General features: G+C 33.0%; 7 protein-coding genes across 11 annotated transcripts in view; 3 read left to right on the forward strand and 4 right to left on the reverse strand.

Annotated features, from left to right (window-relative positions):
• Positions 1-2,967, forward strand: part of LOC130810048 (elongation factor 1-gamma 2-like) — a 4,008-nt gene extending 1,041 nt beyond the window's left edge. For both annotated transcript variants that reach the window (XM_057675974.1, XM_057675973.1), the window contains 6 exons: positions 1-133; positions 213-273; positions 346-398; positions 508-609; positions 688-1,186; positions 2,375-2,967. The exon at positions 1-133 is cut by the window's left edge and continues 17 nt beyond it. In XM_057675974.1, coding sequence (XP_057531957.1) covers positions 1-133; positions 213-273; positions 346-398; positions 508-609; positions 688-1,186; positions 2,375-2,754 — 1,228 coding nt within the window. In that variant the 3' untranslated portion in view covers positions 2,755-2,967. The remainder of the gene's footprint in view (positions 134-212; positions 274-345; positions 399-507; positions 610-687; positions 1,187-2,374) is intronic.
• Positions 2,968-6,499: 3,532 nt separating this feature from the next.
• Positions 6,500-8,651, reverse strand: LOC130810049 (protein FAR1-RELATED SEQUENCE 2-like). Its single transcript, XM_057675975.1, has 2 exons — positions 7,672-8,651; positions 6,500-7,591 (listed from the first exon to the last, which is right to left on the reverse strand). The coding sequence occupies exons 1-2, from the start codon at positions 8,171-8,173 to the stop codon at positions 7,266-7,268; spliced, it is 828 nt and encodes a 275-aa protein (XP_057531958.1). The 5' UTR covers positions 8,174-8,651; the 3' UTR covers positions 6,500-7,265.
• A 1,395-nt stretch (positions 8,652-10,046) lies between these two features.
• Positions 10,047-13,520, reverse strand: LOC130810050 (GDP-mannose 4,6 dehydratase 1). Its single transcript, XM_057675976.1, has 2 exons — positions 12,614-13,520; positions 10,047-11,137 (listed from the first exon to the last, which is right to left on the reverse strand). Exons 1-2 carry the CDS (start codon positions 13,194-13,196, stop codon positions 10,626-10,628), a joined length of 1,095 nt encoding a protein of 364 aa, XP_057531959.1. The 5' UTR covers positions 13,197-13,520; the 3' UTR covers positions 10,047-10,625.
• A 9,348-nt stretch (positions 13,521-22,868) lies between these two features.
• LOC130810051 (immune-associated nucleotide-binding protein 9-like) lies at positions 22,869-28,129 on the reverse strand. 4 transcript variants are annotated; one of them, XM_057675979.1, is made up of 6 exons: positions 27,972-28,129; positions 27,194-27,451; positions 25,258-25,535; positions 24,398-24,562; positions 24,174-24,308; positions 22,869-23,237 (listed from the first exon to the last, which is right to left on the reverse strand). In XM_057675979.1, the coding sequence occupies exons 2-6, from the start codon at positions 27,423-27,425 to the stop codon at positions 23,025-23,027; spliced, it is 1,023 nt and encodes a 340-aa protein (XP_057531962.1). In that variant the 5' UTR covers positions 27,426-27,451; positions 27,972-28,129; the 3' UTR covers positions 22,869-23,024. The 4 variants fall into 4 exon arrangements, with proteins under 4 accessions (XP_057531962.1, XP_057531961.1, XP_057531960.1 ...); XM_057675978.1 differs by having other exon boundaries at positions 27,194-27,442; positions 27,823-28,128; XM_057675977.1 differs by having other exon boundaries at positions 27,823-28,128.
• A 4,077-nt stretch (positions 28,130-32,206) lies between these two features.
• LOC130810052 (regulator of nonsense transcripts UPF3) lies at positions 32,207-44,775 on the forward strand. Its single transcript, XM_057675981.1, has 13 exons — positions 32,207-32,708; positions 33,031-33,137; positions 33,239-33,334; positions 33,450-33,548; positions 33,639-33,715; positions 34,277-34,366; positions 36,093-36,216; positions 37,903-37,973; positions 41,714-42,188; positions 42,616-42,708; positions 42,841-42,935; positions 43,114-43,167; positions 43,996-44,775. The coding sequence occupies exons 1-12, from the start codon at positions 32,569-32,571 to the stop codon at positions 43,150-43,152; spliced, it is 1,506 nt and encodes a 501-aa protein (XP_057531964.1). The 5' UTR covers positions 32,207-32,568; the 3' UTR covers positions 43,153-43,167; positions 43,996-44,775.
• A 4,562-nt stretch (positions 44,776-49,337) lies between these two features.
• On the forward strand, positions 49,338-53,866 carry LOC130810054 (putative methylesterase 14, chloroplastic). The gene is made up of 5 exons (XM_057675983.1): positions 49,338-50,192; positions 51,563-51,802; positions 51,897-52,040; positions 52,510-52,644; positions 53,328-53,866. Exons 1-5 carry the CDS (start codon positions 49,944-49,946, stop codon positions 53,598-53,600), a joined length of 1,041 nt encoding a protein of 346 aa, XP_057531966.1. The 5' UTR covers positions 49,338-49,943; the 3' UTR covers positions 53,601-53,866.
• Positions 53,867-54,615: 749 nt separating this feature from the next.
• On the reverse strand, positions 54,616-60,342 carry LOC130810053 (FACT complex subunit SPT16). The gene is made up of 2 exons (XM_057675982.1): positions 58,715-60,342; positions 54,616-57,273 (listed from the first exon to the last, which is right to left on the reverse strand). Exons 1-2 carry the CDS (start codon positions 60,077-60,079, stop codon positions 55,474-55,476), a joined length of 3,165 nt encoding a protein of 1,054 aa, XP_057531965.1. The 5' UTR covers positions 60,080-60,342; the 3' UTR covers positions 54,616-55,473.
• Positions 60,343-60,948: the final 606 nt, after the last annotated feature.

The following is a 60,948-nucleotide window of genomic DNA, read 5'->3' on the forward strand; positions in this document are numbered from 1 at the left end:
GCCAAACAAGAATGCCTTTAAGGCACTTATTGCGGCAGAATATAGCTGTGTAAAAGTGGAGGTTGTCAAGGATTTTCAAATGGGTGTAACCAACAAATCCCCTGAATTTCTTAAGATGAACCCAATTGGAAAGGTAGTCTCTTTGTCCTATTTGAATTTAATTGTCTCTTGTAAACGTGTTTTGTTTTAATCAGCGAAATTCCTGTCTTCAGGTGCCGGTTTTGGAGACTCCTGATGGTCCTATTTTTGAGAGTAATGCCATTGCAAGATATGGTCAGTTATTTCTCACTTATGGCATTTTATATGTAATTGCTTTTGATTAATGATTATTCTTCATATTTATAGTCACGCGATTGACGGCTGATAATCCTCTTTTGGGCTCTTCTCCAATTGAACTTGTAAGATTTAAGCTTAATTTGATGAATGTTTTTTCGTTTAAATTTGAATGTGTGGTTATATGATTATATTCACTTATATATCTTTTTTTTTTTGTATTCGTTTTGTTAGGCTCATGTTGAGCAATGGATTGATTTTGCTTCCCTTGAGATTGATGTACATATTGGTCGTTGGTTGTATCCAAGATTAGGTTGGGGTGTATATCTTCCTCCGGTAAGTTATAATTACTGTACTTTTGCAAGGTCAAAAAGTTGTTGATGTTGCTAATGTTGTATCTTTTTTATCTTGAAGGCTGAAGAAGCTGCCATTGCTGCATTGAAAAGGTCCTTGGAAGCATTAAGCACTCATCTTGCGACCAATACTTATCTAGTTGGTCATCGTGTCACATTGGCTGATATCATCATGACTTGTAATTTGTATTATGGATTCAGCCGAATCTTCACAAAGAGCTTCACTTCTGAGTTCCCTCACGTCGAAAGATACTTTTGGACTATGGTTAATCAACCAATTTTTAAGAAAGTTTTGGGTGAGGTAAAGCAAGCTGATTCTGTTCCAGCTGTTGCTAAAAAGCCTGTTCAGCCTGCAAAGCCCAAGGTTAAGGAGGAGGTTAAGAAGGAGGCACCCAAGCCTAAAGAAGAGGCACCTGCAGCACCAGTAGAGGAGGAAGAAGCACCCAAGCCAAAGGCAAAGAATCCACTTGATCTTCTTCCTCCTAGTAAGATGATTCTTGATGAGTGGAAGAGACTCTACTCGAACACCAAAACCAATTTCCGTGAAGTGGCAATTAAAGGTATTGTTGATTTTGACATCTATCGTGTTATAAGCCTTGTTATGTTTATCCTTGATACCATTTCTTACTATATTATTTTTCCCTTTTCAATCTATGTACATGTTTGCCTTGATTGGTAGCTGTTGGTGACAAATTTAGTTGTCTTTTTAGATAATGATGTGAAGTTTTGTGACCTTTTCTATAGCCATTGCATGACTTTTATGTTAAGTTTGTTGAGAAACTTATGTGAAAGCATTTCGGTTTGAATCAGCTGTTTCAGATCTACACTCCCACCCTTTTTCCTGTTTTTTCCGTTGGGTGTAGAAGTGTTGACATATGGTGACTTGCACTCAAAATTAGAAGCATTAGCTTGTGGTTGTCCGGTAGCTACCTGGAGCTTTTAAAAGTTTCATGCCTTTGTCCAAAATTATAGAAGAACTATCTATTTAGATTTGTTCTTCATATACCCATTGAATTTGTAAATCAGAATCCTTATCTTTAAACAAAGATAACTTTGAATTTAACTTTGCAAGTAGTATAAGAAACACCTTTGTTTGATGGTTCTTGACCCTTATAGATCAACTTTCAAGTATTAAAGTCCAATTTAGTTTAGCGTAAGTGGATGTTAATCTTCCTCTCAATATGTTTATCTGTCTATGTCTAATATTTTTACTCTTAACATCTCAAGTTTTCAACATTGTCGAAAACAATCCAACAGTTCACTCATTCGCTGCAAAGGATTCCACCTTCCACCTTTGGATTATTATCTAACAATTCAACTTTTGCTATGTATTTGCTTCCACTTATCTGAACCACCATAGCCCCACCTCCCATCCCTCCAACATCGGGTATCTGGGAGCAAATACACATTAAAGATGAGATTATTAAAAATTAATCAATCGGTGTTATTAATCATAGCGTATGCGTGAAAGGTTTGATTATGTTGGACAACTTTTCCAAAGTATTACATAAGTTGATGCACATTTAATTGTCATCATTTGGAGAGAGTTTCCATGCTTATATTGCCAAATAGTGGAATTTAGAGTAGTAGATCATATAAACACATAAAACAAATTTTATAGTTGATGAATACTCTGAATTGGTTGGACATTTAGACCTTTGGTCTCAATCATAAGGACACTTCTATTTGAATTGAAATGAGTTATGCATGATTACTTGCAAGCCTTACAAGTTAATTGATTTTTGCAGGATTTTGGGACATGTATGACCCAGAGGGTTACTCTCTGTGGTTCTGCGATTACAAGTATAATGAAGAGAACACCGTGTCTTTTGTTACAATGAATAAAGTTAGCGGATTCTTGCAAAGAATGGATCTTGCTCGTAAGTACGCATTTGGAAAGATGCTTGTAATTGGTGCAGAACCACCATTCAAAGTGAAAGGTTTGTGGCTTTTCCGTGGTCAAGAAATCCCTCAATTTGTGTTGGATGAGTGCTACGATATGGAGCTGTATGAATGGAGGAAGGTAGACCTCAGCGATGAGGCCCAGAAGGAACGCGTTAGTCAAATGATTGAAGACGCTGAACCTTTTGAGGGAGAACCTCTACTTGATGCCAAATGTTTCAAGTGATTCAATAGTTTGTTTAGATGATTGAGCGAGTCATGTAGTTTCGGGATTTATTAATGTGTTGCCTTTTGATTAAATTGGCAGAGTCGATGACTATTTTTTGCTAGTTTTCTATATGATCTTTTGTTTTCTAATGGTTTTTCGGGATCTTGCCAAGAACAAAATTTCGAGTTCGTTATGAATTTTTTTCTTGACTATATTTTTAAATGGCAAAAATTGTAGTTGTTTCTTATTTAGTATTTTAATTTGCTTTCATGGAGATATTGTTTCCGCTTAAGTATTCCACTAGAAGTTGGGATTAGGAACGGACATGGGTGTTGGATATTAAGGGTTAAAGATCTGATATGACCCTAATTTAAGTGTTTGATTCGCCTATTTTGAATCTAAGGGTTCAGATTGGATTTGAGTTTATAAAGTTCAAGTCCATACTTTTAAGACTCATATGAACTTTATAGACTCATATTCGAGAAAATTTTAATAAAATAAAATTATTTAACAACTTAATTTCAAAAATAGGTTTCAGGAAAACTTAATTTTCAAAATAAGTGTCCGTATATCCAAATCTAGCCTTGGAGTAAGTCGCTGTTACTAACAGCGAAAGACAAAAAAAAAAAATTAAAAGTCATAAGTTGCTTTTACTAACAGCGACTTAGGGAGTTGACCAGTCAACTCCTTAAGTCGCTGTTAGTTACAGCGACTTTAAGGTTAACTGATCAACTCCTTAATCTCGTAGGTTGGAATGAGGAAGTAACTGAGAACTGAAAACTTAAAATTCATTAAGTCGCTGTAACTAACAGCGACTAAAAAAAAAATTTTTTTTTTAAGTCGCTGTTAGTAACATCGACTTACTCCAAAGCTAGGTTTGGATGTACGGACGCTTATTTTGGGAATTAAGTTTTCACGAAGCTTATTTTTGGAATTAAGTTGTTAAAACATCTTATTTTATTCAAATTTTCCATATTCGACCCATAAATCTTTTTGTATTTTTTAAAATTATAAAAAAAAAAACTATTATTTGTATTTGTTTGCTTGATTTGGAACTTTATTATATTTGAAAATTGTGTAACTTAAAACTTTGTCGATATATATAACTTGAATTGTGGTCATTGTATTTGTATTTTATAGATCAAAAGACTTAATAAATATTTCGTTTAAAGAATTTTAAAGGTCACAAAGTTTCATATATTTGATCGCTTAATTAGTATAAAGTGATAAGAAATTCTTATTAGTTAAAATTGTTTGAGTTGAAAATGTTAAAATTATTATTTATATGAATTGAGGAAAATTACATAATTTATATTTTTAGAAATAAAAAAGAAAGTTTTGGACCAAAATCTCAATTCTAGAATCTAGACCTATAAAACTTAAAAGGGTCTAGTTTGAGTTTAAAGTTTTCAGTTTTTATAAATTTGGGTCAAATTTAAAAACTAATTGGACCTATTTGAATCCAATTTAAAAGTGACGACTCGTCACATCTTCATTGTCTTAGGATTGGGACTTCGGAAATCGCAACGAGTTTAAATTATATTTTGTTTATGTACGTAGGTATGAATTAACATTCAAGAAAATCAATAAGAAAAGTTCTCTTCTGCTCTTTTGTGCTTTTCATCACTGTAGTTACAGTGTATTCAGTTTTAGATACTTCTAATTTTTTTGTTAATACGAAAGTGTTTTAGGAGGAAATATTCAAAAATGTTTTTCCCGATCTTTAAATTTCGCCATTCTTTTCATTTTATCGCCACTCCTGAAAAAATTACGTATTTGCCCCTGAATTTTTAAAAAATTACAATTTTGCCATTAAACTTAAAATAACCTATATATACCACAATCTCACTAAAATTTTTCTTACCACACTTAAAAACCAACTTACAAAAGCAAATTGTTGGAGAAAAAACTAAGTTCAATCCGCAAACAATTAATCGAGGTAATTTTTTTTCGAATGTAATTAATTAAAATTTACAAACGAAAAAATAAATAAAGTTGAACCGCCCAGATCTGGGCAATTGGACCCCGGTTCAATCGCCCAAAAAGTGGCAATTGAACCGGGGTCCAATCGCCCAGATCTGGGCGATTCAATTTATTTATTTATTTTTTTTTTTTCGTTTGTTTTTGAATAATTATTATAATTTTTAATTATATTATTATTATTATTATTATTATTATTATTATTATTATTATTATTATTATTATCATTTTTATTACTGTTATTATTAATAATTTTATTATTAAAGTTATTATTGTTGTGATTGTTATTATTTTTATTATTAAATATATATTTATGTTTTGATTTTTAATTTATTAATGTAAATATGTTTGTTATAATTATTATCATTATTTTTATTTTTAATAACTTTTTTATATTATTTTTATTATTATTGTTATTATTGTGGTTTTTTTTCGAATGTAAATTATTTAAATTTTATAAAAAAAAAATTAAAATGAATCGCCCAGATCTGGGCGATTCATTTTAATTTTTTTTTTCGTTTCTTTTTGATAATTATTATTGTTATTTTTAATTTTATTATTGTTGTTATTATTATTATTATTATTACTGTTATTATTATTAATTTGATTGTTATTATTTTTATTATTAAATTATTATTTTTCTTTTAATTATTAATTTATTATTTTAAATATGTTTATTATAATTAATATTATTATTATTAATAAACTTTGTATCTTTTCTTGAAAATTATTTTTATTATTGGTGTTGTTTGGTTTTTTTTCTTTTTTTTTTTCTATTTTTTGTTTTTTAGAATAATTATTATTATTTTTATTTATATTATTATTATTATTATTATTATTATTATTATTATTATTATTATTATTATAGTAGTGGTTATTATTATTGTTATTATATTATCCTTTAATTTTATTTATAATTATTTTTTTGTTATTAGTGTTATGATTATTGTTATTATTTGTGTTATTATTGTTATGATTATTATTAATGTTATTATTTTTGTTAATGTTGTTATTATTTTTATGATTATTGTCAATTTAGAAAATTAATATTGTTTTTTGTTCATGTGGTTAATGTAATGTAATGTTTGATTATGTTCATTTATTATTAATATTTAATGAAATAGTCAAAAATTGTAGTAAATGGCTGGTAATCAAGGAAAAGGAAAGGGTTTTTTTAGACAATTGTTGAGAGGTAATAGTTCTAGGCCCACCTTACTCAAAGGGGACCCGCATGAGAGGGGGGGTAACGTGTTCTGCTAGGAGGGCTAGGCAGGAAGAGGCTGCCAGACATAGTATTGTCCAAAGGTCGAGTGCGCTAAACCTAGTCCGAACCCCTCTTGATGACCAGTCTAGCAGCATCCAGAGTAGTTGGGGTGTTTCTAGTGATGATGATAATGATGCTGATGATGTTCAATACGAAGCTCCTAATTCTCGCCCATTGGACTGGACTGTTGTTCAGGGGCCCGACGGGAGATTCGCACGTGGCTGCCCTAGTTCTTTTGCCGCATCTGAGCGCGCAGGACGTAGTGCGTCGATAATGAGCCGCCACGAGAGAGCAGGCCCTCACAGTTCACTAACACGGACTGGTTAGTCACATCGCCCCAGCCCGGGGGGCCGACAGATACGCGACTGATCCCTAGCTATGGCGGGCACATAGCTAAATTTATTTTCGACGGCTCAGAGCGTACACCTTTGATTCTGGATTGTCTTATTAGGAAGAGGCCGGTGGAGTCCATCAGCCGACTGAGGGATATGTCCGATGCGCTAAACGATGTTTTACATGCCACTTCCCTCGGCCGACTACCGGACATTATGCACCAACACATCGACTGTGCTTTGATATCGGCGTTCGTAGAGAGGTGGCAGCCGGATACGAACACCTTCCACATGCCATGGGAGGAAATGACGATTATGTTGCACGACGTGCAACGCATACTGGGCATTTCTATTGAAGGTTCTCTGCCGGCTGAGCCTTCTGAGGCGGAGTGGCAGGTCGGTGTCACCAATCTGTTCGGGGAGCCTATGTCTGAGCTTCGGCGTAGAGGTGCGTTCACCTGCGGCTGCGTGAACGTTGCTGAACTGATGTACCTGTGTCATAGGTCCTAGGCCATGGATACCCAGACGACAGCGTACTACATGGCTATCGTCGGCTCTACCTTGCTGGCGGATAAGACCAGAATTGGCATGCGACCTAACCTGATACTTGCAGTGAACGTCGATCAGCAGGAGGTGGCTTGGGGTGCGGTGACCTTGGCCTACTTGTATAGGCAGCTCGGAATGGCATCTAAGGCTGGTTGCAAGACCATTGCGGGGTGCCTCACATTGCTCCAAACATGGATCTATGAGTACTTTCCCGCTTTCCGCCCTCATCCTCGCCGAGAAGATGTGCCAAACATAACTAGGGTGGAGATGTGGTCAACGAAGAAACCATGTCGTGAGGTGGACAGGCTGAGGGACTGCCGCAGGGTTCTTGACTCAATGACGGAGACTCAGGTATTGTACATTACATGACATTTTGTTATGCATGTGTTTTTAATTTTACATTATTCTTATTTATTAACTTGGCCTGCATGTAGGTGGAATGGACTCCATACAATTCTGCTCCTAGTGCATTGCTGAATGAGCACCCACGCACCACCATCATCGGGGGTTCCAGCCAGATACCGAACGACCTTTTTGTTCCTAACCGACCACGTACTCACGATCGCTTGCCATCTCTGTTCAAATTCCCCGATTGTAGAACTTTCAACCAAGGGGTTCCATCTGCCCTGTCTGAATATTTGGCCTTGTTGACTTTTTTTCCCGCCACACAACTTGTCCACCATGTTCTCAACGTCGTTGGCAATATGCCAGATGCATAACAAATGCCGCACATCTACATTAAACAAAACATTGAACGTAATTAAGACATATAATAGATAGAACGACATTAATTAATCAATAAAACCTTTTTACCTGGGAAGACGTCACGAATAGCTACAGATAAACCTTCGTCTCGATCAGTTACAATGACGCTAGGAGTCTGAGCAGTGCCGAAAATATCTCTCAATCCCTGCAACACCCACGAATACGACACAGCTGCCTCATCTCGCATCAAACAAAACGCAACCAAGAAGTTGTGATTGGTTGGCGTCATTCCGATCACTTCACATAGTGGCCACTTTTGTTTGTTCGTTTTGTACGTTGTATCTATCAGCACAACATACGGCCACGTACGGATCATTTGGATAGAGGTAGGATTTGCAATTAATAGTCTGCTCAATTGCCCTTCGCTATCCAAGTCTGTCCAGACCACGTAATTAAGTTCTGTGGCCATATGAAGACGGTGTTGAAGGGGAGTCCTACCCTCCATCTCTTCTCTCCTTATTGATTGCCTAATATTATATATCTGATTCATACTAGCATAAAAACCAGGAAAATTATCTCTAATAGAATTCATAATAAAGGCTAGTTGCATTCCGGTTGCACTAAGCTGTCGTATGTGCTCCCGAATATCTACATTGATCCTATTCGCCCTTACATGACCATCTCTTTACACTAAGAACGAGTGGTTATGTTTTCCTTTTTCACCGGGACACACCCTTACCGTCCAAGGTCTTTCTCCTGGTTTACAACTACTTCCTACAATCAAAAATTTACACCCGCAACTTCTACTTTTAGAACCAGGTCGGGCAGTATTATCTAGATTTTGTACATCACCCCTAATATTACCATAGTGGTGACATCTTAAATAGACACTAACTCCAGAACGTCCTTTTTTCTTTTTATAAGAAGCACGTGTAAATTGAAAACCAATTGTTATTGCTATCGCATCGGCCCAACTATGTAACTCATCTACGGAAATAAATTCCCTATCCGTAACAAAGCTACCGAAGTAGTCTACGTTGTCTCCAAAGTTTTCAAACTCCTGCAAATTTGAAATAAAAATAATATAAATTAATTACATTAATGACGAAAATTTAAATAATAATTATAATAAAAATTAATAAAAATACTAATACTAAAAAAAGAATTAATAAAAATAATAATAATAATAATAATACTAATAATAATAATAATAATAATAATAATAATAATAATAATAATAATAATAAAATTACGTAAATAAATAAATAAAAAATTTAAAAATAAAAAAATTAAATCGCACAAACTGGGCGAATGAACCATGTTTCAGTCGCCCATATGGTCCAGTCGCCTAGTTTTGTGCGACTGAACCATGGTTCAATCGCCTAGTTTTGTGCGACTGAACCATGGTTCAATCGCCCAGTTTTGTGCGATTTAACTTTTTTTTTAAAAAAAAAATTCCAACGATTCAAATCAAAAAATTTACGTACCGCATCCGATTCATAGTCGCTTTCGTTAGCCATAGTTAACCAATTACAGGTAACAGCTTGTTTAAGAGTTTTTAGAGAGATAGTACCGTGTTTGAATTCGTACTTTATACGCGTCTGAGAATTCGATATATATAGACAAATCTTCCGGATTAAAGTGTTAATAGTGTTATTAAGTGTGATTTACATTTATTAATTAAGTTTTAAGTCCAGGGGCAATTTTTTAATTTTTTAAACTTCAGGGACAAATACGTAATTTCGGGGGTGTTGATAAAATGAAAAGGGGTGGCGAACTTTAGTAACACCCATGTTTTTCTCTTTACGAAAAATCCTTCCATGTTTATGAAAACACCCATCTTTAGAGTTATTATGACTCCAACGGTCCGTTTGATTATCAGTACTCAATTATGGTTAAACAATTTATAGTATAAATTTTCATGATAAAGAAATTTTGATCATAAAAAAGTTTTTATTTATAATTTTTCATTACCACCTAATAATACATTTTCAAATGGTGATGCATTAAAATGAATTTTGTGATGAAAATGAGATTGTTGTCAAGAGATATTCTTATTAATATTATAATAACTTTTAATCGTCATTTCCACCGGTTATTACCAAACTAGATTGCTAAGTGTATGAATGTGCACCAATAAGACATCTTTCAAAAGACAAAGTGTATGAATGTGCACCCATAAGACATCTTTCAAAAGACAAAGTGTATGAATGTGCACCCATAAGACATCTTTCAAAAGACAAAGTGTATGAATGTGCACCCATAAGACATCTTTCAAAAGACAAGGCGAAAAGGGAGAATGAGAAGAGTAATACAGACAACCTCAATACCTCTTGATTAAGTTACTCCTACAATGCAACCACTTATAGATGTTCAAATTTGACCTCATTAACTGAAACCCGAGTATATCTCAACTCGATTCTAAATAACCCACATATAAAAATTAAATAAGATTGTCAAAATATTAACACATACAAAAACTATAATTAACTTGACTGATATCATATCCGAAATATGTCCGAACACTCAAATGTACACCTCTAGGAATACAAAGAAACTCTTTTCCAAATAGTCAAAGATAATAACTACTACCACATGGTATTGAGTATTTCATAATCAAAAAATTATCAATGATCCAGAGGAATCCCAGTTCCCAGGATCAAGTAATAAACAGCTGGATTTATAAATTACAACCACACTAATCTTCAAAAAAGAAAAGACAATGAAGAGAAGATCTTGCTTATTGATGTAAAAAAAGAAGAGTTAAATGGCAAAATGCCAAGTAAAGACAACATATAGACTATGACAAAGAAGTATCCCACCGACATCCAATGGGAGGAAACATGGGATCTTAATGAGGCCCCAGTAAAGAAATCACAAAACTGAACTTTTTGATTGAAACCAACAAATTATGAATCAATAACTTACTTGCAAACTCTAAATTATCTGAAGATCTGATATGTTCTGATCTGTCTGATCTGTTCCGATCCGTATATACCTAACTCACAAAAGATTAATCTAGAACAGTGAGAATCAAATCAAATGGTATGGAAATAATTGGCTCAAGGTTGTTGTTGAGCATCCATGTAACCGGCATCGACGAGCACTTTCTCCCTATTAGCCAACTCTATGTCTTCATCAACCATCATTTTCACCAATTGCTCAAAACCAACTTTAGGCTTCCAACCCAGCACTTCTTTTGCCTTACTGGCATCGCCCTTCAGATTGTCGACCTCTGTGGGCCTAAAGTATCTTTTGTCGATCACTACATGATCACGCCAGTTGAGTCCAATGTACCCAAAGGCAACCTCCAAGAACTCCTCGACACTGTGGGACTCCTCGGTGGCTACAACATAATCATCGGGTTTCTCCTGTTGGAGCATCAACCACATTGCTTCCACGTAGTCTCCTGCGAATCCCCAATCCCTTGATGCTTGCAAATTGCCCAGGAATAGTTTGCTCTGAAGCCCAATCTTGATCCTGCCGACTGCACGTGTGATCTTACGGGTCACAAAGTTCTCTCCCCTTCGCGGTGATTCATGGTTGAATAAGATACCATTGCAAGCAAATATACCTGTAGAAAGATACGGTCCATCTGCGATTAGTCTGTTACTACAAACTAAAACGAGTCGGGAGTTGCAGCCAAAAACATTTTGACAGAACAAGCATCAACTTGCAACAATCACTATAGTTGTAGAGCTCCATGCTATTAATAACACTAATAAATAAGCCATGAACCACCAACTTCTCATGTCATTCACTCCAATAATTCAAACCTAAAGATCTAATACCAATCCAACTACTAAAAATATTGTACTTAATTTTATCAACAAGTCTTATATGAGGCTGTCTCACCATGTGACGAGTCCATATCATTAAAGATGCTATCACTGTGAACTGTTTCATTTGAGAATTTGTCATTTTTTATAGGTACATTTGACACTCAACAAAACATTCATTGTCATCCGACAACATATCAACAATCACACAACATCTAACAAATGAATCAAAACCGATAATAATCTTGATAATCAAATGAAGCAATATCCCAGTTCTACATAAAAGAGAAGACAACTAAATTTAAGTATTGTTATGGAGCACTATTCCTTTTATATCATTAGCAAATCACTGACACACATATGTACTTATTAACTACTCAAAATCAGTGTAACATAATTTAGCGCAAAACCGGCTAATTCACTTTTTTTTATTCACGATTCGCAAGGAAATTAGTGAATTATATGACGGTGCTCAAAACCATCTACTACATCAGAAAGAGGAAAACTAAAATTGGAAACAGGAATCAAAATCAATGATATCAAAAAACACTAAACACATTGTCTTAAATCAGAGTATACATGTACACCATACAAAACCCAAATGGTAAAAGATCCCATCCTATTTCCCCATGAACATTTTAAATAATCAAGTGACACTCTTTATAAACAAACAATCAATCAATCAAACAAAAGCTCAATAGGTTCCAAACTAAACAAGCAAACACAAAAAAACCATTAACCTATCTTCTTACACATCCCCATTTTCATACATAATCAATCAACAAATCTCATGAATCTTAGAAAAAAACATTCACTGATCCAACATTATAAGGATTTTCATTCTCTTCTCCATTAGCATTTCACACAATCAATCAAGTAAACAAATGCTAACTAATATCCAACATAATCAATCAAATACAAAAGTCTAAGATATACTTATTCACAAATTACAATATACATACCCATTTCCATACATTACAAGAATCCCAACGCATAAGGAAATATCAAAACTTTTTGAAATCACATAACAAAATAAACAACCAAATTGATCAAAAATCAAGAACAAACCCATCAACATAGATCAAAACCTTTTGAATTAAAGAAGAAAACAAAACAATGTACAACCAAAATGATCAAAAATCAAACACAACCCATTAATATTTCCTCCTTTATCTACATTTCCATTGCATTGCATTGCATCAAAAACAATTATACCAATCAACAGAGATCAAAATGTTTTAAAAACCCAAAGAAAATTTGAAAAAATTTACCATAAGCTTCACGATAATTGACGGTATACCAATGAGCAGCACATTTAGCTACAGCATAAGGTGATCTAGGGTGAAACGGAGTATCCTCTTTCTGAGGTGGAGGAGTAGATCCGAACATCTCAGAAGACCCGGCTTGATAATATTTAATATGGGTCCGACCCGTTTCAGCAATATGAGATCTAACCGCTTCAAGTAACCGAAGAGCACCAGTAGCAACAACATCAGCAGTATAATCAGGGATCTCAAACGAAACAGCAACATGAGATTGTGCTGCAAGATTGTAAATCTCATCAGGAGCAATGGTATCAATCCAACGGCGAAGAGAAGATGCATCAGTAAGATCCGCATAATGAAGTTTCATTGTAGCTTTGTGGGAATTGTGTGGGTCTATATAGATATGATTGATTCTTTGTGTGTTGAAATTTGATGATCGACGGATTAAGCCATGAACAGTGTAGTTTTTTGAGAGGAGAAATTCAGTTAAGTATGATCCATCTTGGCCTGTGATTCCTGTGATTAAGGCAACTTTTGTTGGTGGGTTTGACCCGTTTTGGGGTGTTTCTGTGTGATCTGATGAAGACATTGTTGATCAAAAAAGAATGGGGATTTGAAATGGGTTTTTTGGTTTGATTGAAGAGAGGGTATAGAATGGAGGGAGAGAATGAGGATATTTGGGGAAAATGGTGGGATTTAAAGGATGAATGAGATGTGAGCTTGGGAGGGAAACAATGGAGGAAAGTGAATAGGATGGTGAATTGGTGATGTAATTGAAGGGTAGATCCACCCTTGGGAGTGTGGAAATTTGCTTTTTTTTCAACCAAAAAAAATTGTTGGTGTGAAAAATTGGCTTTCAAGGAAAAATTACAACTCAAATTCTTAAATTAGACAATTTTACCCTAAAATTATTTCCATTGACTTAATCTAATATATACTTATTATTTTAAAATAATTGTTTGGAGTAATTATTTACAATTTTAGAGTGGTTAATTAGAGAATAGTTTACTCACAAAAACTTGAATGAAACCGTCGCAAGTTAAGACAAAGTGTGGGCCGGCCCATTTTACGCGCGTGTAACATTTTAATTTTTTGGACATTTATCAATTTTGACCTTAAAAGTATCAATTTTAAATTGATACTTTTTAAGATCAAAATTGAAAAATGCCCAAAAAATGACAAAAAAATGTCCAGATTATTACACGCTCGAATTGGATAGGCCCAAATTAACGATCTCATTATGAGACCGTCTCATCCAAGTCTAGCTATAGTTTATTTACAGAGAAATACTCTAAAGAACTATTCATTTTAAATTGTCCAATTGATTTTGTCCTTTTTTTTGTCGACATTCTCATTCTTTTAATCTTATTCATAAATGTATACTCCTTTTCATCTTGACTAATCATTTTTATCTTCTACTTATTATTTTTTATTCTCCAATCTGATTTTTGTTTGCACTACATTTCAACTATTTTGCATTAGGTGTAAAATGTTATCAACAGAGGGAGCATGTGTCTATTCTATATGAAATCAATTTCTTATAGGTAATATGTATCTTTAAAATTAAACTAATGTCAATAATTTATATGTATCTTTTAAATTAAATTAATGACAATAATTTATATTTTATAAATATCAAAAATATATAAATCAAAGTATAGTTTTTATAATTGGTTTCAATTTGTCTTTATGAATTGGTATAATTAAATATTTTAAAAGGTGGTATAGTTTGATGTTTACCAATCTACAATTATTTCATTTAACTTCTTTAGAATCAATAACCATTTTTATTGATAGTTATTTATTTTATTTAAAAAATTAATAAATATATTATGAGAATCATCATCATCATACTACTTATTGTATCCCGTTCATTGAAAAACTATGGACAGGGTCTGAGGAGGGAAGGACGGCAACAACTCATACCCATAAAGGAAAGCGCGGCCAAAGGAGTCTCCCGGCTCGAGAAAGATAAAGAGACGTATCTACACGGGAAAAATAAATTAAATGCCTATAAATAAGATAAATAAGTAGAACTACTGCAAAATATATTATGAGAATAATATTATAAAATCATAAATTTTATTATTTTTGCTCTAATACTATATTGTTTTATTTATTTCTTATTTATTGATTAAAAATATTTGTTAAAAACCAGTCAATTTAAAAAATGCTTATTTTTTTTAAGACGTAATTTTTTTTATCTTTTTATTTTTTAAAAATTTATGTTTCACTAAATTTAATGGTTCTTTTAAGTTGTAGTGAAAATTTATTATCAAATAGTAAAAAAAAAGTTTATTATTGTAATACTTATACCCTAAGGTCACTATTGTAGAAAAAAAATATTGAGATATGAGTTATATATGATGATACGAAGTTGAAGAAGATGAGATACGAAGGACAAAACTAGTGCCTTAACAAAAATAATAATTGTGATTGCTCTAATACAATATAGAAAAAATTATTCAAAATAATTTATTATTTTATTGATTTTTCTATAATAATCTCAACTTAAATAATTTTAATTTTATAGTCAAGAATATTTTGGTGACCGGTTTTTTTAGGTTAATTGCTATAAAAAAGGAAAAATAACATAAAAAAATAAAATTATTAAAAATTAAAAGTTAAAATCAAAAAAATAAACTTACTTGATTTTTCTCTTATATTTTATATTTTTTGATTTTTTTGATAATTTAATTTTGTACTTATTTTTTAATTTTTTATGCAAAATATCTTGTTGTATAGGTTAGAGGTTACCTCAATGCATTCTTAGCAAAGACTCTGGTTGGGATCATTCAAATTTAATTAAAAATTGTGATTATTATAGAAAAATCAGTAAAATATTAAATTATTTTGAGTAACTTTTACTAAAATATAATTAAAAAATTTGAAAAACATTAATAGCACCAACATGATATAAAAATTATAAAATTTTATTAATAATATAAAAATCATAATATAATACATTTTCTAACACGATTACTTGCATTATTTATATAAAATGGACTTGCATTATAAATATACAATTTGTTACGTGATCACTAATTATCAAACGTGATATATTTATCTTAATAGCAAACTCACCCTTAGGTACACATTTGAGATTTCAATGTTATATAATTAATAAAAAATAATAGGAGACAAAATAGGATAAAGTAAAGTAGGTCCCGTTATGTATCAGTAAACTTCATTAATCACATATATCAATATATATATACATTGAGCACATTTTTTTTTTTTAAAAAAACTTTATGTTTGTCTTATGACATAGTTAATAATAATATCCTAAAATTAGATATTGCCGATAGTAACTTTTTTTAAAGAATAAAGATTATATATATATATATATATATATATATATATATATATATATATATATATATATATATATATATATATATATATATATATATATATATATAAACAAATTCAACATTATTTCATAATTAACCAACACTTGGAGCCCAAGGCTTCCCTCATAAATAATGAGACTTTTGACTTGTGACCCTAGTTTATATGTAAATGCAAATTAACTTATGCTAGTTTTAGTGTGCACTAAATATTTTTTTGTTAAACAATTTATTAACTAGTGTAAATAAACATTTTAAGATGTGATGTAGTTTAATGTTTACCAATCCAAAAACTTTTATTTAAATTCTTAAAATTAATAATCATTATCGTTAATAATTATTTATCTTATTTTATTTTTTATTTTTTAACTATTTAGTTAAACCTATTTATAAAAAATGAATAAAATTAATATGAGCTTATTTTGATTATATTTAAGCTCTTAAATTTTATAATATTTGCTTTAATAATATGATTATAGAGACTCTAATTTTTTTAAAATTTTATTTTTAAAAATTTTATGTTTGTCTTTAATGGTTTCTTATGTCATGCAATGATAATTGTCATGTAAACTCTCTGTTTTTAATTCCTTAAATTGAATAATAAATTTTATTACTAACATTAAAATGGAGCAAAATTTTATATTTGTTAACTGAAAATAGATAAATATTACTCCCTCCGTCTTTTTTGATCTTCCACTTTGAGTTTTTCACACATATTAAGGAAGATAGAATTTTTGGGTTGTAGTGGGTATTATTTTAATTAAATAGTAGTATAAAATAATGATTGTATTGGAAGTATAAGGTTGTAGTGGGTATTATTTTAATTAAATAGTAGTGTGAAGTAATAATTGTATTGAAAGTATGAGAGAGAAAATAATTATAAATAAAAGAAAAGGGGTACATTAAAAGAAAAGGGGGTTTTAAGGGGTAAAAGTGGGATAAAAACTTCCTAAAAATAGAAAGTATTCTAAAGTGGAAGAACTTTTAAAACTACCCGTTATAGTAATGTAGAAGATCAAAAAAGAACGGAGGGAGTAATATATTTCTCAATTCTTAATACTTTCATCTTCAACCAATTACTGTTCAAAAATTTACATTTATTATATAAAAGTTTTACTCAAATGGGATCTAATTACATGTCTTTAATATACACCTTACAAATAGGAAGCTTTTGTGATATATAAATATACATAATCAAAGATATTTAGATTAAGAGTATAACACATTTTATTGTCTTTAACGAGAAAATATTATATCTTTTATTTTACTATAAGAAATAAATAGACACCCATGTCATATAAGGTTTAAGAAATTTATCATTTTGATAACAACTATGAGAGACCGTCTCTCAAATAGACGAGCTCAAAACAAGGAGCTTACATTCTTATTTTCTCTTTAATTTGTATTAATTAAGCTATTTAGCTCATATATCTAATGCGTTTCTTAGAGAGATTGTTTTTTACAACAATTTTTATTTTGATAATTACTACTTAAATATAAATGGAAACTTTAAAATCAATTAATTTCATAAAATTAATTCTTCATTGGGAAAAATTAAGGTTTAGAAACTTATATAATTCTTCATTGGGAAAAAAATTACATTAATTTCATAAAATGTAAAAGTTTATACATAAATGATAAAACAAATTATTTGTCATTGAAAATGCATACTCCTTTCGTTCTCTTTTGTTTATTTATTTTAAGAAAAAAATTATATATGATTTTGGAAAAATTATCACAAAGTAACTAATAAATTTTTTTTTCCAAAAAGTACCTAATAAAAGAAGTTTTGCCAAAAAAATACCTAACAAAATTTTTTATTTTCTAAAGAGTACCAAGTGACGTTTCCTTCAGTTGACCGTTAAATATAACGGTTGACTGGTGAAAATCAATGATTTTTTTCCTCATCTTTAATTTCTTTTCCAATTTAACTTCGATTTTGAGTAAAAAGTAGAGGAAGAAAAGACAGTGAGAAATTTGAATTAAAAAAGAAATTGAAGATGACGAAGATGAATTTTCGATTTTGACCAGTCAACCGTTGTATTTGATATGGTCAACTAAAGGAAAATGTTAAATGATACTCTTTGGAAAAGAAAAAAATTTTGTTAGGTATTTTTTGACAAAACTTTTTTTATTAGATATAGGTACTTTTTGACACTTTTCTCTATGATTTTTAAAACATAATTAATATTAATAAATAAAAAAAACTCTTGTGAAATTCTGTTAGAATCAATTTAATGTTAAAAAACTTATATCATACTATATAATTTATAATTTTTTATAATATATATTTAGAAGTATAAAGGATGAAAATATTTTTTTGAAAGTTGTGCAAGAAATAAGGTGAACAAAAATAAATGAAAAGAGTAAGATATTGTTTGGATGGAAGGGAAAGAGTTGGTGGGATAAAGATCTTCTTTTTGGATAGCAATAAGGAAAAAATTTTAAATAATAATTTCTTAATTTTGTTAACACTAAAATCTATTCATAAGAAAGAAATATTTAGAAGGAAAATATTATTTTTTTTATTTAACATCCTTTTCTTTTTTAAACAAATAAAGGCGTATTTTTCCTCCCTTCCCTCCTCCCTTCATTTTATTTCTGTCCTAGTGAAACACTCTTAAAATATGTAAAGCATAGACCTAAAAGCATCCAAAATATTGATGCATGATTTTGTCTCTTAGTCCACAATAAAAATAGAAAGTTGTCGCGTATACTTAGAATAATAAAAATACTTATTTTCTCATTACAATACTTCCACCCTAAAAAAACAAACATTGAGTTATGAGTTATGATAATACGAGGTTGAACAAGATGATATACGAGAGAGATTACTTGTGCCTTGACAAAAAATAACAATTGTAATTGCTTAAATAAAATATAGTAAAAGATTTGAAAAACAATTAATAACATAACATGACATAAAAATATAAAAAAATTATATTGATAATATTAAGAAAAATTCGCGAATTACAACCTTAAAGTTTAGGTCTTTTGAGAATTACAGGTTTAATGTTTATTTTTTGCGAATTATAGCCACTAAAGTATCAAAGTTTACAAGTTCAGACCAAAACACAAAATTCCGACCATTTTGGTGGTCAAAATTTTAGGTTAAGTGGTCGGAATTCTGTGTTTTTGGCCTAAACCTGAAAACTTTGATAATTTGGTGGTTGTAACTCGCAAATAATAAACATTAATATAGTAATTCAGAAAAATGTTAAACTTTAAGACTAATTCACAAATTATTCTAATATAAAAATCAAAATAATACAATTTATGCCACGATCACTTAAATTATATATATGAAAATGGACTTCCATTATAACAATACAATTTCTAACAAGATCATTTGCTATTGAAGGTGATATATTATTCGAAAAAATATCACTCTAAGTAGCAAATTAAAAAAAAAAGTTATAGTATAGCTTAGCATGCATTTTGTTGATTGCAAGTCACAACTCCATATTAGAAATTTTAATGTCTATATAATTAAGGAAAATTTGATTTTAAAAGTGTGAATTTTCTTTCTTTCGTTTAACTTTAATTTATCTTTTAGAGGCTGCATTTGCTTTTAAAAATCTTTTGACCTTTAACTTAGTCAACAAGTCATCTTCCACCATTTTTTATTTTTTTAATTTAATTTGCTTTTAAACATTCAAATTGAAATTTCAGTCTTAAATAGTCCACTTTCCAAGTTTCTTCACATGTGCTAACAAGCTTCAATAGCGTCATCTACTCATCTTTATCAAAACTACATTCAAAAAGAGCAGAATTTTTTGTAATTTACATTTTTTTATAATTAAAATATCAATAAAAATAACGAATCATTTCCCTAAATAATGCAATTGTATAAAGTATTTCCCATTTTGCTTGAAATGGAAAACTAATTCCCACATTACCGTCCACGTAGGATAGCTTTGAGAAATTTTATTTTTTTTTAAATATAACCGCTACATGAAGTAGCGGTTTTATTCAGGCATCTGGAGTAAAACGCCATCTGAGATGGCGGTTTGGTAATGGGATTTTTTTTAAAAAAATAAATAAATAAATAAATATGTTAAGTAAACCGCCACTTCAAGTGGCGGTTTGGTAGCAGTACAAAGCAGCCAGAGTGTCGTGAGTTTTCATTCATTCCATTCCATTCTTAGTTGCTGCCGGTTTTGCTATAAAAAAAAAATTCTTCACTCTCATTTACTTCAAATTTACAATTCCTCTCATTCAACTAAGCTAATCAACTACATTCCTATCTTCTCCTTGTGTACTAGTTCATTTTCATCCTCATTTAAGGTATGAATAAAACCCTAATTTTTGTTCAATATGCAAATTGTTTTTTTTGTTCATTATTGTTTGAATTGAAGTTATAAAAACGTTAATTGTTTGTTACATTCTATTGTTTTCATGATTTAAGCTTACGTTTTACACATTTGTAGTTGAATTTTAGGATTTGTTTTGTATGCATATAAAGTGTTTGATGAAATGCTTCAATGAAAGTTTATTACTTTGTAGGGTTAGTTTAATAGTTTTTGTATATATTCATGGTATTTTTAGCTTTTATATTTGAAATGAACCTTATAATAAGTGTTCTAATACCTTAGTATCACAAATTCTTGTATTCAAATTTACACTTCCCGTTATAGTGTATTGGGGTGAGGAAGTCATGATATTGGTTGCAAATTGGTAGCAAATTGGTGGAGATATCACATGAAAGATCATTATCCCATTGAAAAACATGTTGAATTGGTTGCAAATTTGGATAATGCGAGGGAAGTCATGATATTTTATGATTTTTATAACACTTATGGCGATGAAAAACACGTAACAGCGATCATGGCGATGCCGGGCCCAGTTGATCCATCAGTGCTTACGCTTCAGGCGACACACAGGAGCATAGCTGCGTGGGAGGGCTCCACTGCCCAATTGGTTACTCGTCAGCACTACCAGGCGAGTACGTTACGGTGGGAGGTGGATGACAGGGTATTAGACGTAGTCGAGCTAGCTGGTTTCAGATACATTCACCGGTTGTTGGGCGGGGGCTTAGAGCTCGATCGAGCTCTTATCACAGCATTGGTGGAGAGGTGGAGGCCGGAGACACATACCTTCCACCTCACAGTTGGCGAGGCAACGATCACGTTGCAAGATGTGGCAGTTATCATGGGACTGCCGGTTGAAGGACAAGCAGTCATTGGTCATGGGGAGGGAAATTGGCCAGCATTACTACATGAGCTGCTAAGGGTTTGGCCGGAAAACCCTCAAGACCCCTCACAGCCGAAGATCATCGTTGGATCGTCATTGAAGCTGACTTGGCTTCGACAGCATTTTAGCGCGCTTGAGGATGATGCAGATGATGTGACGGTTGACAGACATGTCCGAGCTTACATCTTGTACCTGTTTGGATGCATCTTGTTTCCGGACAAGAGCGGCGACTCGGTACAGTTGATCTATCTCCCTCTACTGGGAGACTTGGAGCGCGTAGATGAGTACAGTTGGGGAAGTGCTACCCTAGCGTATCTGTATCGTAACTTATGTCGAGCATCTCGTAAGGGTGCCAAGGACATGGGTGGATGCTTGATGTTGTTACAGATATGGTCATGGGACGAGCTCCTGCTAGTCAACGACGAGCTCCTGCTCTTAATGTCATTGCGGAGGTTGACGAGTTCACACCATCATCATCCACCGGTGCGCAAAACAAAAGGGGCCGGGGGTTGTAGTTTAACAAACTTTGTATATTCTTATATGACTTGAACTTCTTGTATGAGTTTCCATAATTGTAATATATCTTTGTATTATTTTCATAATTATTTTTTCCAAAACAAGCCGGTTCGTAATTGATTATTATGGAATAGATGGTATTGAACTACTTTAATGCATGTTGCATTCACTATTTTAAAATGAAAGAAAAAATAAAATAAAATGCCATAAGCAAACCGCCACATGAAGTGGCGGTTTACCAGGGACAAAACCGCCACATGAGATGGCGGTTTGTCTTGACCAAACCGCCACTTCATGTGGCGTTTTTCTGCTTAAGGCAAATCGCCATCTCAAGTGGCGGTTTTGTCTGAAAAAAAAAAAAAAAAACACTTTTCCACGTGGAAGGTATTGTGGAAAATACTTTCCCAAATTATGTAAAGTGGGATTTTTTTTTTCAGGCAATATTCTGGGAATAAACTCAAAAATAACTTATTCCCTCTTTAATTTTCTTCCTTCCACTTTTTTTTTTTTTTATCCACCATTAAAAAAACTTCATCCTTTTCTATTTTTCTCTCTCCATATAAAATAATGAATTTATATGATAGAATTCCAATTAATTAAATATTAGTAATGGTTTTTGGTTTATTAGTAATGTTTTTCTATTTACAATTAATTAAATATTTTGATGGGTGGAAAGCTTACGAAATTAAACCCAGTAGCTTCCATCTGTACTGGTTTTTGGTTTATTAATACTAATTAAGATGGGTTTTTTAATTAAAAAAGTAAGATGGTTTTTGGAGATTCTTAGGGGATTGAATAAAAACTCAAATTCAGTAATTGATTTCAATTTATTTTGTAGATATTCAAAACACTTATCATTTAATTAAATTTACAAATAGTTAAGTGATGGTGTAAAGGAAGAAAGTGAGGATGAAAAACATGAAGAAGAAGGATTAAAATGGTGAAGAAGCCATGGTGGAATCAGGAATGGAAGAAATCAAATGAAAAAACAAAGATGAAAAAAATAAAAAATGGTGAAAAGACCATGGTTGAGGAATGAAGAGGCCATGACTGGGTAGAAAAATCCGATGAAGAAGTCAAAGAGAGGAAGAAGATAACCGGTAGTTCTACCAGGGACAAAATTTATACCTTTAAAATCAAATTTTTCATAATTAATAAAAAATAATTGAAGACAAAAGTAAAATAAAGCAATTACCATACGCTTCACTCAACTGATAAAAAATTGCAATACTAAAAAGACTTTAAGTCAATTATATTAATATACATAAACAAAGCGCAAACATTCGTAAAAGATAATTCATATAATGTTATATTGCCTCATTTGATATAGCTAAAAATCTTTCAAACATAAGTCGTATTCAAAGAATGGCACATTTGCCGCTAGCAGCTTGCTTCCGGAGTTCTTCAGTCTCCTTTTTTGCTTTCTCTAAATTCTCTCGAAGCTTACGAATTTCATCATTTGATTTTGCCTGTGCGGCTAAGGCCTTTTCCTCGGCCTTCAACCTCGCAGCCTGCTCCTTGGCCAATTGTTGTTCCAATCGTTGAGTAGTCTCTTTCAGCTTCATTTCAACCTACACGAGAGAATTATAGACCACACATGAATCTGAAGTTTTCTTGTGTGTTTTGGGGAGCGGAGTCTATAGGCAAGATGAATATCGAGATGCCTGCTCGATATGCTCTGAAATTTATTCAACTAGCAGCCATTTTGCTAGCCTCCCCTAATCGCGAAATCCCCAATTTCAGTTTATATTCAATCAACATTTAACAGTTGTCAACGAATGCAAGACTGACTTCCAACAGGAAGTAATAACCTTTATATCATGAAACGATTTATCAAAAAATAAAACGTCCGTAAACCCAGAATTAAAAACCAGATCCTAGCAGATTCGATATATCAGTCTCGGAACTAGTAACTCATCATCTATAGTCTGCAGTCACATAGATGAAGATACTTGAGCAGATGATTTAGCTACCGCGGATAAGGTATTAGGAATTAGGATGAAAAATACGGTAAATACCGAGTGGAAACATGTTTTGACTTAAGATAATAGTGTATAATAGGAATAAGGTTAGTTGTCTAAATTTATAACCCTTTTGCTATGTTACTTGGATTCGATACTGATGTTGGATACTAGTACGTGTCCAAGTATTGGAAACGTCTATTTATACAATTTTACGTCTAAAATGAAGTGTCTAAGTGTTATACCAATGTCCGAGTATCAAGGATCAGACACGGGTACGTGAAGTAAAATGAAGAGTCCGAGTAACATAGCCCTTTTGTTTAGTGAGTGAAAATTAGTAATTACACCAAGGCACATTGGGTTTTTTGGAAGCACGTATGTGTTCACATTGGGTTTTGAAAACACTTAATACACCTTGATGGAGGCAGCTCGACGCTGCACAAATTAATATGCAGGGATTGAGGAGCAAAATCTAGAGAGACCTCACAGAACATACAATTAAATCGATAACAAGCAACACGAGAGTTATAGAGAAAAAAATCGAACCATCTCAGTAATGCGCTTAAGTTGTTCCTCGGATGCTAAATGCATTTGTTGCTTCAGTAACGATATCTCTCTCTTATCGTAACCTTCTAAAGCATCAACATCCTTTTCTTGTTGTTGGAGTTTTATAGCTCGTTTCTGTACGAAATTGAAGCAGTAAAAAGGTTACTATAAGTATAACTTTAAGGAAAAAAAAAGTAGATAACGAAGTTAGTAACAACACTCGCCTTCAGTTCCTTAAATAAATCATCGGTGTAAGGTTTTCCTCCATTCTCTTCTATCACCATGTCAACAAGGTCAAGAAGGCTCTGTAATTGTTCCCCCTTTTTGGCATTACTTTGTGTTCTATTATCAAACAGAACACAACGATTCTTGGAAACTTGAAGAATATTCTGCAAATCCCACAAAATAGAAAAAAAATGCATTACAACCGAATTGGAACGAGAAGCATTCTGCAAATCAGTCGGACTTTTAGATTTTGCTAACGATCACATAGATGATATCATGTAAAACAGAGAGGACCGTAACATCCAGTTATCTAGCATTCACACAAGTACTCTTGTGAGAGACCGTCTTTCGGTGAGACGACCTTAAACAAGAAGTTCATATTCTCATAATATGTATTAGATGGGCTAAACCCATGTATAAGGAGTCTCTCGGTGAGACCGTTTCATACATAGTTGAATAAAAAAATAAACCGAAGCAAAATCATTTTGAAAGATGAAAGTTTACCTTTGAGGCTCTAGCCTTGGGAAATCTCAACCTCTTTAGGTTTAACTTTTAAGGCATGGCTATACTAAGCACAGCATGTTTCACTGCCATATATAGTCTGCTAACGGTTCATGGTTATAAAATAAGGGAGTCGCATTAACAAATCCCATCCCCATCATAACTATAACTCCCTTTTTCTCCACGAGTTTTCCCCATCCACCCGAAGTAAACTTTAATACTTCCATCAATTAGCAACTAAGGGTAAAACGATAATGGATATCATTACACGCAATAGAATCAATATCGAATAGAAAATAATCATAGTATAATTTGTAGTATAGTATGTACAGTAATATCAAATACAAATAAAAATCACCTTTAGAGGCTCTGGACACTCACGACCCAGATATTCTTCGAGAGTTTCATCATCAGCTTCAAGCTCATCACCTCCCGTAAAAACTACTATCATGTAGTCAGTAATTTTGGGTCCAAAGAATGTTTGCAAGCTTTTCAGTGCTGCTTCCTCTTCCTTGGAGAAGCGAGTTCTCACAGAGTACACAAGAAGTATGGCATGTATACCATCTTTAGCCAAATCAATACATTTCACAATCTCTTTGCCAATAACATCAGAACTAACATTAAAGTCAAAGAGTCCTATAATTCACAAGAAGAGTGAGCGCATAAAACCCATGTCCAATATAAGGCAAGCTAAAAATATAACATAATAAATTGTAAAAGAAAACAACTCATTTTGTGGATATTTCCAAAAAAACAGTATATTGAATTAAACACGCCAAAAAGGATATATCGAAAGAGAAAACAACAACAATATTAATTACCCCAATGCCCAGTGGTTCTAGTCGGGTATGTGAAGCATCGGATATACACCATCATACCCTTGTAATAATAAAGAGGTTTTTTCTTATTCACTTCTCATAAATAAGGAAAGCAAATTACTTGACAGTCCATTTTACTAGTCCATTACTTTTTCTTTAAAAAGTGCAGTTGGGTGCACCTAAGCGCAGGCGCATTAGACATGAGAAAAAAGGCTTTTCGGGCAAGTCTAAGAGGCACAACCTGAAGGCGCACAAGGCACGAAAGGTGAAGCATAAGGCGCCCCTGGAACCAGGCGTAAAATTTTACAAAAATTTCAAAAATATCCAAAATAATTGCAATGTGTTTTAGCATGGCTAGTTTCCCAAAAACACACCTTTGTGTGCCTTGCATGTTTTATAAATAATATCTATCAAACCATAGAACAAAAAATCTTTGGCAAAACTTCTAAAAAAATAAGGAAAATAATTTGACAAAGCACAAATATGTAATCTTTTTTATGAGAACTGCTAAAACAAAGCTGACACGGACAAATATGTGTTTTCTTGAGTTCATTTGCATCATGTATACTTGTGGGACAAAGTAACTTATCAAACATCCTCATGGGTGTGACAGCCTTATTGAGTACTCAAGAGATTCAAGAGAACAATGCTATTCTATAATTCACTTTGTCCACAATTACTACCCAAAAATAGAAAACCTTTATCCAAATTTTTCAAAAAAAAAAGCTAGAAAGAAAAACTAATGAACTATGAATTTACGACTCATCTTGTATGAGACTGTCTCACCATCAGACAAGCCTATATAATTAGCCCATTTTTCTAAATGATCTATTTAAAATGATAAATGATCAATTTAAAATTATAAAATAACCATTTTAAAATTATAAGTGGTCAATTAGAATACGGGTAATCAATTTAAGACACTAAATGTACAACCGGATCAGTTACTAAGTCCAATAAGGATAGTCTTATCATGAGACCGTCTCATTTGAGAATTTGCGAGAGTTAATGTGTAATTTAGAAGGTCCAGAATCGGCCTTTAGGGGTGTTTGTTTGAGGGACACCGGACTTGGCACCTTCAAATCCAATACTCACATGTACATCCCATGTTCTGCTTGCCCCTAAGAAAATACTCACATTTTTTCACAATTTTCTCCGTCTCGCCTCCAAATCCCTCTAAACAAAAAAGAAACCGAAAAAACTCTCAATACTAAATCTCACCTTCTACATCCTTCAAACAAACACCCATCATCATCATCATCATCCCAATGAATCCCGCCCAAGGCAGGGGTATGGGGAGGTGGAAAGACATGATCGAAAGGAGCCTCTCAACTCGAGTATCGCCTTCAAACAAACACTCCATTAACGAAATTGACAAGAACACCCACAAAATAAAATTCCGGGCACATCTCACCGTGAAACCGTCTCATAAAAGAATTTGTGAATAAACTTTTATAAAAATAAATTTGTTCATACCGGGGGTGTCAATTACATTGATAACTTGTCCATCATTAAGCATGGTAGTTTGAAGTTCAGATGTGCTTGTAACCCCAGAAGAACTGGCTTTAGATTTAAAAACCTTTCTTCCAATAATACTATTCCCAGTTGCACTTTTTCCATTACCAGTACGTCCAACCAAAACAATTGTTCGAGCACCATTTGATAGCACAGGAAAGTCCCAATCATCCTCAATCGAACTTCCACCCATTCTATCAATTAATATATCTGCGAACCCTAATTTTAAAACAATCAGCACCCAAAAAAACAATGTCAATTCTTTAGCCAGATACAGAATTTTAAATTTTCATAAAAATTAGCATTGATCATTTAAGTTTTCTTTCTATTCACAATCAGACCACACAAATCAAAAATAATTGAAGCAAAATACTGTTAATATTAATTGATTACTGATCAGGAACAGTAAATTAAGCTTTGATCAGTACCCAAAAGAATACCCAATTAAAAATATACTCTGACTTATAAAATCAATCACTAGAAGAAAAAAAAAATTAAACAAAATAAACCCAATAAAGAATTAGAAACCCAAATTTAAAACGAAATTATGGTAACTGAAATCATCAATGAAATAAATACTTGAATTATACCCATGAAATGAATTATGCAGAAACAAGATTGACGAATTCAGATGATAAATAATTGTGTAGATCAAGAGGAATCAGTAATCAGCAGCAAAAATAAAGAGAAGGGGAATTTGGAAATGGGAGATTGATGAGCAAGAGGAAGTAAAATTTACCAGAAATAAAGAGAAAATGTAAGCAACAAAACCCTTAAGATGAGTTAAGAATTAGTCTATCCTACCAATGAGGCTTTTTAAGAGGGTGGAATTTTTCAGTCTGTGATTGAGTGGAATTAAAGTTTATCAACTAAAGTTTGTTTCTAAAAATAAGAATATTTGTTTTTTTTTAAGTGAAAATAAGAGTGTTTGGTAAATGGTGTGTGAGTTTTAATAGCCTTAAATTGTTTAACGAAACTAAAATTAAGGAAAGTAGTTTTTAAGTTGTATTTAATGATTTAATTTTCTTTATATTTTTTAGAATAATTTATACTTTATTTACATAATTACACATTTGATAGTTATTTCGATCACTAACATCTAAAATAAAATTACAGTTTTAGGGGTAAAGATTGCAGTTTTGGGATAATTTATAAGGGGTTTTATGTATGCTTAAGATAATTTCCATAAAAAAACAAGATTTAAAAACTCTTAAATTTCATTTGTATGAAAAAGTGAGATTTTAAATGTAAAAAATAGTAATTAGTAATGACATACTTCCTCTAGTTTTTATTTGTTAATGTGTTTTCATTTTATCAAATGCACGATTTTTATTTTTAATATATTTAATTACAAATAATTGAAAAGTATAAAATATTAGTATTATGAAAATATGCAATTAACTGTATCAAACACAATCTCATTTAATTATGTTTGGTGAAAAGATTTTATATTGCAATGTAATTTTCATGGTAATCAAACGTTGATCATCAAATATGTGTTTTTATTACAACTTTCTAGTAATACCTAATACCATCTAAATGTATGAGAATAAATTTACTAGGGACTATAAATTGTTCGAATAGGACAATCATGGACATTTGCTATCAGTCTTGTTAAGAACATTTCCTAATTACATTACACAAAGTTTTCTTTATCGCTCTAATAGATTAATATCAATAGTAATTCTAATAGAATAATCAAACGAACCGTTAAAATTTAAAAATTATATCAACATGTCTAAATGTCCTTGATTAGAGTTCTTATAATCCATGTATGGTGTAAAACTTCACACGCTATTGAGATTTATGAGTTAGTATAATAGTTAAGTGTTTTCCCTTTTATTATTCTTATGCCAAAAGCTTGATTTTTACCTCCTACAAGAAAGATTTATATTTCCCTTTTGTTAATTTGTAAGATTTCTCTAAACATTCTCGAATTAAAAAATCAAACCAAATGGTAAATCTAAAACAACTGTTTAGAATTTACTTTTCGTTTGTGAATGATTATTTTGATAAACGACTCTTCAGAATTAATCGACAAACTAACCAACAATAATCATCAATTTTAACAAAATTAAGCTATTAATGCTATGAAGGTTCAATAAGATTTATGAATTATTCACCAACACCTTAATCACCATGAACATTATTTATTCAAGAAAACTTAAGTTATATAGAGTGCTAATTGATTGACTCTCCCAATATTTATTTAAGGTACTTTAGTCAAGTGAGCTTTGATCTAGTAATTATTACTCCTTCATTTCTCAATAATTCACTCAAAATTACCCCATCGTTATCATATATTATTCTTAAATAAATTTTAAGAATTTTAGTATAAAACTTTGATTATAATTTCTCATCGATTTATATAAAAAAACATATTTATATTTATATGGAATCTTAATAGATTTATCTCAATAAATACTTTCTAAATATCAGCTTTTTAGAATTTTTAAAAACTCATAATTAATATTATTTAAATTTTAAATTAGTATTGAAATCTGCAAAAAAAAAAAGTAAACTAGAAGAATAAATGGAAATAGAGAGAGTAATATGTAGGGTATACATCCTAATTGAGTGTGCCTTGATAAGATAATTTTTGTTTTTGTTTTTGACAAATGATTTTTTTATTGATTTTTTAATTGATTATTGGTTTTTAACTAGTTGCTAGTCAAACTTCCATAAAAGATGCTTGGTAAGTAGCTTTTAAATCACTTAAATAACTGAATTTAAGCCAAAATTAAAAAAAAAAAAAGTAATATTTGTAGTTTTTATTAGTCTTTGTAATTTTAACTCAATTTATTTTTAATAAATAATTAACATCCAACAAATTAGTTTTACAAAATTTCTATATAACAATTATGCTACCTTAATCGGTTGGCCTAACAGCTAACAAAACCTCATTGATAGTAGCTGGTTAAATAAGCCAATTAAATCGACTAATAATCGACAATTAACGAACAATTACTTAATAAATTAAGCATTAAGACTAATAGTTGAAACACCTCTAAATCCAATACTCACATCCTCAAATCTCATTAACTCAAAATCTCCCCGTACATTTTATTATTTTCTCGCAAAAAAATAGGATTTTTCACTCTTAGTCACAAACCATCAAGATTGCAACAAAAGCTAATAAAAACATGATTCCAACCCATTAAAACGTGCTTAAATACTAACTAAAACCTCTATAAAGCATTTATTTACTACGGCTAAAATCATGAAAAAATATAAACATGTGCTTAAATTGATGCAGAAGTTGTTACAAGTACAACTAAGTTTAAGTATTTGAAATTTATTGTTCAGAGTATTGATGGCAATGTAACTGATCGAATATAAGCGGCTTGACTCAAATGACGAGTAACCTCTGGGGTGTTATGTGATAGGAAGTTTCCAAGTAATTTAAAAAGTAAAAAATTTCACCAAGGTGCAATCAGACTCACAATGCTGTACGGGACAAAATGTCGGCCCGTAAAAAAGACTTTTGAATATAAGATAGAAATTACAAAAATGCGTATGCTAAGGTGGATGTGCGGTCACACAATGATGGATGAAATCAGAAACCATGAGTTGCCCCTATTTTTGCAAAGATACGTGATAGATTAAAGATAGTTTGGGCATGTGTAGAGAAAGACTTTTGCCGCCCCTGTGATGAGGAATCGAAAGCATCACAGTGGAAGGTACGAGAAGCCGAGGAAGACATAAGAGGACATGGGAGGAACAAATAAAAAATGCCTTGCGTGACTTACACCTCTTTAAGAACCTAACCATGGACAGGGGTAGTTGGAGGCGCTTTATTCTTGTATTAGAGTACTGATAATCTCTCGCTTATCTGTTGGTGTTCTTGTTCTTTGCCTTTGTCTTTTACATATCATTTTTTACTTGTTTTTACCTAGTTATTTTTTATTTTATTTATATGCCTTTTATATGTTTTTAATTTTATGATTAAAGATCAAGCTTGTGGTCTAAGATGCAAGCGTTTGTATTTAGTTTCACCCAATCCTTTTCGTTGCAGTATCCTCTCTTTCTGATGATCTTTCTCGAACCGAGGGACCTTTTATGAGTATGGGTTATCGCCTTCCTTCTCTTCCTCAAACCCTGATTATAATTTCTTATAGACGATATACACTAGGTAGAATGATGATGATGCTGCGTAATTGATGACGAGATAATAAGTGAAGGTTTAGGTACAAACTTGAAAGCTTGAAAAACTCAAATGAGAACATTTGTCAAGTAACTCAATAATTTTTCCTCTTGAAAATAAGCATAAACTAACAATATTAAGAAATGAATAAAGTATATTTTACACCTAATTTGATGATATATTCTAAATTTATTCGAGAGACCCTTTGTTTTGTATCTCACTCCTATATACTTATAGAGGAAAAGTGCTTAACAAATTCTAAAGTCAATATAAAACAAAAAAGTTTGAATTGTTAAAATTACTATCTTATAATTTTTTTAATTTTATTTTATTAAATATATTATATAACATACTAGTCTTAATTTTTATAATATATAATGGCAAACTAAATTTTTTTTTTCCTTTACATTTTAAGTAACGTTATTATTTGATTTTACATCTATATGTTTATTGAATAATACTATATAAAATAAAGCTATAATTTTAAAAACTATAAGTATTCCAAATTTTTTCAAACAAGACGGTATGACTGTTAGATTATTTTTATTAGGATGATCCAATGCATACATATAATGTCAAACTGATTATCTATAATTTTAAAATAATCAAAGTAATTACTTGTAGTTTTAAAGTGATTTGTTATATATTTAAAAGTGATAATTTACAATCTTAAAGTGACAATTTATATTGACCAATTATAATTAATTAATTAATTATAATTTTAAATTGATTAATTCTTATAGTCATCAAATAATCACTTATAAATAATTATTTATAATTTTAGTGTAATCAATTAGAAAAACAAAGGAGTTTATCTCATGTTTGAGCCAAAGGTTGACATAGGAGTATATTGTCCAATTTCCAGAGTTCCCCGTTACGATTGAAATTGTGTACGTTGTTGATGATGAAATGAATCGCGAGTCTTTCTTCTTTTCCTTTTCTGGTTTTTCCCTATTCTGACATTGACACAAACCAAACCCATTCCTTTGAGAGCGACAGAGAGATCGTTCTTCCTTCGATAATCACAATTAGGGCACAATTTCTTGGGTGATTGATTTCTCCTGTTTCCGTCCACGCATTCTCTTTTAATTGAAGAAATTCAACTGTTTTCGATCGCAAAGGGAATTTGCAAAAAATTAGGGTTTTGTTTGAACTTTGGTATTGGATTAGATAAGGGGTTTTGGGAAATCAGATGAAGGAACCGTTGAATCGAACCAAAGTAGTTGTTAGGCACTTGCCCCCTTCTCTTTCTCAGTCTTCCTTTTTCGACCAAATCGATGGCCGTTTCTCTTCTCGCTACAATTGGTCCTCTTTTCGCTGCGGCAAGTCGAGGTTTGTTTCTTTTCCCCTCTTTGGTAGATTTTTCTGTGTATTTTTGTTTTTAGGACTGAATTTGATTTTCAGGAATATGTTTAATTTGAACCATTGTTTAAAATTTGTTTTCACTAGTAATGTTTTCGGTGATTGTATATTTTGGAGCATAATTGTTCTTCATTTAGTACCAATTTATTTTGATTTTTGTGATTATGGAGACTGCATTGTGGGTTTTTACGAAATGCGTGCCTTTTGGGTTTTTCCAAATATCTTATTTTTATTAATAGTATTGCTTCCTTGATTTGGTTTCAACTTGAGATAATGGGGAACTTGATTGCAGTCACAAGAACCAGAGGTATTCACGGGCATATGTGAACTTCAATAGTCCTGATGATGTTTTCGAGTTCGCTGAGTTCTTTAATGGCCATGTATTTGTCAATGAAAAGGGTAACTTTACTTTTGTATGCTCAACGGAGTATACTTGTGCTTCTTTTTGGTTTTTATGTTGTAGTGGTGAATGAATTGAATTGCTACTTTATGTTGTTTAGGGACACAATATAAAGCAATAGTGGAGTATGCTCCTTCTCAACGTGTTCCTAAGCCTAATGCCAAGAAAGATGGTCGAGAAGGGACTATATACAAAGGTTAGAAGGGTTCAGACTGATGACCTGATTAATGGATTATATTTCATACATGATTAATATTGTTTTGGAAATTAAGCTAATTAATTTCTCTTCTATGTTTTTTTGTTGAGAATAGATCCTGAGTATGTAGAGTTCCTTGAGCAGATTTCCAAACCTGTTGAGAATCTTCCTAGTGCTGATGTACAACTGGAAAGAAAAGAAGCTGAGCGAGTTGGTTAGGAGAAGCTCATCTTTTGTCCCCTTATGTTGCCTGTAGAAGTTTGTTTTTGTGGCCTATTGCTGACTACTTTTTCTTTTTCTGTAGGTGTTCAAGAAGCACCTATTGTTACACCGCTCATGGAATATGTGCGAAAAAGGAGAGCTTCAAAGAGTGGCCACCAGGTTTTTAGTTATTTAGTATACTCTATCTACTCATTGGGAATATTGAGGTCATGCTCAAGTTGGCGAGCCTCTTGATGATCTATGATTTCAACTTTAATGAATATCATCATCTTTGTTGTATATTTATTTCAAAACTTGGACACTTGTTTGAATGCTTTTTTGGTTACTAAACTGCGCTGCTCCAATGATAGTCATAGTTACTTAGTAGAGCGATATATCCTTTTCTTTTGATAAGCCAGGTTGATGCTTTCTGAGATAATTAAGCTCTCTTTCCTCAGAATTATCATGGAGTTTTTTTATAAGTTAGTCTTGCATATGTGAGATTGTTGTCTTAAGTGGTATGTGAGGTTGATTTTCTTGTATTTTTCATCATGAAATGGCAACAATGATGGGAAACAGTATTTAAAGATACATGAGGACGCTTTACTTAACTAGTTATGCTTAACTCCATTTATTGTTCTTGATGTTATTTCTTTCCCATGTTATTTTATTCCTTCTTTTTTGTGGTGATACTCCTTGCATTCCCTTTCATTTCTAATTGATTGGTATTACTGGTGACAGCATTTAGGGTCTGATGGAAAGAGTGGTGGAAGGTCTGGGTTAGCTGCAGGGAAGTCTCGTTCAAGCAAGCAAAACTCTGAAAAGAAAAAGGTCTTTTTTTTAATAATCCCAGTATATTAGTTTCGGACCTTGGTAATGGTTCGATTTTGTTAAAATTCTCCTCAAAAGTTGCCTGCAACTTTTTCCTTGTCTTGGAACATGCATTTTTTTAGTTATTTATACTTATGGATTAACGGGTTTACCTTAGTCTTTTTGATTTGGGGAAAGAAAAGAATGGGATTGAACTGTAGCTTCAATAACTCTATGGGATCAGGGCAGATATTTAATTTAGTTAAGAGGCATGGAATGTTCTTGGAATGTCACACCTTATTGATACATACTTACATATATCATACATACACACATAACTCATGGAATCTTCAAAGCCTTGACATGCATACACTTTCTTGAAACATGAGAAAGAACCAAGAATAGGGGAGTGGAGAAGCATTAAAAAGAAATGGGGGAAAAATGCGACAAAAATTACCTAGAATGCATGGAAATGAGAATAAAAGCAACCTAAGCTAGTTAAGTTAGGAATATGTATAAATGCATTAATTTTAAATTGTATCTTTGACATATTGGCACTATGAGCTTCTTTTGACAGCTTGTATCCTTCGTCCGTAAGAAGATTAGATGCAACCTTGATGTTTTCTATCCTTTGGGCTGGTGACTGATATGTCTAAATGCTAGAAATTGGAATATCTTTTATAAGTTATTATTAAGTTTTCCCTATATTGCAGAATTGTGGACGTCCTACATTTAGATTATGAATTACTGTTATATGCTAGTGTTTGTGAGCTTTCACAAGGTTTGTGAAAGGGGAACTTCTTTGAGGTACCTAAGAGGGAGGTTTTGCCTGTACTCCGACAAGAATTCTTTGTAGCAATTCTCCCTTTCTTTGTTTCTAGTTTCATAGTTTATTTTCCCTTTGTTTACTTGTGCTGAATTCTTTTGTATCTACTAATTATGACCTTTTCTTCTCTTGTGGCTCTTTATATTTATAGAGGTTCTTATATACAAGTTCCCTTTAATTGCTGCTTCTTTTTAAATATGATTGCTCGGCCTTCCGCCCTGTTAGGCTGCCACCCTTTTTTCCTACTTTTGTCTTAGAAAATGTTACTATGATTGGTCTCAAATTGTTTTGGTTGTCATGCTACTTCAGATTTTTAATAGGCCTTTAATTTTAATACTTCATTGTTGAAGTTCTTCATTACCTTTCGTTTTTAGAGGTTGCAACGTTGTGCTCTATTCCTTTTCAATCTCGTTTTATATTTTTAGCTAATATTTTGAAAAGTATAGTTCAAAGATTCTTATCAATGCAAACTCTAATTGTATCAACTATTTATATTTTTAACGTGTAATTAATGATATTAAGGATGAAATTAGTGTATCAGATTTGCACAAAGTGGGAACAATTCAACCTTTTAAAATTGGAAGTGTTATTTATTTATTTGAAAATATTAAAATTTCAACCATTCTTTAGCCGTTTGAATAGAATCATGTTATCTATCTTCCAAGGGTTACAAAACTATTTGAACCTTATCAATAGCATTGCTAGCTTCTATATCTTCTCTTTTTTTTTCCACAAGAGATGGGATCAACATTGTTTAGTCATTAGACTTACATGATTTTATATCTTATTTGTCTAGCTTATTTATGTGATGAAAGTGAACTGGTCTGTAAATATTTTTCAAGGTTGTTCACTTGCGTAATGCTAATCAAATTCAAGTGGAGTCTAAAAAGATTTTGTTGATTGATTTTATCGTATTTGCAGTATATCTTGAAAAACAATGCGAAGAGCACAAATGGGAAAGACAAATCAACATATATTCTCGTGACTCAGAGAGAGAACGAATATGAGGCTTCAAGAAAAAAAGAAGTACCAGAGAATGAAACTGGTATGCGTCTTGCCTTGTACTATTACATGGTCCATTAGCATGAAGTGACTAGCATCATATGTAGGTAAAGTAGATTCCTTTAGGATTGGAAACTTTTTGTATAATTTAGTGAGTTCAAATTGACTTTGGTCTCGAGAGTTTTTGGTATTTACTTTCCTAGTGGTTATAATTATTCTTTGATGAACATATTATATTGCATTGTGTTAATGAATTTGTGTGGATGATTAAGATTGTTCGTTGGGTGAGACATTGATGGTTGTAGACTGATTAACCCTATCCACTAACTTAATTCTCGCCAAGGCTTGTGTGGAGGTTCACATTTACACAACCTTATCCTTATGAAACTAGGAGGTTAAATTTGATTGACCTTTGATCGTAAAAGTTAAATTTCTTTGGTCTCATGGGTTCTATCGTGTTAATTGTTGTATTATTGGACATCTTCACTCATAGTGTAAAAACAAGGCCGCATCGCATCACATTGGAGCGCATTGTGTAACACCCCGGCCCTTCGGACCGCTGGTGATTACTCTTGGAGACTGTAAACTAGCCCCACAAATCAACACAAGTCTTTCCAGCGCACTTTGGCCTCACTCGTGCGCACCCGAGAAAACTTCCCAGGAGGTCACCCATCCTAAGATTACTCCCCACCAAGCACGCTTAACTGTGGAGTTCTTAGCAAATGGGCTCCCTAGAAAAGAAGATGCACCTTGTTGATATGAGTAGTCTATCATTCCTTTTTCAAACTAAACTTGGGGTATTACACATTGGTAGAAGGGTAGTTGATATTTTGTGCTACTGAATGGATTGGAATATTGATCATGAGAATTATATTACAAATGGGCATGACAAACATTTCAAAAAAAAAAAGAAAAAAGAAAAAAGGAGCATTGCAAAGATTTGTAGGTTGAGATGGATGTGCATACTTTTAGGCAAATAAGTGTTATTTTAAGAAAAAAAAATCTGAAAAAAAAATCGTAAAAAAGTTTTACTTTTTTACTTAAAAAGGTATTACTTTTTGAAAAAAGTATTACTTTGTATTTATATTTTTTTTTTCTGAAAGTAACTTTTTTGATAAAAAGTACCAGATTTTTTTATAAACAAAAGTAACATTTTTTTGTGCAAAAGTAACACCTTTTTTGTGAAAAGTAACACATTTTTATCGGAGAGATTGGTGCTTACGGTTCTCATATAAGCTTGGTTCTCACTAGAACTTGACCCTATATATATGTGTGTGTGTGTGCGCGTGTCTATCTGTCTATCTATCAAACTAACATTTTTAGTAAAAAAGTAACACTTTTTTGTCACACAGATTGGTTCTCACGCTTCTCATATAAGGATGGTTCTCATTGGAACTTCTTCCTATATATATATATATATATATATATATATATAATTGTTTATACATGACCTTAGATCATGGATCTGTAGGAACTTATTTTTCCTTAATCTTGTTATTATACTTTTCAACTTCTTCACATTAATGACATAACTCACATCTTTCCCCCTTGTGTCAAGTTCAAGAAACCCGGTGTCATTTTTTGTCCTTTTTAGTTAAACAGATAATTCTATTGCTTTGTTGGGTAGTATCTTGCCATGTAAATGTGTGAATCTGAGATTACATAATAATCTACCATCTAGATTGAATGTCGCTTATTTTAGCTCTGATTGGTCGTTGTGAATCAATAGGAGGTGGTTCGTATGATATTCCAAAGAAAAGGATTCTGCTTTTGAAAGGGAAAGAGCAAGAGATTTCTCAGGCAAGGAACAATTTGACTTCTGTCTCTATTTTTAAGTGACATACAATCAGTTGTCAAAATCACTTTTGCTCACCTGGGTAAAGCTATGTCTTCATGTATTTGTTCTGAGGGTATTGGATTAATTGCATAGTTTTCCTTTGGATATTTAATCTCTTTTTTTCCATCTTTTGTCTGTGTTTTTCCTTTCTTCTGGTGGGCAGGGGTGGGTTTTTTTAAATTAAATTGCAGGTTGCTGCTGAATGCGGTATAAAGTTGCTTCTAGTTTCAGACATAATGTTGGAGAAACTACTTTTTGTTGAGATGTAGCAAAGATTTTCATTTTAGATTATAACAGACTTAAGTAATATGATGCACTAATTAATGTCCCTTTGTTATTTATGTGAAGTTGCAATGATGTTTGTTATCAGAGGTTAATCAGAAGCAAGCACTTTGTTGTGTTACAAGGGTAAGGTTGCTTTCATCTAACATTCCTAAACCCTGTATAGGTGGTAGCCCTTTAATGACATTAGGGTTATGAAATGTTTTTGTATGGTTCTGCTGCCCTTGTGCTCGATGGGAAAAGCTGTATGATGTCGTCACGTTAGGTAATCCAATATAGACTAACTTTTGGGAGGTAAAAGGGTTTCTTTTCTAGAAAAATTGTGCTCGATGGTAGTGGTTGGTGCCTTGGTGGTGTTCATGTTGCGGCCCAGGTGAAATGATCAAATTTTAAAGGTTTCTGCCCAACTGTTATTAAGCTTCCAGATTAGGCTGCTCTAGCATATTGATTGAGACTTGCTCTTGGTTGCTTTTCGGTTCCTGACTTTCTGTAGATGGATGTGTAATGTAATATGAATTTAGGAGTTACTTGTGCATCATCTGTTTTTGTCAGAGGACTTCATTGTTTACTGTTTTGTATTTTGAAAGAAAATTGAACACTTTCAATCCTCCCTTTGTTGAACTACATCAGAAACAATTATCATTTGACCTTATGTTTGGCCATCAGATACGGGTTTTCAGCTTAATAGTTACTCTTTAGTTTTGGGACTTCATTATTGGTTGTAAGGCGATAACTTTATAATGAAGATATTAGATAACAGGTGGTTTCTAATTTTGATTTAGATCTTTAATATTATTATTTTCCATTTTTGAGTCGATCAAAAAAGATACTAAGAGAAATAGGAACAAGCAGCAAAGTTGGAAGTAAGCAATGAAACTTAATTAAAACCAATCTTTATAGCATACTCCGTTTGAAACTCTTAATCTCCATTACCCTTTAGAGGCTACACTCTCACAAATGGGTAATTCTCTTTTTAATTTGGGAGAAGATGCTCTAGTGAGTGTGGCTTTAGTTAGCGGACTTCTGCTCCATGGTGTACCTTTCCCGGCTCAACCATATTATCTCACTACATTGCCAAAAATACTTGGTTTTCTTCTATCACTCTTTGGTTGTTGGCTTATGCTCTCGGGTTTGGAATTTTCTATTTCTTTTAGAAGGAAGTGATAGAGGGTTCAACCTATAGGGAAAAAAGCTAAATATTATTGTCTGGATTCTCAATGTCTTGTGGCTTGGGGTTTGGGGGGTTGAATGTACATATCATTTCTCTTGTAATAACAACGAAATTGTTTATGATGGACTAATGTCTTTTGCAACTTCCCATAAGTAGAATGCACATGTTTTAAAAGTCATTTCACCAAGTCCATTTTAACTCTAAACCAAAGAACTATAAATTTTTGGCTTCGTTGAGGATGGATTTTAAAAAAATTGTTATCTAATGTTCTTAGATCTTTTTACCCTTATTCACTTGAAGATCTTTATTTCCGTTACTTCTTCCTAGCTTGAAACTTGGAAGATATTTTAACTTCCATTGTATCGTTTCTTCTAACGTTCGTGAATTTTGTGCCTGAAACCATTAAGCCCTTTTATAGGAGGTGATTTGAAATAATCTTAGACTGATATCTTACACCCTGCCGATATTTTTAAACATATGAATTTTGTGCCTGTCCTTGTTGACATGTTTATATGGGAAGTGAACTTGATAGAAATCTGGATTAGAATGCTTTTATACTAGATTGTTCATCTCCGGCATATATAGAATAAATAGGTATATGTATTGTAAATTTTTAAGGTAAGCATTAGTTGCTGCCACTTGAGGATATGCGTTTTACATGTGCATAAATGAAGATTTAAGTGCATACCTACGTTTTGCTTTACTGTATTTATGAATTTTGTGGTTACAGGGTCTGAATTTTATCGAATATTGATAAACTTGTATCATATTATGCATTCCTCACATGGATATACATGGCTACTCATCTCCTTTTCTAGTCACTACATATTCCTTCTATTATATTTGGCATCGATTCTTGATTTCTCGGACTAACTTTTCTTTTATCAAACCGTAATATTTATCAAGTAAAAGACAGTCGTATAGATGAGTTTGTCTGAAACTATTTATTTCAGATTACACAAATTCATTGTGGTTCCATCATTCTATTTCTCTTACCTGTTCTAATATCCAGCCGTATCAATAATTAATTGAAAGAGTAGTTTGCAACATCAATTTTAATAGCGGTATTTGTTGTGTGCACAATTTCATAGGTTTACATACATTGTTTAATGGAAATATTTTGAATGTGGTAGTTGATGGTCTTGTTTTTATTTAGGTATTTCATATCATATTGTCTATGATATGATACTGGCCATTTGTGGTCTTTAGTTTCATTTTTATAAAAGTGTGGGAGGAGTGCCCTTATTTTGAAAGAGTTGTCATTACTCAAACTCAGGTACTTGTATTGGACTTGTTATGCGTTCAATCATCAAATACTGATATTTGTGAAAAGCTACCATGATTTTGGTCCAAATTGGAATGTTGAGGTGTTATACTGATGTCAGCATGTGTAGGATCCGACACAAGAGTTGAAACGAAGAGTTCAAGTAACAATGTAACTTAGGTGGCAACTTTACTTAGTACTACTTTGCCCCTTTAATAGTTACTATGCTCATCTTTATTAGCAATCCTAGATTCCTGGTCGACTTTTGTTGTCAACTTAATGAAATATTTGACCTTAACTTCTTTTTAAGAAATATATTTCAAAATAATTAGAGATTATCAGTGATAATTTCGTGGAGATGAAATAATGTGTAGTCGGACTCCTAATATAGAATGATGGTGCAAGTGTGGTTAAGAAATTTATACAGACAGGTGTATAGAAAGTCTGTCCTGCATCATCTCTCTATTTCTGGTAGGTTTTATTTTCTTCTGAATCAAATTTAAAGTCTTGCTATCAAGTTTGCATCATCGATCAGCCAGAATGACAGATTTCTGTACTATTTTTGTTTCGGTTGTGTGTTCCTAATATTACATCTTGCATTTGGACTTGCTTCTCATATTTTGTATCTTTAATATGCCTAGGCTGTTTTCTCATACAACATTTTATGATCTTTTTGTTGCTTTTTAGCCCCTGTGATAGTTTTGTTTTCCTTGGCTCCCTATATGTTTTGAAATTTTTGAATCTTGTGACTTAAAATTATTGTCAAATCACATGGCATTTTGTAAGATGGAGTATGAATTTCCTTGAGATGGTTTTTGCAACTTTCAAACTATGAGGAACAAGGGAAGTTCATGAGTTATTTTGACATTTGATTGCTACTCAGAAATTTATTGTTTTGAAGAATTACTGGTGATCTTCAAGAGCTCTGTCCTCCGTAAGTTATCTAGCCTAATGTGGGGATTTAACTAACCTTTTTGATATAATAGGCTTCTGAAGGCACAACACTGCCCAAGATTGTCACTTCACCTGCCGAAGCTTCATCTCCTTCAGTTGGTTCGAAATCGAATCAGAGGCCTGATGCTACTGGAAGAATTATTAGAAGCATATTATTGAGCAAGGAACCTCGTTCTAGTCAGTCATCCTCATCTGTTCAGGCAGAGCAGAAAGTGCAGGGCTCCAATGCAGAGAGGACAAGACGACCACCAAGACCGTCTAATATGAAAGCAGGAGGGCCAGCTTTTGCAGTTGAACAGTCACCTTCTGGTTCAGAATATGTGGGAAAGAGGTCATTGGAGGAAAAATCTTCTGGAAGGGAACTCCATGGTTTTAGTGCCGGTCGTGAGAAACAAGACAGACGCACAAGGAGTAGGGAGAGACTTGATCGCGGTGTCTGGACTCCTCGTCGATCTGATTCTTCTCATACTGTCGATGAGAATCAAAGTAATTTAGATTCTTATGAAGGTATTAGGAACGCATTTCTACTTTCTGTTACTTATCTGTCTTTATGACTGGATTGATCCAAATCTTGGACCAAGTACCCTAGCCTTTTAAAACCTTTAATGTTTTTTTGTATGAACTGATGTAGAAACAATTAATGGGGAAAGGAAGAACTGTTGTTAGAGTCTATAACGAAGACTGATGTTAAGAGTAATAGAGAGGAATCTCTCACCCAAATGAAAATTGGTCCTCCATGTTTAGTATAACTATGTGCAATATGTATGTTAGTCATTACTGAGAATTGAAATAATTTGGTACCTAGACAAGAACATCAAGTTAATCAGTCATGGCTAGAGCTTGTCGATTCTCAAATCTCATGGTTTCATCCACTACATTTATTGTATTAATGGGTATTTATTGAAGGTGTTACTTTACATCTATATATTTTCAGGTAAACGTGGAGAATCGAAATATGATGCATCTAGCCGTAATGTGGAAGCCACATCTTCTGCAGGTGGCCGCAACAACTCATATTCAGAAAACGGTTAGTTCTTTGTTTTGGCTTCTGGCTTTTTTCCGATTATTACACATTATGAATTTTGTATTGCTTGGGATGATGGAAACTTTACATTGAGCTAATCCTGTCTTGTAATATAAGTTCTGAATGATTTGTCAGGTTCCTATAGGAGTTTTGGTCGCCGTAATCCTACACATAATGTTAAGGATGATGGCCCTCCCAAAAGAGCTGCAGTTAGTCATGGTCTTCATGAGGTTCCCTACTTATGTTTCAACTATTTATTCTTTTACCCTACTCTCCCGAAGGATCCTCTCTCCTTCTCCCTCTCTGTTTTGTGCCTGTTTCATTTGCCTCTGGTGAAAGTATTAGTTAGTATTACATTTTTTTTAACATACATTCCTTCCATTTTGAATGGGTTGTTTTAATATGCAGAAGCAAGTGTGGGTGCAGAAGTCAGCCTCAGGCTCTTGAGCATGCTTCTGCATGGTGAGTCCATCTGAATTATCGGTGAGACGGTTACCGATCACGTGTCATATTGTTCTATATCCAAAAGCATTTAAATGCTAAAAATCTATTCTTTCTCAGAGTATTTTGCATAAAAACACTGTTTCCATAAGGTTCAGATTCAGAAAACACATTATGCTTTGTTTAGGAATGATGAGTTCATTTGCAAATATAGATTTGGCTCACATTCAGTGTTTGGCAAATAACAAAAATTCAAATTTGGATTGAGTCAAATCAACCATTATTATAAAAGTGATTAAGGATTTGAGAATGACATCCCAAACCTTGTCATTCTCAAATTTTTCATTATGAATCATAAGTGAAATCTACAATTTGAAATGAAATGTTTGTTCTCAAACACATCCTTATGTGTTTTGGACTAGACTACAAAGATCTGTAAAAAGCAAAACATTGTGAATCAATATTTTCTAGATAAAATCTCTTGGGAATCGGGAAACTCATGTATGGACACTTATCCCTTAGCAACTAAGCGAGTGTAAAATTACATGGCAAACAAGGGCATGAATTGTCCCATGGCCCTTGTTTATTTTGAAAAATGTAAAATCATACACACTAAAGGTCTTCCATGCTGCATGTAAAATTTCATCCATCCGTGTGCTTTTTTTTTTTGAAAAAAAAGAACAGTTGGTTTGGTATGTGAAAGCTCCTATGTTGTGTTTTTTTCATGAAATAAAATTCTAAATTAGATATGAAGCATCTTGACTTGCACGATGAATACTACAGTCTTTGGCTGCATTACATCAGTTTCAGCTTATTTTTGCACTGATAATATTCATTTTGATTTTCAAGGTTTTACAATCACCCGACTGATTAATGTGACGAGGTCCTGGTGGAATAGGGATTATCATCTTTTGTGAATAGTCTGGCTAGCTGTTGGAACTGATGGCATTTTGGCTGTGAGAGCTGTGTCTATCAATCACCGGAAGAGGTCTTCTAGAATAGTAGTTTTGAAGAGGACTTCAACTGTTTTTGGGTACTTCAAAGAAGGGGTTGGTTGCCGCTCGGTTGGAGATGCAGAACTCCTTGCAAAATGAGATGAACAAATATTTGAGAATAAACCTTAATATCAAAATGTCGGCTGTTAGGCGGCACATTATAGTAGACCTCTCTGTTGCAGGTTTCCGTTAGTGTGGAGGAACTCCAGATATTGTGTTGAACCACAATCATGACCGACAGTGACACCTGCTCGGATTGTATAGAGCATGGTCTTTGACGAGTAAAGATTGACTGGTTAATACTGTATATAATCTGGAATATCGACATTAAGGTGTGCAGCAAATGGTCTTTCAGTTCGACATCCTGGTAGGATTTCGTTTTGGTGTTTTGTGTTGGTGCTTATAAAACTTGTATTTACGCCTTTTGGGTGGTGAAAATATTATGCATATGCTGCTACTTTAAAGCTTACTTCAGATTTGTGGAAATTGGATGTTAGTTAGGTTATTGGTTAATGGTTAATGGTTATGCTTGTGTTGACAAAGCAGCTATAGTTCAAATACAGATTAATGATGTTTTTTAAATGTCATGTTCGGTTGTTGTTAATCATCAAGAAAAGAGGTTTCTTTTCCAACATTTTCAATGATTCTATTGTTTTACTGCTCTGTTTCTTTTTGAGTTTGCTACTAAAAGTTATATTTTGTAAGAAGTAATATCACGAGAAACATAGAGTATTGAACTATTTATTTCAATTGGGCTAAGAATTTAGAAGGCAAGTGATGCGGAATGAGTTATCTTGTCATTTCATTGACAAAAATATTGACATCTTAATTTTTTTGTCGATTCTCATACACGTAATTGGATTTTATGACAGAAATGAACATTTTAAAGTTGAATAAGTATGATCGTGAATCTTTACATTTGGAATCTCTCGATTATCCTAATAATATTGTATTATATTTCATTATTGTTATTATTTTTTACATTATGTATTATACACGTTTTAAGGATTAGGGATGGTTAGCTTTGAAAATTTGAAAAAACTAAGACAAATAAACAACTTAATTCCAAAAATAAGCTTCGTAAAAACTTATTTCCCAAAATAAGCGTCCGTACATCCAAGCCTAGCTTCGGGTAAATCGCTGTTAGTAACAGCGAAAGAGGAAAAGAAAAAAAAATAAAATAAAACCCCAAAGTCGCTGTTAGTAACAGCGACTGAAGGAGTTGACCAGTCAACTCCTTAAGTCGCTGTTACTAACAGCGACTTTGGGTGTTTATATTTTTTTTTTTTTCCTTCTTCCTCATTCCAGTATACGGCCTACCTTAGCACACAACTCACGACATTTGTTTGTTTTTTCCTCCATCAAAATCACATTCAATCCTTCAAATTAAGTGATAAAATTCGAAATTTGTACCACTAATAGCGATCTGTAAGCTTCCTACATCGACCTAAGGTATTTTTTTATGTGTTTTTTTTCAATTTTAGAAAAATTATGGTTTATTTTTGAGTTTTGTTTTTGCTGAATTTTAATCAAATTTCACATTAATGTAGGTTCATAAACTTGCAATTTACTAATTCTTGTTGATCTACAGGTTATTGAGGTACGTTTTTACTATAAATTTTTTTATTTGGTGTTGATTTTAAAATGTATAGTGGTCATATATTTATGAACATGATGGTGATGTTGATTTTGTATGTGTTGTTGTAGAAATGAATTCTTTTCGTGTGACTGTTGTATGCTTTTGGAATGGTTCAATTCGATCAACTAGTAACAATGTTAAGTATGTTGGGGGAAAACGTAACATATTTAGTATTTGTAACATATTGACTTTTGTGTATCATTTGTAATATATGTGTACATGTATATATTTTAATCGTATTATCAAACGTGATTTTGATGGAGGAATAACGAAGGAAATGTCGTGCGTTGTGTTTTGTTGCTTGAAAATGTCGTATACTGCAATGAGGAAGAAGGAAAAAAAAAATTTAAACACCCATAGTCGCTGTTAGTAACAGCGACTTAAGGAGTTGACTGGTCAACTCCTTCAGTCGCTGTTACTAACAGCGACTATGGCGTTTTATTTTTTTTTTTTTCTTTTCCTGTTTCGCTGTTAGTAACAGCGAATTACCCGAAGCTAGGCTTGGATGTACGGACGCTTATTTTGGGAAATAAGTTTTTACGAAGCTTATTTTTGGAATTAAGTTGTTAATTTATCTTATTTTATTCAAATTCTCGTTAGCTTTTGAGTCGGATTGAAATGGGCCTAATCAATCTAGACTATGGACCCAAACTTATAAAGTCTTAATAAGAAAATTTGAAAAAAATAAGACAATTAAACAACTTATTTCCCAAAATAAGCTCTGCGAAAACTTAATTCTCAAAATAAGCGTCCGTACATCCAAACCTAGGTTTGGCAAGAGTCGCTGTTAGTAACAGCGAAAGAGAAAAAAAAATTATAAGCCCAAAGTAACAGCGACTTAATATATATATATATATATATATATATATATATATATATATATATATATATATATATATATATATATATATATATATTTATATTTATATATAATTATATATTTAAGTAGCTGTTAGTAATAGCGACTTAATGCGTTTTAAATTTTCAGTTCTCACTTCTCAGTTACTTCCTTATTCCAGTTGACGAGATGAAGGAGTTACCAGTTAACCTTAAAGTCGCTGTTAGTAACAGCGACTTTGGGCTTTTAATTTTTTTTTTTTTCTTTCGCTGTTACCAACAGCGACTCTTGCCAAATCTAGGTTTGGATGTACGGACGCTTATTTTGGGAAATAAGTTTTCATGGAGCTTATTTTAAGAAATAAGTTATTTAATTGTCTTATTTTTTTCAAATTTTAGTCTTAATAATGAGTTTAGAGTCTTAAATGTGTCTTTATCTAATTGTTTCTATTTCACCAATTTTATCTTTTAAAGATCTGATTAGATTTGAGAATCATTGATTGCCAGACTTTTATTTTCTTTTATTTCCAACCTTGTAATAACTAATATAGTTTATGTAAGTGGTTCGCCTTAAGTCTCTTTCTTCATTCGTTCTTTTTTACTTGTATTATTTGTTTTTTCACACTTTTCAATATACGAATTTGATCATTAATCTGTTTAATTATGCATATTAAAAATTATGGAAACTAGAAATTAATAAATGTTGAATCGAGATAATTCAAATAAGATTTTATAAATTATCGACAATACAAAAGTTAATTTGCTTAATAAATAGTAATAGAGTCAACTATGATTCAACTAAAAAAAAAAACTAGCAAGTTATAGAAAGTCAACCTTTGTCTAACTAGTGACCACTAGAACCTCGACATAGATTAGGCCTAGTAAAGGCCTAACTAGCTAGTTTACAAGGCCTGCTAGATAATCATGCCAGACGGATACAATATGTCATTTTGAATCAATTTTTGAGTCACAACTTTTTGTTGAGACGATCTCACTGTGAGATATTTCTTATATATAAATTGTATAATTTAATTAATGTAATTATTAATATATCCATTTTTTATTTTAAAATTATTTCATCGAAAAATAATCAAAATAAGTAACTCTTTCTTAGTAGAAGTTTTAACAAATCATGATTTATGTCAACATCGTATACTATGTATGTATTGCCTTTTTATATCAAACTGGTCCTATGAATACTAGCCAACTGTCATTTTACTATATTTTCATTTTTTTTTCACATTTTCACATTCACCAATTCAACATTAATAATTTTATTAATAATTTGCAAATTACAATTTTAAGTTATAAAATTTTTGTGAATTACAGTCTTAAAATTTATTTTTCACGAATTACCTTTATTAAAGTATCAAAATTTATAGCGTTGAGGCATGTTCACATAATTATGACCATTTTAACGGTTGCAATTTTAGGTTAAATGATCGAAATTCTGTAATTTGGCCTGAACACTATAGACTTTGATACTTTAGTGGTTGTAATTCGCAAAAAAATAAACATTAAGGCTGTAATTTATAAATTATTTAATTTTACATGATAGAAAATATAAAATGTTATTATTAATTTTGCATTGAAACGAATTAAATAAAATCTCGTTTGACTATAATTAAACTTATAAATAAAAAATAAAATACAAATTATGACGGGACAAATTGATAAACAGTGCCAAAAAACAATAGTTGGAAATAATAACCATGAAATTGGGTTTTATTTCTTCTATTCCATTATATTTGCAACATTTGACTTTTTAGGGTATGTTTGGTTGGCTCTTTTTTAATGGTATGGAATGGTATCACAACCATTTCAATGTTTGGTTAGGCCTTTTTACATTGGGATGTCATACCCTCTGGATTCTCATCCCATTCCAATCCTTTAGAATCTCATACCCTCCTATCCCCCTAAGTTTCAAACTCCATTCCATCCCATATTCAAACCCTAATTTCAGAAAAGTGATGAGAGAGAAAAAAGTAGCAGCCACCTTCCTCCTCCAACAATAGTGAAAGCTGAACGGACTCCAACTTCACCGGCTGACTTCCTCCCCGGCGGCGGCTCTCTTCTCCGGTACGGCTATCATCTCTGCCGCTTGATTTTGCTGTACAGAGAGAAGGGAAAACGAAAGGACCGGTTGAGTCAACGAGAAGATGATGAATCTTGCTTGAAGACACTCGAAATTTCAGAAGAAGGAGGAAAGTGGTGAAGGTGTTGATGGAGCTGCTGATTGCTCGAAGAAGGAGGAAGGGAAAAGGAAATGGGTTTCTGATTTGGGGGTTCGGGTATATAATAATAATAATTTTTTTTTTATTTTTAATTCTTATTTTAAACTTTTCCTTTATGTGCAATAAAATTGATAAGACAAGTTAATATTTTTGCACTTGGCCTTCCTTGCTGTCCACTTCCAAGATTTTATTTTTTATTTTATTTATTTTTTTTACCTTTTATTATTATTATTATTATTATAACTTACTTAACTTACTTGATTCATGGTAAATTTCTAATTAGTTTAAAGCCCAAAATAATTTTATTTATTTTAAATTCCCAAATGTCACACATTACCATTGATAGAGAGAGAAAGACGGAGGGGTCGGATTGAGAATCCATTCCATAATTGAACCAAACAGTGTGAATGAATTGAATATCTATTACTGGATTGAACCAAACAGTTTTAGTCTGGTATGGGGTTCTGAATCCATACCATCCTGGTATGGGGTTCCATACCATTCCAATCCTGCTCACTGAACCAAACGGACCCTTACACAATTCAATTATTAGAATGAATATACAATAAACAATTCAAATAAAATTTCACTTCACTAAATTTTTCCTACATATTAGACACAATGTATAAAACAAACTTAAAAGATTACTACTGTAAATAACCGTAAATCCGTAATATATAAGTATTTTGAAAAAGGAAACCATAAAACTTTTGTATACTTCGAGTAGTTGAGAAGATAGAAGAGAAGTGCATTAAATAACGTCGCTTATTTCAATCAGTTAACGCTTTTTTTTATGACATTTTACGACACCTTCTTCAACCTTCTCTCTCTTCATTAAAAACTCTCTTTTCCTCACCACCTACTCTCTTTCTACATTATTCATTCATTATTCATCACTTGTCTTATATACCCATCAAAAAAGATACTTCTACTAAACAAATTAATTGAATTGGTAGTAGGTTTTATAGAATGCCAACTCAAATCCAAGTCAAACACGCTGCTTATCCGGCGGAAAATTCTTTACCCATTTGTTAAATTAATTGAAAAACCTAAACAAACAGTTGGGTTTTGTTCTAAATCCAATTTGGAAATATGGGTAATCGATTTATTTGTATGTCGAAGAAAGATACTAAAGTTACTGGATCAAAAAGTAAGAGAATTGGAAGGTCTCAAAGGAAATTATTGGAAGATGAAGAAGTTGCTTTACATAGAAGAGCTTTATCAATGGCGATTCATCAACATCAATTGTCTCAGAGATTTGAAGGAGCTTCCATGTCTCGTAGAATTGGTTCTACTTCTCGCCGCCGCACACTTTCTGACCCTTTTTCTAATTCTAAACAGGTTTCTTTTTACTCTTTAATCCTACTTGTTGGAATGAGATCTTTTTGGTAATTTGTGGAAAAAGTCAAGTATATTCTATACAATTAATAAATTAATTAAGTTTTGAAAAGTATTTGATTCAGTTTAATGTAATCATTGTTTGGGAAATTTTTTAGGTTTTTACTCATCATTATGCTTAAAAGGTGATTATAAAAAGTAGATGATTCAATTATGTTTTGGGTATTTGAATCTGGATCTTGTAAAAGATGGGTCTGGTTGATTGCTTTTTGTTCACTTTTTGTGATTTGCAGTCTCTTGCTGTATTAAAGTTGATTTTTTAACTTAATTTTGAGTATATAATGATGCCCACAAACCATAGAGTTGGAGTTTATTAGTGTATTCTACTTGATAGAGAATAGGATTTCGGATTGTTAACCCTTTAATATGATAGTATATACAATGTCCAACTGAATTTGTTATGGCCCGAAAATCGGAGTGAGAGCTTTTTGGAATCATCATACCCTTATCAAGACATAAGGATGTAGGCAAAAATACGGTTTTGGTCATGTTCGTGGTAACCGTCACTGAAACATTTCGAGGTCAATACAGAAAATTTCACACTATGGTCGTCATTTGGTGATGCGGCCTTGTTTTTGCTCTATGATTGCGGCCAGGGCGACCCTTGGGCCTTGGCTTATAGAAGGTCTTTTGGGAATGTTGTAACAAAATAAAAGGGACGGAGGGATTACATCTAGCAGTAGCTTCACTGAATTGTGTATATTTGTATTCTTACTGTAACTTTGTATTGAGCAAGCTTTTGGCTTGTTGAACGGAGGGATCACTTCTACCAATGTAATGTTTTGGCTTGATCATTGAAGCACGACGCGCAAAACTATGCCCCGTACACGCAAAAGGATTTTGGAATTTTAACCTTTTTGTATGATAGTATATCCTATGTCCAACTGAATTTGTTACGTGCCAAAAATCAGAGTGAGAGCTTTTTGGGAATCATCGTACCCTTATGGTTGCAACAAGAGAGACCCTTGGCTCGTACAAGGTCTTTTGGGAATGTTGTAACTTTTAACAAATTATAAGGGATGGAGGGACTAGTAGCAGTAGTTTTAGTGAATTGTGTATATTTTTATTCTTATTGGAACTGTTTATTGAGGAAGCTTTTGGCTTGTTGAACTGGTTATATTAACTCTTTTTTGTAACTCTTGGCTTGTTGTAACTCTTTAACCGTTTTTTGTTTTACTACTATGGTTATATTAACCTACAAGACTTTTCTTTTTTGATTCATGTTAAGATTATATTTTCGAACAATGCATTTGGATAACACCATGGCCTATCTTAGCTTTTATGAGATCAAATTTGGGGGTTTTTTTCCTCAGGCTCCTGATTTCTTGGAAAGTCTAAAAGGACACCGAATTGTTCTAGTCCATGGTGAAGGCTTCGGTGCATGGTGTTGGTACAAAAGCATTGCTTTATTAGAAGAATCTGGATTACTTCCTGTTGCTTTAGATCTTAGTGGTTCTGGTATAGATACTAAGGATACAAATTCAATTGCTACTCTGGTTGATTATTCCAAGCCACTCATCACATATATAGAGAACCTTCCAGAAGATGAAAAGGTTGGTTAGATGTCATGGACAAATTTGCTTGATTTTTCGACAACTTTATGGGCCTGTTTTCAGGTAATGTTCTAACATTTGAATTTTACACTAGGTTATATTGGTTGGCCATGGATGTGGCGGTGCATCTCTTTCGTATGCTATGGAGCACTTTCCATCGAAGATTTCCAAGGCAATTTTTGTCTCTGGCACGATGGTGTGCAGTGGACAGAGGCCATTCGATGTTTTCAATGAACAGGTAAAAATTTGAAAGTGAAACGAGCATTTTTTGTATGGCAATGAACAACTTTTTTCAAGAGGTGTGTAAGGTATCAAGATATCCTGTTTGAGATTGACATGAGGTAGGATAAAATTGGTAGAATCTGATCGTAGGAGCTTTGTTCCTAGAAATAAAGTTAGATATACTGAAATTGTTGATCCATAGTCATAAATTTTAAACTTGTAAAATAAAATTTCTTTAACCTCATTTTCTAACATATGTAAGTGTGTATATGAAAAAAATTAATGAAAGATGGCGCATAAAAAAAATAATTATAATAAAGACTAAATTTGGTGGATAGTATTTGGCCAAACCCTTTCGCGCGCCCCCTCCGAAAAAAGTAAATACCCCTGATGTGCATAAGCATTTTATTGCTTAACGTTGTTTTGACTGCAAGTTCCAAAGAGTGATCTTCTACCTGCATTACTTAATGGTGTGATTTTTGCAGCTTGGTTCTTCAGAAGATTTTATAAAGGAATCACAATTCTTAATTCATGGAAACGGCACTGATAATCCTCCGACAGCGTTCATGTTGGAGAAGCAGCACATGAAGGCTTTATATTTTAACCAGAGCCCTCTTAAGGTAAGCCTTCTAGTTGGCCTTTCTGATTATCTTCTGTTTATCGAGACCATTGTATTCCTATGAGATGGCTGTGCTGAAATGACAATGCTCTGGCAGCATTCATGGCCAATGTAACATAATTCGGTTTTGAATTTGTGATTCGCTCAACTTTGTCCAAGAATAGCCCAAAACTGTCCCTAATTCGCTTTTTTCGATTCGCGAGGAGATTAGCGAATCATGTGACGGTGTTCATGGCTTTCACTGTGCTATCTGAAATTAGATCTTTGGCTTAATTGGTTATTACTTTTTTGTCGTTTGCAAAGTGATCATTCTTAGAGACAGCCTAGTGTCGTACGGTGTCTCATCTTTTATACATCATTCTATTACCCCAATATTCATTGTTATTAAAAATTGAAAATCACGATTCTGATTTACGATTTTACTATCCAAAAACAAGCAAACGATCTAAATCATAGGTAAAATCATAAGTTGGTAGAATCTTACGATTCGAATTAAGTGGCATTTCACTCTGCTAATGCATTAAATGGCTCCCATTGGGGTTGAATTTACGCAAACCTGACCCTTGTTGCCAGTTGGGAATAACAAAGATGATGTTTTCATGACCCTTGGTTGCAAACAAGCATCTTCACTTTGGAGTTATTTGCACAAATTCTTGATGATTCCAAGGATATTCATTATTTCAGGATATAGCATTGGCAATGGTGTCGATGAGACCAGTCCCTGTGGGGCCAATAATGGAGAAGCTCGTGTTATCACCCGAAAAGTATGGTTCTGTTCGGCGTTACTACATTCAAACACTAGATGATCGGGCACTTTCACCAGACATCCAAGAAAAGCTAGTTAGAGAAAACCCACCGGAAGGAGTGTACAAGATTAAAGGTAGTGATCACTGCCCTTTCTTCTCGAAACCCCAATCGCTTCATAAACTTTTACTCGAGATAGCCCAAAAAGAATAGGCGAAGATAATCGTAAAACATTCAATGGGGTTGTAGGGTATTCCTGATTGTTATTGAAGGTTGAAATTGTACAGGAGAAAGATAAAGGTTTTTACTTATAAATTCTGTACTGCCTCATTTCTTTTTGCTATTTATACAGGCAAAATATTGGAATTCTTTTTTTTTTTAATACATCAACTATGCTGCAATTTACGTAGGAAATTCGGGTGTTGTGTTTATGGTTAAACCAAATAATCATTTATGTTGCTTTTAGATTTTGTTGGAAACAAGTCTTTGGTTGTTCTTATGTATACAGGTAGAATGGGTGGTGCTCGGCTGCGCTTTGTAAAAAAGAAAACATGCTTAAATGGGCTGAGTCCATCTGGCCCGTCTCAACCCGTTTATAATTTTTGTTGAAATTCACTGGAATTTTGTAGTAAAATTACAGAGAAAGATGATTCATGGTCATGGCATTCTAAAGATCAAAAGCAACAAAGTCTAGATCATTCGTTGTCATCCTTATTACTTCTTTACTCAACTAGAAGCACACTAATATAACCGTTTAAAATTTAAATTAAATTAAGTATTTTCGCATAATGTCAGGGTTTTGTGGGGTGAGATAACCCTTCCATCAAATGTGCGTAGTATTGACATTACAATAGGACTCCTAAAAATTAACCGGATAAGATTATGTCAGTTCAAAAATATTGTTCTTGTTTGATGACATGAGATTGACAAACAGTACAATAGTAGTACTTGTATACATGATAGGAGACTAGAAAGTACATTTAATTTAATTTCCACATAATATAATTAGTGGTCAAATTCAAGTATCCGACGGTTAACAATAGTCTTCGCTTTTTGTAAAACCATCCACGAATATAGCTTACTTACATCCTCACTATTTATAAATAATATGGTAATTATTTAGAAAGAGAGATATATTTATTCGAAGAACAAATTTTTTTTATATTTGAATGTTTCACTATAAGAACGTATTTTATATATGGATTAAATAACACAACAATGTAAATAATAACAAATAATAAGCTTATGAGCTTCTTATTTTGAGCTCGTTTCAGAAAACTACGATTCATCCAAAAATTTTAGGGAAGATTAACGGCACAAGTGCCAACAAACTTGAGGCCACACCTACAAATAGATTGAAAAGATTGTGACATACTTTTTAAAACAGAACAGAGTGTAAAATACATCCAAAAATCTAATTAAAATTGCAATCCCTCTCGTTCAGGTCTTAAACCTTTAACCTTGACCTTAACCTAAGGATGTTAACATCATCCCGAGAAAAATAAATAAAACTCCGCTAGATAGACAGGATTTGCTATCTTAGCCTGTGGAGTCCATGATCACCTTACTCAATGGTCGATATTGTCTATGTTTAACAAACAGAAAACTACGATTCATCGTGGATCACTAAATCAGCTCAACATTCTTCAATACCCATTTATGATTGTACCAAAGTGCTCCGATTCTCCCACAGTTGAATCATTATAACAATCTCGAACATGATTCAGCGCATCTTGATACATTGAGCATGAAAGTTGTTGATCTTCATTGCAAAAGCTTCAATGGTGTTTCTACATAGCTTTGGTCATTTGCATTGCGGTTCACAGAAGCTACTAAATTAGCAACTTAACGGGCAATATGTATACTAAAAATGATGCTCGATTCCAAAGCTAAATCCATCATTTTACAGTTTTTCATTTCTTGAAGGGGTGTTCTACAATGCCCCGCAAAATCATAATTGAAACAAAAGCAACTAAGAGGACAAGACAGACCTATAGAAACAGAATCCAAATGAAGCACCTATCTAAGACCCATAACCACTAACGTAAAACAGACCTTACTGGCACAAAGGATCTGCAAATCCATCTTAACGTCTTCCCTTGGGACGCTTAGGCATGCTGCTACTGGGACCAGCTCGAGACTTCCCAAATGCCTTCATCTTTCTTTTACGTCTCTCATCTTCACTGTCGGATTCATCTCCTCTTTCACGGTCTGCATTGCTTGCTTCTCTCTCCAGCTCTTCCCAAGTCTTTCCCTCTTCTTCTTCTTCGACTTCCTCTTCATCCTCTTCCTCTTCGTCCTCATCGGATTCCACCAAGGATTCACTGTCAGAGTCCTCATCTTCCGACTCTGATTCTGCCTCTACATCAGATGGCTCATAACCTTTATCAGACTCCTCCTCGTCAGTTTCAGAATCACTAGCATCCATGTTTAAGAACTCCCAGCCTCCATCTTCTATGAACTTTGTTGGATCGTCGGTAATTGTCTTTAAAATGGCACGCCAGTGTAAATTCAATCTACTCTCATAATATTTGATATCGGTGGTGTCTAGCCATTCTTTGATGCTCTCCAAAGAAGTGGTGGGGATAGAATCGATTCGAAACACATCTTTCTTGAAATCCTTGAATACAATTGTCATATCGAAATTCTTCTGCCCAAAGCCAACTCTCTCCAAGTTTACTATCTCGATCTCACTCAGGGTAATCACAAGGAAGGGTGTCTCAATCAGCTCAACAAGACAGCTGGAAGTGGGAACAATAAAAGCAGAGGCTTTGTAAGGAACACCATGGAAGCCAAGTTCCCTCAAAGGCATATCAAACTCCAGGTCAAGATCCTTAAACTGTGGCATTCCCCAAAGTTCATTCACTCTGGTCACAAAATTTTGGAAATCCATGTTAATTTTGTTTTTTCTTTCTCTTTCACGATGCTCCTCTTCAATCTCATCAGGATCATAGGCCGATCTTCTCCCACCACCCAAGGTCTGGACCACATCCATCACTTCAACGTAAAACTGGACATCCTTGGTCTTTTTGTTGCCCACCATGATGTGATTGTGGAGGTGGAAATGAAGAAGAGTTATCATTTCATTTTCTGCAGGCTGGAAAAATGCGTGTTTAATGTTACCAAACATGATATCAACACGCTCATCAGGCCTGGAGGTAGAAAAACGAAATCCATTCACATGTGCTTCTAATGTACCAGGTAGCTTTCTTCCTCGGCCACCAAAAACAGGACGGACCCAAAGATCTGTAAGTCTTATTGGTTTTGATCTGTTCGTAGCAACTATAAGTTTCTCCTGAGTAACCAAGGTAGCTCTCTCGGCCCTCTCAGACTCCCTGGCAGCAACCTGTCGCCGAAGAGTCTTTATGGCAGCAACAACTTCATTCACATGCCTGGGGTCTTTTGAGCGGAATGATACTTCTTTCACATATATTGCACCCTGATTCTTCAAGGAATTTGCATCATGTGGACTAAATGGTGTGCCTGGAACATTGAATATTATCCTGATATAACTATTGCGATTGGTGTCTGACTGACTGGTTATAGTTTTCACAGTGGCAATGTGGAAAGGAACCATGCTTCCGTAGATGGGCAACAAAATAGCCTCATTCTTTGCATCAACTTGAATCATCATTTCACCCTTTGGAGGTGGCAGATCATTCACATTCTTGTAAGCTACCAACTCTGTTGAAGATCTTGACATCGAACGGCTATCTCCTGCCCCTGCACCAACACCAGCAAGTCTGCGAGCAGTTTCTTCATTCTTTTGACGAGCAAGTTCAGCTTGGTGCTGTCTCCGAAGCTCTTCTCGGTTAATCTCTCCGTGATCTGATCGAAGAGTAGTTTTTGTCGGAATAGCTTCAGCCTCACTGACCTTGCGTTTAGCCTGCAGCAGACAAAAGTTGTTGATAAGAAAATCATAAAAGAAACATCACAAGAAAGCAATTATAAGCCACCCATCCAAAGTGGCTTCCAATTCCCTACAAGAGAAAGTCTTGTATGGACTTAGTCCACGCTCTATTTTACTATGCACCAACCTTAAAAGATATTAAAATAGTAAGTATTTATACTTAACAAGTACAATCATTGGAGAATATTTGCTATTATTATGTTGATACACACTAAATTATTGTGAACCAAGTTTATACAAGTCTTTTACTCCCTAGAAACCGTTTATTTAAAATTTGTAGAACACAGAAGAAAGAAACATGAATATATAAAATCCACCTAGAAAGATATTGAAGTGGAGGTCTAACGGATTTTGCAAAGCAGTAATTCAATGCAATGCAGAAAGCCAGAAACCCTTTGTGCAGAACACAAAATCATAATGTAGTGAAGTCTTGTGACAATGAAAAAAAGGGAAAAGCCGCTTCTTCAAGAGAATGCATATTAATTGCTTCATTAATGCACACCTTCTAGAGGAGCAAATGAGCAATCATTAGTCTTTTGCTTTAGATTATAAAAGACTAAAGCAAAGTATAGCAAAAGGGCCATTAAATCATGCTTTGTTATTCAGGTTCATAGATGATTACAATCAAGTTTTAAGTGTCAATTTTGGAAAGTCTATTCATTACTGAATGTTGAGATCCATAATGCAAAATATCTCACAGCAGAATACGGCGGGCATATTGGGAGGCTTTTATGCTTATTGTTACAGAAAGGTGCGCAAAACGTGGAAGCCATTCTGCAACTCTTACTGGAAGGAACATCATCGGAAAATTGGAAACAATGTATTATTAAACCCCTTTTTATCTTCGGGGTTACTTAATGGCACTAGGATAATGGAATGTTAAAAAGGAGCAATATATCATAGGAAAAACTGAAATTAAAAATGCCACCTTTGGGCGATGGGCTTATAAAAATCCCACCTTTCTATTTTTCACAGATCATTCAAAGACAACGCTTCTTATTCATTTAGAAGTAATATAGTAACAAGGGAAAAGAAACTTTTCATTTGTAGAAGTTACATAGTCAACAAACTAAATCTGTCCAGTACAAACATCATGAAGGAATGATAATAATAACAATTGGAAAAACAAAAGTCTACCACATAATATCAGCCAAAGCAATTTCTAATATTTCTGCCAAAAAAAATTTCACTTAAATGTACCTTCCTTTCTTTTATGTCACCTAGCGTCATTCGTTGAACCATGTCCAATCATTAATTAAAAGAAGACATTGACAGGAAATTTTCAATGCACTACTCAGTTAGTGAACACATATGCAAGCAATATTGTGAAAAATATTTAACGACCAATCAGAGACACAGAGCATCAGAGCACTAAATAAGTCCATCAAATAAGTAAACTTCAGTTAAAGAATATCACCTTAGCAGGCTCTTCTTCCTCCTCTTCTTCATTGAAAGAGTAGGCAATATCCTTCAGTGCCTTGGAACTCAGCGAAGTCGTGACTTCTGGGCCTTTCTCCCCAATAATTACAGTATCGGCCAAAAGCAGAGCAAAATTCTGGCTTTTTGGATTACTAGCATCAGTTTTCATGTTCTGAAAGCCTATAGAAACATTGAAAACCATCCCTGGTTTCAACACCTTGTCATTCTTGGCATTCAAACTCAAACCCGACTCTCGAAATTCAAGGCCGATACCAGTACCTGCTGACTTAGTTAGATTTTTCACCAAATCAGGCGCCTCTTTTTCAACCACTACAAGAGCAGCCTGGTAAACACCACTAGCTTTATTGCCTGCCTTCAGAGCGCTAATGGCAGCTTCCTGAGCCTTGAGCAAAACCTCATACGCCTTACTCTGATTTGGATTAGCATCAATCAAAATTGTCCTAGCTACATTCGAACAATAACTATTATACCTCGATCCAACAGCACAAATAATGGCACTAGCAGGTTCGTAATATAGAGGGTCATCATTACTAGATGCACTCGGTCGCAAATCAAACTTCCCACCACTCTGAATAATTGGAGGGTAACAAATATCAACATTCTCCGCCTTCAACTTAACTTTAACCCTAGCAGGATCTAAAATTGCCTTTTCAGCATCATCCATTAATGCAGAATGCGCCACTGTTTTCTCCTCGTCAATAACCTGCTCCAACTTAGGAACAACATGGCTCTTCATCACTGAACTCGATAAGAAAGCTGCCTTCTTCACATTCACCATTTCTCCACTATCCTTGACTGAGAATAAATCCGATAACCCATTCGTAATATCACTCAACTTCAACCCAGAGTTTGACAACTTCTCTCCCCACAATTCTAGCAATTTCCCTTCAGGAGCTTCCTTTGATAAGTAACCAACTATTTGATCGTCCCCAGATGAACGTACACTCTTCAAAATGGTCTCCATTTGGGACGAACCATCTTCATTTTTCCCCTTAACATGCATCAAAACATCGACACCTACGGCCTCTTTGGCCGACTTTTTGATAACCTCAAGCAAGGAAGCTTTCTTCTGACTACAAAGAAAATGAATTTGCTTCTTAGTAAAAAGCATAATAGTTTCAGGAAATTCATACCCTAAAAGCCAAATATTAAGCGCCGAAGATTTCAAGTATCGCAAATCATCAGAAGGCGGCGGTGTCGCAATCGCTAATGCATCTGAATCGCCCCATAAATCTGATTTATTCTCCTTCCAGTTATCATACAAAGCCTTCAATCTCTTGGAAAAGGTTTCTAAATTGATTTGATATGGATTACTCGACGGCTTCCCATTTGCAGTCGCCATCGCGATTATTCCAGAATTAGGGTTAGGGTTTTTTTATTTGAGGGAGGTGTAACTTAAAATTGAATAACTTCGCGTTTAAATCTTGCTTAACTGGTACAAATTAACAGAAATTAGTTCAAAAATTAGGGTTTGAATCGAAGAGAGGAGAAATTCATGAAGCTAGAAAAATTGTAGAAGAGATTGGAAAGGATTGAGTAAGATTTTGAGGAATGGAAGAAGATGAGAGATGAGATGAGAGGAGAGAGAAACTTAAATGCGAAATTATCGAAATAATACATAAAAATAGGGGAATTTATAAAGAAGGATAAATCAGATTAAGAAATAGGGTTTGTTGTTTTGCGAAATTACGAGAAACGCCACTAGTAAATCTTGACGTTGAGTAAACGACGCCGTTGTTTGTATCTCCTTATTTTTCTGAAATTATTGGCGGGAGACTGGAAACTATTAGCGGGAATTTGACCCTTTTTTGCATTTAGTAAAAAAGTGATGGATTTGTTGAATATTAAATTAAATATTAGATAAATATATAAATGCAGGGATGAAAGAGGAAATCAAGTATCAACTTAAAAAAATTAAAGAAAACTTGTTATTTAAAAGAAGTAGGTTTTGTTTTAATTGGAGTAAGTATTATTTTTTTAGATTAAGTCTTGAATAATTCTTAACTATATTTTCTTCATTCTTTCACCTTACCATATAGCTCATATAAAAATATTACTTTAAATAAGTTATAAATTGTAATTAATAATTCAATTTTTACAAAATATATCATATTCTTTATTATGAGAATTGTTACAGATATATGAATGATATAATCAATCGAATATCCAATTATCAATGAGAAAAAAATTTATAAATAATGAGAGATGATT

The sequence above is a fragment of the Amaranthus tricolor genome, chromosome 4, assembly GCF_026212465.1.
Source record: "Amaranthus tricolor cultivar Red isolate AtriRed21 chromosome 4, ASM2621246v1, whole genome shotgun sequence".
Taxonomy (NCBI): domain Eukaryota; kingdom Viridiplantae; phylum Streptophyta; class Magnoliopsida; order Caryophyllales; family Amaranthaceae; genus Amaranthus; species Amaranthus tricolor.

What these genes read in the sequence shown, in the direction of transcription:
- LOC130810049 (XM_057675975.1), bottom strand. Translation starts at nt 8,173, where the DNA reads ATGCAACTAGCCTTTATTATGAATTCTATTAGAGATAATTTTCCTGGT. An exon ending in TATTCGTGACGTCTTCCCAG is followed by an intron (nt 7,592 to 7,671) that starts GTAAAAAGGTTT and finishes TGTTTAATGTAG; the next exon opens with ATGTGCGGCATTTGTTATGC.
- LOC130810050 (XM_057675976.1), bottom strand. Translation starts at nt 13,196, where the DNA reads ATGTCTTCATCAGATCACACAGAAACACCCCAAAACGGGTCAAACCCA. An exon ending in CAATTATCGTGAAGCTTATG is followed by an intron (nt 11,138 to 12,613) that starts GTAAATTTTTTC and finishes ATCTTTCTACAG; the next exon opens with GTATATTTGCTTGCAATGGT.
- LOC130810051 (XM_057675977.1), bottom strand. An exon ending in CAATGTAATTGACACCCCCG is followed by an intron (nt 25,536 to 27,193) that starts GTATGAACAAAT and finishes TGTGAATTATAG; the next exon opens with GACTCTTTGACTTTAATGTT. An exon ending in ATTTATTTAAGGAACTGAAG is followed by an intron (nt 24,309 to 24,397) that starts GCGAGTGTTGTT and finishes AATTTCGTACAG; the next exon opens with AAACGAGCTATAAAACTCCA.
- LOC130810052 (XM_057675981.1), top strand. Translation starts at nt 32,569, where the DNA reads ATGAAGGAACCGTTGAATCGAACCAAAGTAGTTGTTAGGCACTTGCCC. An exon ending in AGAAGGGACTATATACAAAG is followed by an intron (nt 33,335 to 33,449) that starts GTTAGAAGGGTT and finishes TGTTGAGAATAG; the next exon opens with ATCCTGAGTATGTAGAGTTC. An exon ending in AAGAGCAAGAGATTTCTCAG is followed by an intron (nt 37,974 to 41,713) that starts GCAAGGAACAAT and finishes TTGATATAATAG; the next exon opens with GCTTCTGAAGGCACAACACT.
- LOC130810054 (XM_057675983.1), top strand. Translation starts at nt 49,944, where the DNA reads ATGGGTAATCGATTTATTTGTATGTCGAAGAAAGATACTAAAGTTACT. An exon ending in ACCTTCCAGAAGATGAAAAG is followed by an intron (nt 51,803 to 51,896) that starts GTTGGTTAGATG and finishes ATTTTACACTAG; the next exon opens with GTTATATTGGTTGGCCATGG. An exon ending in TTAACCAGAGCCCTCTTAAG is followed by an intron (nt 52,645 to 53,327) that starts GTAAGCCTTCTA and finishes TCATTATTTCAG; the next exon opens with GATATAGCATTGGCAATGGT.
- LOC130810053 (XM_057675982.1), bottom strand. Translation starts at nt 60,079, where the DNA reads ATGGCGACTGCAAATGGGAAGCCGTCGAGTAATCCATATCAAATCAAT. An exon ending in AGGAAGAAGAGCCTGCTAAG is followed by an intron (nt 57,274 to 58,714) that starts GTGATATTCTTT and finishes TGTCTGCTGCAG; the next exon opens with GCTAAACGCAAGGTCAGTGA.